Source organism: Lontra canadensis, unplaced genomic scaffold (assembly GCF_010015895.1).
Source record: "Lontra canadensis isolate GAN:19392208 unplaced genomic scaffold, GSC_riverotter_1.0 scaffold1, whole genome shotgun sequence".
NCBI lineage: Eukaryota > Metazoa > Chordata > Mammalia > Carnivora > Mustelidae > Lontra > Lontra canadensis.
This window is the reverse complement of record NW_022630995.1, coordinates 1018293-1090381: the sequence shown is the minus strand read 5'-3', so window position 1 is coordinate 1090381 and position 72089 is coordinate 1018293. Positions and strand designations below refer to the sequence as shown.

At 41.4% G+C, this 72089-nt stretch overlaps 2 protein-coding genes across 8 annotated transcripts in view; one reads left to right on the top strand and one right to left on the bottom strand.

Moving 5' to 3' along the window:
* Window positions 1-18911, top strand: part of LOC116881632 (vesicle-associated membrane protein 8-like) — a 26906-nt gene extending 7995 nt beyond the window's left edge. The window contains exons 4-6 of one of the 2 annotated variants that reach the window (XM_032881590.1): window positions 303-404; window positions 7924-8082; window positions 18406-18911. In XM_032881590.1, coding sequence (XP_032737481.1) covers window positions 303-404; window positions 7924-8082; window positions 18406-18543 — 399 coding nt within the window. In that variant the 3' untranslated portion in view covers window positions 18544-18911. The remainder of the gene's footprint in view (window positions 1-302; window positions 405-7923; window positions 8083-18405) is intronic. The other variant, XM_032881666.1, reaches the window with a different exon arrangement.
* Window positions 18912-30057: 11146 nt separating this feature from the next.
* On the bottom strand, window positions 30058-47666 carry HNRNPD (heterogeneous nuclear ribonucleoprotein D). Of its 6 annotated transcripts, XR_004385410.1 has the most exons (10): window positions 47138-47666; window positions 45421-45477; window positions 35423-35591; window positions 34721-34882; window positions 33555-33686; window positions 33006-33105; window positions 32748-32894; window positions 31558-31655; window positions 31149-31255; window positions 30058-30381 (listed from the first exon to the last, which is right to left on the bottom strand). XR_004385410.1 is itself a non-coding variant. In XM_032881172.1 (9 exons), exons 1-8 carry the CDS (start codon window positions 47368-47370, stop codon window positions 31588-31590), a joined length of 1068 nt encoding a protein of 355 aa, XP_032737063.1. In that variant the 5' UTR covers window positions 47371-47664; the 3' UTR covers window positions 30214-30381; window positions 31558-31587. The 6 variants fall into 6 exon arrangements, 4 of the variants coding, with proteins under 4 accessions (XP_032737063.1, XP_032737157.1, XP_032737227.1 ...); XR_004385450.1 differs by lacking the exon at window positions 32748-32894 and having other exon boundaries at window positions 47138-47664; XM_032881172.1 differs by lacking the exon at window positions 31149-31255 and having other exon boundaries at window positions 30214-30381; window positions 47138-47664.
* Between the last annotated feature and the right edge of the window lie 24423 nt (window positions 47667-72089).

Sequence of the window (72089 nt, the reverse complement as noted above, 5' to 3'; positions counted from 1 at the left end):
CCTGCTCTTGCTTTTGAGTCCGCAGGCATACCAAAGACTCAGAGTGGTATTTGCAGCCTCACTGCCTGAGCTTGTGATCTGTGCGAGAGCCACAGAGAAGACCGGGCAAGCACAGGTTTCGTACATAACAGCATCTTCGATTGGAAAGGACACCCTGCCACCAAAAAGCTAGAAATGGTGTGGCAATAGAATATTCTTCTATTTCACATTTCTGCCAGACTCTGCTTCAAATAAACATTTGCTCTGTGATTCGCCAGTTGAAATTATCTATATAGGTTAAATATTTCCATTAATGTCCCCAGGTTAGTGAAACTTTTCTGAGAAATCCTTTGATGTCGCAAGAACATTTTTCTCCTTCAAATGCAGTTGCTGCAGATTTTCAACAAGTATTAGGAAAGTATATGGTATGTAACCTCCAACTGTACTCCTTTTTTTTTTTAAGATTTTATTTATTTATTTGGCAGAAATCACAAGTAGGCAGAGAGTGGGGAAAGCAGGCTCCCTGCTGAGCAGAGAGCCTGATGCAGGGCTCGATCCCAGGACCCTGTTATCATGACCTGAGCCAAAGGCAGAGGCTTAACCCAATGAGGCACCCAGGCGCCCCTCCAGCTGTACTCCTCAACATTGTATGAAAGCTGACGGAACAGTTTGGAATTAGGAGATAAGAGCTGTAAAGATGAGTGAGAATTGAGAATTTATATCTTTATATAATGATAAAGAATGACATCCTTGATATATGGATAAGTGGATAAAGCAAGAGAGAGAAAGTTTGTACGGTATACTATTATTTGTTTACCATTCTTATTTGCAACCATTTGAGAAAGAGAGAATAAATACAAATATGTGTTTTTGTTTGCTTATAGTGGAAAAAAGGGATGACAGCAAGAAAAGGATAAACCACAAACATTTTAATCTTTGCCTATTTAGGGATAGGGGACAAGAATAGAAACTAGGCCTCCCTGAATGAAACTTGTTTTGGAGATTTGACTTTGGAATGGAACCATGTAAATATTTTACATAATTATTAAATACTACTAAGTATTTAAATAGTTGTCCTCAGAGTGAAATAAGACAGTCACAAAAGAACAAATACTGTGTGATTCCACTTATATGAAATACCTAAAGTAGTCAGATTTATAGAGACGAAAAGTAGTATGGTTGTTGACAGAGCCTGGGGGAAAAGTATGAGGAGGAATTAGTGTTTAATGGGTACAGAGTTGGGAATGAGTTTAATGGGTTCAGTTTGGGAAGATGGAAAATGTTCTAGAGATGGTGGGGGTGGGGTGGTAACTGTACAACAATGTGAATATACTCAACGCCACTGAGCTAGATAGTTAAAAATCATTATAATTATAAACTTTGTTATGTATATCTTACCATAATAATTTTTTTAATTTTAAAGTGATCCCGAAAACTCAAAAGCAAAAAAAAACAAGAACCTAATTGTGTATTGAGCTGATGGCTCGAAAGACAGTGAAAATTTATTTCAAGTGACTTTAAAACACTATAATTTGATTGTGTATTCCTAGTGAGATTATACCCTAATGATAGAAGAACTAAAAATAAATCTTAAAGTATTTATTTTCAAGTACCACATTGTTAGTGATAACATTGGTGTTGCTATTCTAAAATTGGTTTATATAGATATATTACTTTGAGTAATCATGTTAATGTCATTAGGAATCAAGATTTTCAGTAAGAGTTGCAAATATAAAGTCAAAGAATTAAGTGAAACCTTATAATCCTAAATTTTAATTGAAAATTAAATATTTTTTAAAAGAAAATCAAATAGTGAAAATTTTTAATTGAAAATTAAATACTGAATTTTTTTCTTTTTTTTTTTTAAGATTTTATTTTTAAGTAATCTCTACACCCAATGTGGGGCTCAGACCCATGACCCCTAAGATCAAGAGTTACATCCTCTACCAACTAAGCCAGACAGGCACCCCAAGAATTTTTTCATTGAAAATGTATCTCATGATATATTTTCTCAAAAAAAGTATTTCCTAGCCTATCCACTGCAAAACATTAGAAATAGCAAGCAACCCAGGAGCAATGTGCCCCCTTAGCATCTAGATTATAGTCTCTAAATACCATTTTACACTAGAGGAACCAGGCCTGACTGCAGATATCAGGGAGGAAACATGTAAGCCAGAAGTACTTTGTCATACCAGAAACAAGAAAGCTACCAAAATTCACTGTGCTCATGTCAAAGGCTTTAGGAACCAACTTAAAAAGGCTAACACTGGTCAGTGATGGAATAACTTGAACATCGTAAAGAATAGTAACTGCAGTGGGTTGTAACATATCAAATGTCTTAAATTCCATGAGTTCTAGATACTATCAAAGACGAAATAATTCCTCACCAGTCAACTCTGGAAGATACTAAGGATCTATCTTATCACTCTAGAAACCAATAAATAAAAGACTCAATCTGTTCTGACTTTCCTATTTGAACTGTACCTCAAAGAAAACAAGTAGTTGGTAGGGAAAAGGTTTTTTTGGTCTTAATAGATGTATTCCAGCTGATAAACAAAGAAGAGGTGATAAATTTTACTATTTTATAATCGCTGATGAAATCATGGACCTGAGCAGTCATCATCAATGACTAAAAATATTAGGTGAAAAGCTGATGAAGAACTTCATAACAGATGAAATGGCTCAAGACACCCAAACCCACTGATTATTCCGAGGGTCACAATAAGGGAGATGATCGATCTTTAGTTATGTTTCCTACTATTATACAATGAGTAGTATACAGCACACGTCTGAAGTATGCTTGCCCAAAACATCAAACCTGAATATGACCAAGCCTTTATACCCAACTACCAGTTTACAGGAAATCAGGGACCACATTAAATGATACCACATCAAAGCAATCAGCAAAATCCAGAATATGAGAAAATCTACAAGACAAAGAATCCAATTTCTTCAACAAATAAATTGCAACAGTGAAAAAGTTAAGGAGAACTCATAGATTAAAAGAGACACATATCCACTAAATGTGGACTTTGGATTCTGGATCAACAAAACAAACATTTAAAAAAAACTAAAAACTATGATTTTTTATAAATTTGTACCCAAACTGGATGTTTGATGATATTAAGAAATTTTTGTAGATGTGATAATGATGTTGTGGTTTTATTTTTAAGAAAAATGAGGTCATATCTTTTAGATATGTAAACTGAGGTGTTTACAGATTAAAATAATATACTGTCTGGGATTTGCTTTGAAATAATACATTTGGGGAAGGGGGAATCAGTAGTAGTACAGATGAAACAAGATTGACTGTGTTGATATTAGGTGATGGGTACATAGAGATTGATTATACTGTTCACTCTGCATTTGTGTTTGTTTGAAATTTTCCATAATAAAATATTCTAAGTATACCTTTTTAGTATTATATTATATTATATTATATTATATTATATTATATTATATTCTCTTACAAATCAGCAGCCTAAAACAGCACACACTTACCATCTGATAGTTCATGTGAGTCAGGAATCCAGACCTCACATAACAGGTTCTCCTCTCAGGGTCTCCCAAAGCTGTGGTGAGTGTTATCGGACAAGCTATACTCTCATCTGGGAGCTCGAGAAGATTCAGCTTCCAGGCTCATTGAGAACCTGTTGCAGGATTCATTTCCTTAAAGGATGCAGCTTTTTGCTGGCTGTTGGCCAGGGGACACCCTCAGGTCCTAGAGACTGATAATAGTTTCTTGCGGCTTTGCCAGTCTCAATATGGCTGCTTCCTTCTCAAAGGCACCAGAGGAGTCTCCCTACACCAGTTTACTAAATTTTATATGTGACATAGTCACAGGAGTGACACCCCCATCATCTTTGCTATTAGTTAGAAACAAGTCATACTTGCGGGGGGAGGTTTCAAGAATGTGATGCATTGGGTTTCCCATAGGCTGTGTCCACCACAATGCCTGAAAAATAACTAAGGATAGATGCTTTTATAGTAAATTCATAAATTTTCTTATGAAGAATTCTGCAGATTCAACACAGCCAAAATATATTGACATAGCTCCCTGAAAACTAGTTACCATATGAAAATATGCACATTTCGAGCAGTTAACACACCTGACGTCAAAGAAATTTCTGTTTAACATTTATAAACTAAGGTAAGCATTAAATCTGTAGAAAATTTTATAAAAGTTGTTGAATTTCTAAAAAAAAAAGTTGAGTTTCTTACACAGTAGTTAACAAAATAAAAATAGTTTGGAGAAATTTAAATATGTGTGTGTGTATGTGTGTGTAGAAGCTGAATGCCAATGAATGGACTATGAATACATTATCTTAACAAAATTTAAATGATTCCCTCAGGTTAAAAAAGATGAAGCATTTTTTATAAGGAGAGAAAGAAAAAAAAGGAACAAAAAAAAGACGAACCATTCATCTGAACTTGATTATATCTGCAAAGACATTTTTTCCCGGGAAGGTCACATTCCTAGCCAACTGGTGTTGGGAATTGCACATATCTTCAGGCGAGGGACACAATTCAACTAGCAACCTCTTCTTTCTATACGTACCTAGCGAGCCCCTCACAGACCATCAGCTGTAAATTGCATGCTCCAGTAACCAGCAAGATCAGAGTTCTGTTTAAGGTGGATTTGAGGGGCTCCTGTGTGGCTCAGGTCATGATCTCAGGGTCCTGGGATCGAACTCCGAGTCGGTCTCCCTGCTCAGTGGAGTCTGCTTCTCCCTCTCCCTTTGCCCCTCTCCCTGCTCATGCTCACTTTCTCTCTCTCTCTCTCACCCTCTCTCAAATAAATAAAATCTTTTTTAAAAGGTGAATTTGATAACTTGCCAAAGAGCAGAGGTTTTTAATATTTTTTAGTTTAAAAATAAGGCTTATTAATAAAGTAAAATAACACAAAATATATAAGGCAAAATATGAATGTCTCCTACAATCTCAATCAAATCCCCTGAAGTGAGCATTCTTAACAGACAGCCTAATGTGTAACCTTCCAGAATTATATATAAATATGCATATAGACAAATATATAATAAATGTATGAGAATATACATTTTATATGCATATGTTTATAATATATATAACATAAGTTTATACATAACTTTTAAATTCACAAAACTGAGGTCATTAATGCAGTGGGTTAAAGGCTTAATCTCTGGAGCTTGACTGTCCTTGTTTGGCTGCGTAACAATTTGGATACCTTATTACTTTCAGTCTCCGTTTTCTTTTTTTTTTTTAATTTTAATTTTTTTTATTTAATTTTAATTTTTTTAATTTTTTTTAAATTTTAAGTGCACTCCACAACCAATGCAGGACTTGAACTCAAGACCCTGAGATCGAGAGTCAAGCACTCTAGCAACTGCACCAGTCAGGCACCCCTCAGTTTTCTTCTTTAGAAAATAAAAGATGACAAAAATATTACTTTATCAGGTGGTTTGGGAATTAAGTGAGTTAATATGTGTGAAGTGGTTAAGACAGTACCTAGCACATATTAAGTGCCCAATAAGCTATGATTTGATATTGTTCTGCAGCTACGGCTTACTTTTTTAATAGAACACTCTCGTAGAGATCATTTTTGTTAATATGGATAAAATGGAAGATATAAAGAGGAACAAAGGACAAGAACAATGAAAGGAAAACAGTAACAAATATGGTAAATATTAGTCCAACTATATCAATAATCACGTTAAAAATTAATGGTCTAAAAAAATAATGGTCTACATACAGTTCATTATTGCTCTTAACTGGGGACACAGATTATCAGGTTAGATCAAAAAACTGTCAAGAGAATGAGAAGACAAGCCACAGACTGGAAAAAAAATATTTACAAAAGACACATCTGATAAAACTACAGACTGGGAGAAAATATTTGCAAAAGATACATCTGTTATCCAAAATACATAAAGAACTCTGAAAACTCAACAATTAGATGATAAACAAGCTGATAAAAAAATGGGCCAAGGGGAACACCTGGCTGGCTCAGTCGGTAGAGCATGCGACTTCTTGATCTTGAGGTTGTGGGTTTGAGCTGGATGTTGGATGCAGAAGTTACTTTAAAAAATGAAGTCTTGGGGCGCCTGGGTGGCTCAGTGGGTTAAAGCCTCTGCCTTTGGCTCAGGTCATGATCTCAGAGTCCTGGGATTGAGCCCCACATCGGGCTCTCTGCTCAGCAGGGAGCCTGCTTCCTCCTCTCTCTCTGCCTGCCTCTCTGCCTACTTGTAATCTCTGTCTGTCAAATAAATAAATAAAATCTTAAAAAAAAAAAAATGAAATCTTGGGGCGCCTGGGTGGCTCAGTGGGTTAAGCCTCTGCCTTCCTGGGATCGAGCCCCACATCGGGCTCTCTGCTCAACGGGGAGCCTGCTTCTTCCTCTGCCTGTCTCTCTGCCTACTTGTGATCTCTCTCTTTGTCAAATAAATAAATAAATCTTTTAAAAAGTAAAGAAATAAATAATAAAGTCTTTAAAAATAAATGGGCCACTGAGCTGAATAGATGCCTCCAAAGAAGATGTACAGGCAGCAGATAAACATGAAAAGATGGTCACATCCTGCATCATTAGGGGATCGCAAATCGAAGCGACGGTGAGATAGACTACACACATACAGAAAGGCCGAAATTCACCCTGGGCCAGAACCTGATGCTGACTAGGAGCTCATACTCGCTGCTTGTGGGATGCAAAATGAAACAGTCACTGTGGAAGACAGTTTGGCAGTTTCTTAGAAAACTACACACACACTTACCATGCGCTCCGGCAGTCGCAACCCTGCTATTCACACGAAAGCTTGCATGCACGTGTTAGAGCAGCTTTACTGATAATTGCCAAGACATGGAAGAGCCAAGACTGACCTTCCGTAGGTGAATAGGTAAACTATGGTACATCCAGACAACTGACTGTTATTCAACACTAAAAAGAAATGAGCAAGGAAGCCATGAAGAGATATGGGGGAATCTTCAGTGCATATTAATAAGTGAAAAAAGCCAATATGAAAAGGCTACTTGGTTCCAACTATGTGACATTCTGGAAAAGACAAAGCTGTGGTGACAGGAAAAAGACCAATTGTTGCTAGGGCTTAGGGAGAAGGGAGGTGTGAACCAGTGCAGCACATCATTTTTAGAGCAGAAAAAAGATAAGGTCACATCAGTTTATACAATCTACAAAGGAGAATCAATAAAGTAAATCATTGGGGTGCCTGGGTGGCTCAGAGGGTTGAGGCTCTGCCTTCGGTTCGGGTCATGATCTCAGGGTCCTTGGGATCGAGCCCCACATCGGGCTCTCTGCTTGACGGGAAGCCTGCTTCCCCCTCTCTCTCTGCCTGCCTCTCTGCCTACTTGTGATCTCTGTCTGTGACAAATAAATAAATAAAATCTTTTTTTAAAAGTAAATCATTGTCTAATAGGGCAGTGAAACTGTTCTGTGTGATACTGTAATGGAGAACACCTGTCATTACACATTTGTCCACACAAGGGAATGTACAGCGCCAGCAGTGAACGGTGATGTAAACCATGGACTTTGGGTGATGAGAAGACATCAGCGGAGGCTCATCCATAGCAGCAAATGCACCGCTGTAATGTGGGATGTTCATAGGGAGCTGGGGGCAGGGGGCTGGAGGGGACAAGAGTAGGTGAGGACTCTGCTTTCCACTCAATTTTACTGTGACCCTAAAACATCTTTCTAAAACACTATATAAATATATAAATAAATAACTTTTTTTAAAAAAGCTTCCACCACTGATTGTATACATTGAAATATTGATCTCCGGTCCAACCCCCAGACCCTTTTCTCAGCAAGATTAAGGTGGGACAGTCTGAAGCTTGGTTGATTTCTTATGCTGAAAAGCAAGTGAAATATACTTTTGACACTTTTGTTCAATTTGTACAACATATTGTAATAGATTTCAATTATAGAAAATAATATTTGTATTATCTTTCACTTCTGTATAGATGAAATACAATAAAAATCAAGATGATACCCCGATATCTACACTGAGGAGTCAAGTAACTGATGTAAAAAATATTATGTCCCAAAATATTGATGAAATTTTGGAAAGCGAAAACAGATTGAGTATCTTCACTGATAGAACCGATGATCTCCAGACAACTGTAAGTGGTGCCACCTGTCTTGGTATCTCAGTGGGCTCAAAACGGCCAAACGCACGTACATACCAGGGATACTGTGGGATCATCCTATGTTGCCGAATTATGGCTTTGTCAGAAAATTATTGGAATGCAACTAAAATTTCTTTTATAAAACAATGAAAATTAAAAGCCCATTAAAATAGTAGGTAGTTATCAGCATAACAGATACATTTCCTTTTTTTTAAGATTTTATTTATTTATTTGACAGAGATCACAAGTAGGCCGAGAGGCAGGCAGAGGGGGAGGGGAAAGCAGGCTCCCCGCTGAGCAGAGAGCCTGATGTGGGGCCAATCCCAGGACCCTGAGATCATGACCTGAGCCGAAGGCAGAGGCTTTAACCCGTTGAGCCACCCAGCCACCCCAGCAGATGCATTTCTTACATTAAGAAGTACACAGGTTAGTCAATAAATTGCAAGGGAAGTAGAAGTTACCAAAAAATGGGTTGAGGATGTGTATCAATTGCAGTGTGTGGTCCTTATTTGGAATTTGACTCAAACAATAAAAATGAAAATTTGCAACTTCATGAGATAATTAGATATTTGAACTCTGACCTGATATTAGATAACTTAAGGAGTATCATTAATTCTTAAGTGTGATAATGATACTGTTCTTTAAAGAGTCCTTACTTATTAAAGATACATATTAAAATATCTCAAATGAATTTATGTAATGTCTGAGATTAGCTTCAGAATAGTTCAGGAGTAGAATGGGGTATAAAGGAAACAAAATTGTCCATAAATGGGCGACTGTTAAAACTGGATGTTGAAGGTGCCTGGGTGGCTCAGTCAGTTGAGTGTCTGACTTGGGATCAGGTCATGATTCTGGGGTCCTGGGATTGAGCCCCAAGTGAGGCTCCCTGTTCAGGGGGAAGTCTGCTTCCCCCTCTCGCTCAGCACCCCTCCCCAGCTCATGCTCTCTTTCAAATAAATAAATAAAATCTTAAAAAAAAAAAAAAAAACCTGGATGTCAAGTATATAGGGTTCATTATGCCATTTTGCATATGTTCAAAATTCTCTATTAGCAAATACTTTTAAGGCAATCAGTAAGGGTTGAATACCTTAGAGCATTTTAAAATTTAATTTTACAGATCTTTTCGAGAAACACAGCCACCATGTAAAACAAAATATACACATACTTTATACTCACCAAGTCCTATCAATTCTACCTCCTAAATCTTTTTGTTCTTGGTCTCATTTTTTCACTTTTAGAAACAACTTATTAAGATATTATTTAGATAAAATAATATTCACCCACTTTAATCATAGACTTTGATGAACTGTGGTACTTGTGTACAATTGTGTAACCACAGTCAAGTTATAGAATAGCTTTTTCATCTTAAAATCTTCCTTACTGGGGCGCCTGGGTGGCTCAGTGGGTTAAAACCTCTGCCTTCGGCTCAGGTCATGATCTCAGGGTCCTGGGATCGAGCCCCACGTCGGGGTCTCTCCTCAGCAGGGAGCTTGCTTCCCCCTCTTTCTCTGCCTGCCTCTCTGCCTACTTGTGATCTCTGTCAAATAAATAAAACCTTAAAAAAAAAAACCTTACTGTCCTTTGCAGTTGACCCTCCCCGACCCCTGACCCCAGCCTACCACTGATCTCCTTTCTGTCGCTATAGTGTTCTTTTCTAGAATTTCATATAAATAAAATTATAAAATACACGTTGTGCTTGGTTTCTTGACTTACTAATAGCTTTCTGATATTCATGTTTGTGTGTGTTAATATATTATTCCTTTTCATTGCTGGATAATAACCCACAGAATGGCTAAATTCCACTTTCTGCCCATCCCAGTGCCACTCACTGTGTCAATCCATGCACTATTATTTCTTGTCTAACTATTGTCTTCCCTCTATTTAATTTCTCCCTATTTTTATTTTTTTTAATTTTTTAAAAAAGATTTTATTTATTTGACGGCAGAGATCACAACTAGGCAGAGAAGCAGGCAGAGAGAGAGAGGGAAGCAGGCTCCCTGCTGAGCAGAGAACGCGATGTGGGGCTCGATCCCATGACCCGAGCCGAAGGCAGAGGCTTTAACCCACTGAGCCACCCAGGTGCCCCTCGTTCTCCCTATTTTTAGTTCAATTCTATTCCAGTCATCCTCCACACTGAAACTAGATTCTTTAAAAATGCAAGTATCATGGTTTCCTTTCCTAAACAACAGTTTTTTATTTTGGCATAGTTCCAAGAGTTTGTTTGCTTTGGTTTCCTTGTCTAAGGAGACATATCCATAAATAGGTTGTTAAAGCTAATATCCAAGAAATTATTGCTTATGGTTGTTGTTGTTGTTAGGAGTTTTATGGTTTCAGGTCTCCCATTTAGGTCTTTAATCCATTTTGAGTGTGTGGTGTAAGACAGTGGTTCAGTTTCATTCTTTTGAATATAGTCCAAAATGAATAAAGGAATAAAAATATGTTAAAAAAAACTCATTTTCTCCTGGTTATAAAGATACTCATATTGTTTCCTTAAAGTTTTAAATCCTGCTTCTTAAACATGGATTTTTTTTTTAATTTTATTGATTTATTTGAGAGAGACAGAGATAGCAACAGAAATGCCGAGAGAGAGCAGGAGCAGGCAGAAGCAGGCTCTGCATTGAGCAGGGAGCAAGACTCAGGGCTCGATCCCAGGACCCTGGAATCATGACCTGAGCCGAAGGCAGATGCTTAACTGACTGAGCCACCCAGGTGCCCCTTAAACATGGATCTTTAAAATATCTGGAATTTTATTTTTGCACATAGTGTGAGATAGTAATCAAAATTTTATTATTTTCTGTTGGAAAAACCAGTTTGCCCAAACACCATTTATTGACTAGCTCAGCCATTCCTCTTTGGTTTGTAATGCCGACCCTATCATATATCATGTTTTCATTCTTCTAATTTATATATAAGTATTCTACTGGTCTATTTCTTTATCCTTGGACCAGTACTATACTGTTTTAGTTACTATGGTTTTATACTATGGTTTTTTTAAGTTTTATAAGAAGCCTTAATATCTTATAGGGCAAGTTACTTTCTACCTTAGGAAAATTGTGTGGGCAAGTCTTATTCTCTCTTTCAGCAAAATTTAGAACCTACATCTTAGGTGACACACACTCAAATTGTTGGGGTGTTAGCTGGAATTACGTTAATATGGGGAGGATTGACATCTTTAAAATATTGTTGTCCCACCTCTGAACATGCTACATGTCTTCATTTTTCTAGATCTTTCAAAAGCTTTTTTTGATTAATAGAAACATAATCAATTTTTACATTCTGCCTTTGTATCCTAAATCTTAGTGAAATTTTTCATGAAAGTATTGTTTATCTATGGATTTTTTTGCATTTTCTACATAGAAATTTTATCATATATAAATAATGACTGTATTTTTTCATCCTTTCCAATATATATATATTTTTTAAGATGTTACTTTTAAGTAATTTCTATACGCAACACAGCCCTCGAACTCACAACCCCAAGTTCAATGGTCATATGCCTTACCAACTGAGCCAGCTAGATTCCACTTATTTACTTACTTACTTACTTACTTATTATTTTGCTTGTCTTACTATGTTAGCTAGCAATGCCAGGAAAATGATGAATAGAAATGGTGATACCTGAAATACTTGTTTTGTTCTCAATTTAAAATGATTATTTCGGGGTGCCTGGGTGGCTCAGTGGGTTAAAGCCTCTGCCTTCAGCTCAGGTCGTGATCCCAGGGTCCTGGGATGGAGCCCCACATCGGGCTCTCTGCTCAGCAGGGAGCCTGCTTTCTCTTCTCTCTCTGCCTGCTTCTCTGTGATTTCCATCTGTCAAATAAGTAAATAAAATCTTTAGAAAAAAAAATTATTTCTAACACTTCCCAATGAAGTATTACATTTACATTCAGAGTTTGATATTTTGTAACAAGTTATACAACTTCCTCCCTATTCCTCATATGCCAAGAAATTTTATCATGAAAGCAGGTTGAATTGTATCAAATGCTATTTTTACATTGAGATGATTTTTCTTCTTAAACTTGTTAATATGATACATTGCACATTAAACGTGTGTGTTGGATTCAGTTTTATAATTTTACCTTTGTGGCCTCAAAAGACTGACTCTCTCAGTGTATAAAAGCTGTATACTATATGCCATGTGAGGCTGCATTCTTATATAATTTTTATATCTTGTGCCTATGGTTGGTTTAATTTCCTCCTTCCTAAACTCTTAATTTTTTAATCAAGTTTTTTTTTTTTGGTCTTTTCAAAGGAACAGATTTTGGTTTATTTTTAATTCTGTTCGAAACTTAATGATTTCTAATCTTTTTGCTTCTAGTTCTTTCCAATGCCTGTAGCCACATGTAAGGTTCTTTTCTGGACAATATTCTGAAACCTGGTTATTTCTTTGCTTCTGCGCCCTCATGCCTCCCTCTCAATTTAAAGACAAGTACCTTGAGGCCATAAGGCTTGGGTAGGTACCTTATTATACCCTTAATCTTATCTCTAGTGCAGGGCAGAATCTTTTTTTTTTTTTTTTTTTTCAAAATTTTTTATTCTGAGAGTGAGTGAGCGAGATGGAGAAGGAGCTAGGGGAGGAGCAGAGGGAGAATCAGACTCCCTGATGACACGGGGCTCAACCCCAGGACTCCAGAATCATGACCTGAGCTGAAGGCAGATGCTTAACCGACTGAGCCACACAGGCGCCCCAGAATCTTTTTTTTTCTAATTGAGGTAAAATTAGTACTTTAAAGTATATAATTCAGTGGCGTTTAATACATTCATAAAGTGTATACCCAACATCTTACTAGTTCCAAAACATTTTCATCCCCCAAAACGAAGCCTCATACCCATTCATCAGTTATTCCCCTGCACCTAGGAACCACTAATTTGCTTTCTGTCTCTACGGATTTACCTATTCTGGCTATCTCATGTAAACCAAATCATATGATCTATTGGGTGTCTGGCTTCTTTCATGTAGCGTGTTCTCAAGCTTCATCCACGTTACAGCATGCGCCAGTAATCCATTCCTTTCTGTGGCTGAGTAATATTCCATTGTATGGATACGTCTCTACGTGCTTATCCAGTTGTCGTCAGTTGGTGAGCATTTGGGTTGTTTCTGCCTTTTGGCTATTGTAATACTGCCCCAAACATTCGTATATAAACTTCTGTTTGAAAACTTTTCAATTCCTCTGTGTGTATACATAGGAGTGGAATTGCTAGGTCATATGGTAATTGTGTTAACTTTTTGAGGTGACTTCCAAACTATTTTCCACAGTGGTTGAACCTAGTAGTGTAAGAGGGTACCCCAAAATACCCACCAGTAGTGTAAGAGGGTTCCAATTTCTCCACATCCTCTCCTACAATTTTTTTTTTAATTATAGCTGTCCTACTGGGTATGAACTAGCATCTCATTTTTTTTATTAGCATCTCATTTTGATTTCCATTTCCTCAATGACTAATGATGTTGACCATCTTTTCACATGCTTATTGGCCATTTATAGATCGTCTTTGAAGAAAGTCTATTCAAGTCTTTGCCCAATTTTGAATGGGTTTGTGGGTTTTTGTTATTGAGGAGGGGCAGAATCTTAAGGGGCATTTGTCATTAACCACCTTTTCAATCTTATTTCCTACTGTTTGGACCAAAAAAACATCAGCTTATCCAGTGTTTCAGTGTTCCACATTTCGGCACCCTCTCTATTCCTTTTTCATTTCTTCTTGCAAATCGGTCATTTGGTACCTTGATAAATGCAGTCAGAAACGAGAAGTCACACCACTACCATTGTTTTCCAACAGTTTCTTCCAAAGTGAGACTCAATGGGCAATTTGTTCACCTTCCAAGTTGTCATAGGAGATACAAAACCATCAGATATTTTATTCTGAAGAGCATAGGTCTTTATCTTTCCAGCCCCAAATAGCCGTTTCTTCACAGTTTACCAACCCTGGTTAAACCAGTGCCACATGTTTCAGATTCTTGTAATAACAACATCTCATCCGACCAACTGAGATATTAGAGAAACACTAGCTGTACCAACATACATCAGTTTTCAGTGTTTTAACTAAACAGGTTTACTTCTCGGTTGTATAAACAGTCTAAGACAGTTTTTGGTGGGCATACTTTCACATGGTAATCCAGGAACCCAAGCTTTCCCATTTTGTGACTCTGCCATTGCCTTGGAGCTCGGCGTCTTTCAGTTTCCAGTAGCAGATGGTTAACCAGGGGGCGGAGGGAGCACATTCACTTACGTCCACTTCAGCCCCAAAGTGAGACCCATCACTTCTACCCACAACCTATTGGTAAGAATTAGTCTGATAGTTTGCCTCAGTGCAAGAGGCAGAGAGGGACGCAGCGTAGGGTGGGGTGAGGAGCCTGAGAAATGTGGCCTGTGATCAGAGTGACGGTTGCCAGCAACAATTCCACGTGACGGAAGGGGGAGTCAAGTCTTCTGTGGATAGTTGGCTGTCTTTGTCCCATCTGCCGTAAAGGAAAGTCTAAAGGAAGTTTTTTGGTAGTTGGAAAATTACTTCAGAGAAAAAGTCCGAGTTTCAGCAAAAAATTAAAGAAAGGAGAAAGCGGTAACGGTTTAGGTAATAGTAAATGACCATTGATTGCAGTACAAGTGGTGAGAAGTGCTTGGATTCTGCATATACTTTGAAGATGCCACAAATTGGAACTGCGGACAGACTGAATGTGGGTGAGAAAGAGCTGAGAAGGAGTCCCAAGTTTTGAGCTTAGTTAACAGGAAGGAGGAGAATTCGGTATAGTTCCATTGCCTCACGTAAGCCCAGAGTTTAGCCTGCTGTACCGATGAACAGTGAACCCCCAAGCCCCGGATGACAGAAGCCACATCCTCACCCTCCCAAATACAGAGGAGCTGCACCATAAGTGCAATTTTTCACTGCTCTTCTAGGTTCCTGCAACAGGCCTTACTTTCTTCCAAATTCAGCTATGAATTTCAGTTTGCTTGTTATATTTTATCTAGCACTTCTGAGTAGTAATAGTGGCAGGAGGGTTGAGGGGTTAGCTAATCCACCATATCGCTAGATCTTTTAATTTCTCATTAAATTATGTCCTTTTTTAAAAAGATTTTACTTATTCATTTGAGAGAGAGCACAAGCAGGGGGAGAGACAGTGTGAGAGGGAGAAGCAGACACCCCCCAAGCAGAGAGCCCAACTGGAGGCTCAATCCCAGGACCCTGAGATTATGATCTGAGCCGAGGCAGACGCACAACCATGTGAGCCACCCAGGAGCCCCAGATTACATGTCTTTCTTATGGGGAAAGTGGCAACATCTAAACACTATGAAAATATGGCCCCCCCCCCAAAAAAATTTTAAGAGATTTTATTTCACCCTACGGCCTTACCTTCCAAACAAATTTCACTTTTATGCATGCCTGATTACATGAAAAAAAATTACTTTCTCTTTGAAGCCAACTGAATAGAAGTAGCTCAATAAAATATTTGACTAAAGTATTTTAGTTTTTCTCACAATATTTTCACACAGCACATAATCATTCTCACTAAAACCTCTATTTTAACAAAATTGGTTCTCTCTTTTCTCTTGATCTTTATGTAAAAGACTCTACTGCATGTTCTTAGTAAACAGATTTGGCTTTTTAATAAAAACTAGGCCCATAAGCTTTCTCTCAGTCAGTCTATAGGTAAATATGGGTCATGAATTATAATTTGGCAGATTAAACAGGTACATTTATTTTGGTATACTCTCAAAACTCTAATAAATTGATAGGTAAAGCAATAATTAGGGATTTTAATGTATAAAACAACGTATAAAATGTATAATGTGTAATAATAACACATGTATAATGTATAAAAAAACAAGAGAAAGGTGCCTGGGGGGCTCAGTCAATTAAGCTTCTCTTTGATTTCGGCTCAGGTTATGGTCCCAGGGTGGTGGGATTGAGCCCTGTGACAGACTCCACACTCTGCCAGAGTCTGCTTGGGATTCTTTCCCTATCTCTCTCCCTCTGCCCCTTCCCCTGCTCACACTCCCTACGGTAAAATAAGTGAGTTCAAAAAAAAAAAAAAAAAGAAAAGAAAAGAAAATAGAGAAAAGGGGCACCTGGGTGACTCAGTGGATTAAGCCTCTGCCTTCAGCTCAGGTCATGGTCTCAGGGTCCTAGGTTCAAGCCCCACATCGGGCTCTCTGCTCAGCAGGGAGCCTGCTTCCCTCTCTCTCTCTGCCTGCCTCTCTGCCTAGTTGTGATCTCTGTCTGTCAAATAAATAAAATCTTAAAAAAAAAAAAAAAAAGAAAGAAACAAGAGAAAAGACAACAGGTAAGAAATGTCAACAATTTTGGAAGCTAGAAAATGGATTATGAGTATTCGTTAGCAAGTTGGTAGAGAAGACAGTAAGATGCAAGCCGATCCGGGTCATAGAACCTTGGAAGGGATCAGAAAGTGGAGAACATGGTATATGTAAGCATAGACATGCAGTGTTTAAGTCTGAGAAGAAGAGACCAAGTATAAAGGCTCTAAAAGGAGTATGTTACCTGCAGGGCCTTTCCCACGTTTTACAGCCATATTGCTTCCTCTCCCTACCCCTGACAAAGGATAATAAATATTATTTAAAGACAATATCAGAGAGGCTCTAAACTCAGACACCATGTGCAGTTCAGGCCAGAGTGACCAGCATATTAAAGTCAGATGGATTAAGTGAAAAACCTGATCTTGAATATCTGTATTTTGAATATGGTGACCATTCCCCAATCTCTGTCTACAGAAAAGTTAACAGAAGGTAATACATCCTCGAAATAAGGATAAAAAAACACATGAAAGCTTACTCATAGGACAAAAGAGATCTTTTGGAAATAAAAACAATAGTAAAAATTTAAAATTGAATGGAATTATTATAATATAAAGTCGAGATACTCTCTCAGAAAGGAGAGCAAAGAGAGAAAGAGGAAAGATAAGGAAGACAGTAAATTAGTCTGAGAGATCCAACATATGAATAACAGCAATTTCAGGGGCACCTGGGTGGCTCAGTGGGTTAAGCCTCTGCCTTTGGCTCAGGTCATCATCTCAGGGTCCTGGGATCGAGCCCCACATCGGGCTCCCTGCTCAGCAGGGAGCCTGCCTCTCCCTCTTACTCTGCCTGCCTCTCTGCCTACTTGTGCTTTCTCTCCATCAAATAAATAAATAAATCTAAAAAAAAAAATAATGGGAGTTTCAGAAAAAGAACATGAAGGAATCAAAGGGGAGGAAATCAGAGTAATACAAGAAACATTCCTAGAACTAAGTAACATGAGTTTCCAGATTGAATGAACAAAACAAGGACCATAGCCGGCTATGTAATCCTGAAATTAAAGAACATCAAGCAGGGGAAGAGAGATTTTAGTTTTCAGAGAGAAAACACAAAGGCTTGGCCATTAGAATAGCACCACATTTCTCAATAGCAATGTACAGGTGCTGAAGAAAAGCAGAAGAATGTTCTGTGTTAGGCACTGTTGGTGATGTAGCGGTGAGTGAAGCGTACCAAAACCTCTGCCGCCATGAAGCTCACTTTCTTGACAATAAGTAAAATTTGCACAATGTGGGGCACCAGGGTGACTCAGTCAGTGAGCATCCGACTCTTGATTTCGGTAGTTCCGGTTATGATCTTAGGGTCGTGGGCTCGAGCTCCATGTCAGGCTCCATGATGAGAGCAGAGCCTGCTTAAGATTCTCTCTCCCTCTCTAAAAAAAAAAAGATAAAAAATAAAAATTTATATAATGCTAGATAAGAGGTAAGTACTCTAGAGAAAAATAATGTATTGAAGGGGAATATTATTTTTCTGGATGGAGAGGGGAGTAGCAATGTCTTTAATGAATTAATTTTTTTAGAGAGAGTAAGTGAGCAGGGACAGGGACAGAGGGAGGGTGCAGGAGAATCTCAAGCTGACTCCATGCAGAGCGCAGAGCCCCACGCGGGGCTTCATCTCATGAGCCTGAGATCATGACCTGAGCTGAAATCACGAGTCGGCTGCTTAACCAACGAGCTACCCAGGCTCACCATGGGGGTGGGGAGTAGCGATTTTAAATAGGGTTGTAAGGGATTTATAAGTGAAGATGAGGAAACTGAAGCTCAAAGAGTGAGTAACCTGGTCGCGGTCATGGAGTTAACAAAGCTCACACAAGCCCAGCTGAACACAGTAGGGAGGGCGTCTGGAATCTTGGTGCATTGATCATACCGTAAAAGCTGTTCACGCTTACTGAGACTCTGAGACTGGTCAAAACCAAGGTCAGGCTATGCTTTCAGACAGCTCTGAGGAGGACTGGGGTGTGCCCACGAATCCACATACAGAAAAGAAAACATGATGTTTGTGTTCATTTTTATTTCAGGCCAAAGAATCCCAAAAAACAAGAAAGGCTCTTAGGAGGATGTGGTGGAAACACTTCAGAAAGGTCATAATCATCACTGTGGTCATTCTCCTCTCCATCATCATCATTCTTCTAAGTATGAATGTGATACCAACCTGACCCCTTTCCTCCCTGTGCCCAGCAATTACCAATAAATGGTTACGTGTAAACAGAGGAGTCCACAACCAGCAATTACGAAAGTATCCTCTGGTGCAGGAAGACTGCAGGAAGCGGGGCTTGGATGTCCTTCCTCGTGCCTCGGTGGGCCTCGTCCCTGCTGCAGTCCCATTTGTTGTTCCCACTTCCAGCTATTTCCCAGCCTCTCGTCCCTTCGTCAAGACGAGGAGCACAAACCGTGGAATCACATCACTGAAGCTTAACCCTCCACTCAGCCACATACCAGCTGGGTGACTCTGGACCAGTTATTTAACCTGTGCCCTTGTCTCCTCATCTGTAAAATGGAGCTGATAGCAATACCGCATAGCATTATATCTACCACATAGCGCTATCTGTTAACTATTACTTCCTAGGGAAAAAAATGATTGCGTTTGTGGCATTAAATCTCTATTATCTTACTCCTTAGGAAAAAAATGACTGTGAACTTCTAATTTCCTTAGAAATAGGAGTCTTAACACGAGTACACAGTCCAAAAACAGACATTCACCTCTTCTACATATTCTTTCATTTGAAATGACAGCTCAACCCACTGTTTTATACTAGACATTTCCTTGGATAAAAATTTTTAAATTACAAGGCTGTATTATTTCCCTAATAAGTCACAAGTCCTATTTTACCACCCTAACAACCTTTTTTATCCCCCCACGTGATACACTTCATCCAATAACCTCAAATCACTAAGATTTCTAACAACCAAAGCATCCAACTTCACTTTGCGGTTGTTAACACTTCATGAGTTGTATCTCCTAAGTAGGAACTTGAAGTCTAAAGTTGGTTTTAAAAATCACTCGTTGGGGGGGCACCTGGGTATCTCATTCACTAAGTGTCTGCTCGAGTCATGATCCCAGGGTCCTGGGATCGAGCCCCACATCCTGCCCCCTGCTTGGCAGGGAGCCTGCTTCTCCCTCTGTCTGATGCTCCCCCTACTTGTGCTCACTCTTTGTCAAATAAATAAAATCTTTAAAAAAAAAATTTAGTGGGGCACCTGGGTGGCTCAGTTGGTTAAACATCTGCATTCAGCTCAGGTCATGATCTTGGGGTCCTGGGGTTGGTCAAGCCCCACATCAACCGCTGCTTCTCCCTTTCCCTCCGCCCCTCCACTGCCATGCTTGCTTCTCACAAATAAAATCTTTTAAAAAAAATAAAAATAGGGACGCCTGGGTGGCTCAGTTGGTTAAGCGGCTGCCTTCAGCTCAGGTCATGATCCCAGCGTCCTGGGATCGAGTCCCACATCAGGCTCCTTGCTTGGCAGGGAGCCTGCTTCTCCCTCTGCCTCTGCCTACCACTCTGTCTCCCTGTGCTCGCTCGCTCACTCTCTCTCTCTCTCTCTCTAACAAATAAATAAATAAAATCTTTAAAAAAAAAAAATAAATAAAAAAAAATAAAAATAAAAATCATTTACTGATCCATAGGGAAGAATAAAAGAACAGGGGTTCCTATCTGCTAAATAACTCATTTTAATTCTGATAATGATCAAGTATCAGCATTTTTTAAAAGGATTTTTATTTATTTATCTGACAGAGCACAAGCAGGGGAAGTGGCAGGCAGAGGGAGAGGGAGCAGCAGACCCCCCACCGCCACGCTGAGCAAGGAGCCGGACACAGGACTCCATCCCAGGGTCCCAGATCATGACCTGAGCCAAAGGCAGACCTTTAAAGGAGCCACCCAGGCGCCCAAGTGTCAGCACTTTAATTAGGCACCAAGCTTGTTCCTCCAGCACAATATTAACCTTTCCATTCACAAAATACTTTTTATAGGATTTTTAATGTTAGAAACTTTGGAGTTTCTGTAATTTATATCCAGGGGAAAAAATAGGTGATATATTGAACATGTACTCTGATATAATGTACTAAGTGCTTTGGGCAAAAAGTCTCTCATTAGGGGCGCCTGGGTGGCTCAGTGGGTTAAGGCCTCTGCCTTCGGCGCGGGTCATGATCTCGGGGTCCTGGAATCAAGCCCCGCATCCAGCTCTCTGCTCAGCAGGGAACCTGCTTCCCCCCTCTCTCTGCCTCTCTGCCTACTTGTGATCTCTGTCAAATAAATAAAAATAAAAATCTTAAAAAAAAAGTCTCTCATTAATTTTACAATGACATAAAGAGGTAGAAACTATTAAATATAATGTAAGGCACATAGAACAGTGGCTGGCAAAGAAGTGCTAGGTAAATGTTTGTTCGCAATCTATTTGGCAGATGAGAAAGCCGCCAAGCTAAATGCCATGCTCAGGATCACAGAGCTAGAAAGCTGAAGATGTCACTTACTCAAGTACCAGCTGTGCATATATGAAACCCTTCCCTTGAACTCAAAGTGTATTGTCCCATGCCATAAGTTAACTGTGGGCCAGATAAGACGCAAGACATGAGTATTTTCACTTTTTGCAGATTGGGAGGTTGTTTTGTGAGGAGGCTGGGGAGAGACAGGAATCGGAAGAGGGGGTGGTGAGGCGAGGAATCGTCATGTATTTGGCTGCTATTATTTTTGAGGCCTATACAGTGTCTCCCAACATTTCTGTAATTTGTAATCCTGTAGAAAATACACTTGTGGGAGCACGTGGGTGGCTCAGCCGGTTAAGTTGCCTACCTTCAGCTCGGGTCATGATCTCAGGGTCCTGGGATCGAGCGTCTAGTCAGGGAGTCTGCTTCTCCCTCTCTCCTCCCCAAGCTCATGGGTGCTCTGTCAAATAAATAAAATCTTTAAAAATATATCTGTTTGCTAATCAGGAGTACCAGACATCAACCTAAGGATCACCTCATCTCCCCCCTCCCCAGTGTCCCCAGTAGGATGCCAATACCCAGGAGCCTAGAACTGAAGTGTGTGACCAGCTCCTCGCTCCCCGCATGGAGCACCCTTAACCCAGGCACAGGCTGTTACCCCAGTTGCAGGCGGTGAGTTCCACATGATGCCTGTTTTCCTAGAGCTTTAGAGTTAGGAAGAAGAAAAGCACTTGTTTAATAAGGAGCATTTACCTGCTCTCTGTGCTACCCTTGTCAGAAAATGCCTGAGTAGAAAGAGACAAATATTAAGGCAATCTTAGACTCTTCATTTACTTCTGCATTCAAATATTGTTCAGCTCCTATTCTGCACCCAAACAGTTCTAAAACATCAGGATTTATTTTAAGTCACATTGATAGAGACAACGGATGTTTGAGAAATTAGGGGCTATATAAATGGAAGTATAAGAAATAGACCTAATCCCAAAGGAAGCTTACATTCCAACTGAGGAGGCAAGACCAATAAAACTCACAAACACATTAAAATAACAATGTCTACTTAAGTGGTACATTGCACGGCAGAGAATAAATTCCAGAAAGATAATCAACACCAGCTTCAGTCACTGAGGAAAATTGCATGGGTTCTAAGTAGGATAGTAATGGAATCTTATTAGAAATTGAATTTATCTTGACAAAGTCAACAGCAACAGTGACGTGACCGAGCATTTACTATGTGCCAGTAGCTGTTTAAGTACTTCAGAGATTCTCAATCCCCACAACCCTCAGGTCAGGACTGTTCTTTCCAATTTACAGTCAAGAAAACTGAAGGATAAGCAGTGTCACTTGCCTGATTCCACGGGGCTCGTAAAAGAAAACCGGATCAACAACGAAGACATGGAGGGCCATGGGGGTGCAGGTGGCTTCCTCCAGCCGTGCACTCATGCATCAACGGGGCTGCCGCAGAGCCCAGCCTGTGTCTTCATTTCCCATGCTCTCTGTGGTGCTTTCATTTACTCCCTTAACATTGCCTTCTCCAGCAAATAGCCTCTTTTGAATTCCAAACTGTTTTCTAACTCTCTACTGGATATCATGCAAACACCTTACATTTTAAATCCCCAAACTCAACCACCTATCATTCTTCCTTTCCCCACAAAAATGCTTACATGACTTTACCTCTATAAAGGGTATCTCACTATTCTATAATCCATATTGTTTTAGCCTATTTTCTGCTCACTTCAGGAAACCCAGAAGTGTTACAGAAGCAAAGTGGGGTCCCGGCAGATGGCTAGGGCACTCATGCCATTACAGTGCACAGCCATATGTCTCAAGCTTGGCCTTATTATACTCTTCATATTCAGGTCGCCCAGCACAAACAGGTGTTAATGCTTGATACGTTTTCATATGCATGATTTCCACAGCTCTTGAACAGTCATAGCAATAAATATGAAGCTTTGGTTTTCAACCCTAAATCATCTGACTTACCTAAGCAATAGAGATGCCTGGGCTCTACCCCCTCAAGTATCTAGTTAAGGCTGAGATATGGCCTCAAAGTGTGTGCCTCATCTCACAATGAAGAGCCACCAACCCCAAAGAACTCTTACATGCCTATCATCCAACACCCATACCTGAGAAGACAGTTTTCACTTGAAAAAACTGATGCTTGCAGAAGTCAAATTTTCTTTGCCCAACATCACAGGGCAAATAACAGAGCTGGACCTCAGAAACATTCATTTGAAATAATTAGTTCCACGGACTACATTAGATTACTAATTATTTCAATTTCTAAGAAATTGAAATAGAATGTCTCACACATCTTAATACATCTTAAAAAGGATTCTTTTAACTTGTTTTAAAATTTCATATTATCTCATTATAGAATCACGGCAGAGACTAAAATAACAAAACCCATTATTTAATTTGGCCTGATCTTTAGAACAAAAAGGCCAATCACAAGCTGGTTATAGACCCGTTATTTGTGGCAGAGACCTGCTCGGCACCACACCATGACCTGCCACAATGACACCTCTTCCCACAGGCCAGCAGTAAGACTTGACCCATACTCCTCAGAAAGTTCTCAATGGACACATAAGAAATGGAATAGTGAAGCAATGTTGTTAGGCTTCCTCTGTATTTACACAGAGTGTGAACACTTTGGCTAACATTAGTGCTACTTTACACATCTAATACAATAGGTCATCCTCTGAAAAATCTACACGTCTGCATGACCAGCAGATGCCCACCAGCCCTCTCAGTGCCTCACATTTGACAGCGAAACCGCTAGAGACAAAAGACAGTCTTCCTACTCCTACTCTTCCTCCTCGTGAACAGTATGGAGAAAACTCGAAATTTCCCTTTTTCTTCCATTAAATCCAGTGACTCTTCAACTTAAAGCACTATTTGACCATTATGCCTAATCTAACTTTCCAAAGAATCCCGTCATTTAACATTATTATGACATTTTAAACATGATAGTAGTCTTACCTTTTCAACTAAGAAAATAAGACCTGTTATTTCAAGGTATCCAGCCAAGAGGGGAAAGCTTAACTTAAAAAGAAGAAAAGAAAAAGACAGTGCAAAAAATGCATGAGTGCTATAAGAGTTTAATTGTAAGACAAAAGCACTACATTATAATTTGAACATAATCTTCCAGAAAAGAAAATCTAGTGCAAATTAAAACCCCATAAAGCCCACTATAAACTTAATATGAAGACTAAAAATAGGCTTCTAGAAATGGAAACACTTGGTTCTAACAGAATTTGCTGGAGAAGGTCGTGAAAATGTTAAGTGGTACAGAGAACATGTTAGTTTAAAATCAAGTCAGCCAGGTACTAAAAAAAGACATGCTGATAGGTCTTAACACAAAACTAATTGACTAGTAGTAGCATGCTTTATATATCAGTGATTGTAGCAGTGTACAACAAATTTCTGAGCATTTCAAAGTTTTATTGCCTTAGCCAATTTAACTACACTGTAATGAGCCATCTTCCAATTTTTTTTTAAAGGATTCCACTTTATCAGTGAGATTGTCAAGTGTCTTCTAAAAATGTGATTAACCCTGTGTAACCCAAGGACATCCATACAACCAAAAAAGGGGCAATTATAGAATTTTTTCTTGACTACTTATTCAAAGCAGACCTTCCATGACATGTTAAATGTTGCTGTTAGGTTCTGACATTAACAGACCTCTTAAGTTTCTTCCAGTATTTTATTTTTGGGAGAAATAAAAGATCCAGAAAAGTACCCTTGCATTCAAATTCTTAAGTGCAAACAGAATATAGCTTATCCAGTTACAAAATAAAATATATACCAAATAACCTTGAAGGAAACAGTCTTCTGATCAAGTGACTTAAGTTTCTCAAAATAGAATTTTAAAAAATCCAATAACCTCTATCATTGTTTAACGAGTTAATGCAAAGCTATCTGTACTTTCTCTGGACTGAAAAACTCCTCTCATGACCATTAAAGTAACTGATCTGAACTGTTCTTAGCAAAGAACACCTTGCTCTTACTTACGATCTAATAATTCCTATGAAGCCTCACCTTTTACAAGTAGCACAATAATTTTGTAAGGTCCTTTTTTTCACAGCCTAGAGCCCTCCTTCCCCCCAAATTTAGAGCTTACAGGGGAAAATTAACACTCAGCAGTTACCCACTACTTGGGTCTTCCTAAATTGCACAGTCCCTTGGATACGAGTCATTATCTAAGGCTACCATACTCCGGCCATTCAAAATGGGAGGCTGCTGGATTACGGGAGAACCTGAAAGATACTAAGGACAGTGGGGCAGTATGTAACCACCTAAGACAATTCCAGAGCTGCTGACAGCCAGTTCATCAAGGAACAGTGAGTAGCGCTGACACACCAAAGATGGGCGACATGCAATGAGAGCATGTCTGGAGAAAACAAAACTCAGAGCCGACTAGCCGCGTTTCCAGGCTACTGCTACTCCTGCAGCCCTGCAGCCCTTCCCCTCTGGCACACCGCTGCTCCCTGTAGCCTTGTACACTCATTTGGATACAAAGTCTTCCCAATTTTTTTTCAAGCTAGAGGAGTTCATGATTCAAAGGCTGGAGTGGTGTTAAGATTTATGGAACATGCATCTTTGTCTTTACACAAGATAAAAGTAAAAAAAAAAATCCTTATGAAACAGCATATTTAACCATTTTAAAGGGACAATATGTAAAACTTTACTGTAGCGAAGATCACTTGGGGGGGGGGGTGATATACAAGTTCCCAGGCAACAAGCCCCACACAATTCTGATTCTGCAAGCCTCTTGAAATGAAGATTATAATCAATCCTTCCCCAAATTTGTCAGATTATAGGCAACTAACAGCAATTAACAACCCAAGCTGACTCAGTCTGCACAAGTGGATATTCCTTCTTGCCAGAATCCGTTCAGCTGTGGAAATGTCAGACTGGCTCCAACATGGTCAACCATGAAGGGATCAAGAATGCACTCTTAGCCTGTCAAAAGCCGACAGTACATATCCGGTTTTATGCATAGTTTGGAATCATGCTTAAATGTCAGAATGCTGATAAATTACACTAAGTAAAATGCTACCAAAAAAATTTACTGAGATATGCTAGTATATTATGTATGGACCTAATTTTGACATTTCAGGTTAATCTGACCCCAAACCAAATAAAATTATGTATTTCAGAACCAAACAAATTCAGTTCTGGTTTTCAAAATTCCCAATACCTCAAAACACTAAACAAAGTATTTTTTAAAGTACAAGGTAACAATTTCAAAGAACTTTTCCAAGCAGTGAAAAAACAAAAGCACATATAGAATGCAAAGGTCTAATAACTTGGATCCTAATATTAATGGAACCACCTTTCAAAATTATCTCTGCATGAATGACACCCGGACAGGTGCTCCGCATAACTAACTTGTGCACAACAATGCAGCAACTGCCAACCCAGCATGGAAATAGTCATGTAGTAAACAAAACTTGCAACCTTATGAAATTCACTGAAGGTTAAGGAAGGAATGAAAGACAAACCCAAAACCCCAAGAAGAGAGATTACAACTCACCTGGTAGCACACATCTAGTAAAGCAAAAGGTATTAAAACTTGAACTAGGACAGCAGACCAAGGAAGCTCACACATTACTTGAAAAGAAGTGGGACTGATACATCCGGTAAGTCTGTGAAACTGGTTAATTTAAATCAAAGCTACCTAACACTGTCCATTAATAAACAAATTTGTTCTGTAATAAAAAACTTTACTGTAAAACATACTTTGGTGGCCAAATTCTGGAAGGTACTGTTCTGGAATACTCTCTCTACTTTACCTACCCCTTCACGTTCCCCCAAATCCTGCATCACCATCCACCCCCACGCAAATTAAAAAACGTGGCTAAAAAGCAGACCGTTATCACTTTTAGTCCCTCCTGAAACCATACTAAAACCCAGTACTTTAAAAAGCTGGTGGGTGGGGTGGGGTGGGGCAGACAACATTTAAAAACCATGACACAGAATGGGAGAGGAGACAACAGCGACAGAATCTCGGAAACTGCAAAGCTATGAACTGGTAAAGGACTCGACAGACGAGAAAGCCGAATACGCCATCAGCAACGCAGGTATTCAACTGTACCACAGAACACCCCAAAGGCGCAGTAACTGACAGCTCAGGTACCTTTAAAAATAGAGGTAAAACTAAGAGGCTTGGTTCAAAGTCTGTTTGACAAGCCGTTAAACCCCGAGTTCTTCTGTACTGACAGAGAGCCCGACATTCCTGGCAGAAAGCAGAGTACCGGAAGCGGGCAAGGGAAGGTGCTCTCTGTACGTCACAGAAAGAGAGCAAGCGAAGAGTTCAGAACCTTGGGCGGCCTTCCCTCACTGGATCCCCCCACTGCAGCCAGGTGTTCTACCCTTCAGGCAGGGGAGTGGACGAAGACTTCCGACTTCCGGTGAACCTGACCAGCTTAGCAAAAGGGAGGGGAAGGAGATTATCAAGTAAAAGGTAAAAGGCCCTAGCCCATGGGGCACCTGGGTGGCTCAGTGGGTTGAGCCTCTGCCTTCGGCTCAGGTCATGATCTCAGGGTCCTGGAATCGAGCCCCGCATCGGGCTCTCTGCTCAGCGGGGAGCCTACTTCCTCCTCTCTCTGCCTGTCTTTCCACCTACTTGTGATCTCTCAAATAAATAAAATCTAAAAAAAAAGGAAAAAAAGGCCCTAGCCCAATTCACAACATCCAATTAGCTTTTAAATTGCCCACTCCTAAATATGAGCCAAAGATCACCAAACATTTGAGGGAAATTTAGAATATGAAAGGCAGAAGCCAGGAAAGTAAAGCATCTGGAAACAAACCTTTGAAGTTATTACTAATAACCTCAGACATGAGGAAAAAATAGTGTATCCAAATAAGAATACGTTGCTGTTTATAACACAGGTTGAAAGGGGGAGGAGTCTTGGAAATCAGATAATTAAAACCTTTTAAAAAAAAAAGCTGTAAAAGTTGTGAAAATCACTCCAAACACTGCAAGTGGCAAATAAAGGTCTAGAGCTTACACTCAAAAATTCCAGAACAGAAAACACAGGTGGTGAATGGGATGAGCAAAGAACCATCTCAGTAGTAGTCCCCAGAACTGAAGAGAAGTTTACACACTGACTAGACCCACAGAGCATCCAACAGCATACACGAAATAATCCCATCATGGACTTTGAAAACACCAGTGGATACAGATAAAACCTTGAGCAATTTCAGAGTAAAAATACTTCATATGAACAACCAAAGTACCATCCAATTTCTTCACTCAACCTACAACTCTGTCTAAAAAAACGAGTGATCCACGGAGGGTAGAACAGACCCTTTTGGACAGGGAGGTCTCTGGAGCAGGAGGGACGGGCTGCACAAAAAGCAGCTCTGAAATTCACAAAGTGGAGGATCTACATGGACAGGCAAACGGAAGCCCAGAATGATGGCCACACCCCAAAAGTTATTCAACTATTTCTAAAGGGCGATGCGTTCAGATTGAAATACAGAAGAAAAGCATGAAGGTGATGGACTGATCTGCATCAAGGGAGAAATTTTCAATTCTGTAAATCTGAACTACATCAGTGCCTAGCACAAAAGCATACTCATCTAGGTCAAGACATAATGCCTAAAATGGACCAGAAAGAACTTCAGTATGACTGAGAATATATGGAAACAAGTAGTATAAAAAAATCAAGCTGCTTTTCCTTAATCGTGCAACTCAGAAGTGGGAATGAATCATCCCAAACTCAAAATATTAAATTACTAGGGGCAAAGAATTAAAGCGGAGTACACGATAGTCTTGTTTTCTAATTACATCTACCAAATCATGGGCCAGAGTGGCATTTCAACATTACAACAGAGAATCAAAATCAGAGAGCTTTGTGTTAGACAATGTAGGCAAACCTCATTTCTTTAACCAGTTTTAACTCCTTTTTAAAAAAAGTTTTGATGTGGACTACTTACAGAAAATAAGAACAATGCTGCTTAACCATCCCAACACAAATTCTCTGACTTACATCAGCGGCCTCGGGACCTTTTCTGTAAAGGGTCAGAGACTGCATGTCTTGGCCTTTCACGGTTGTACTCAAACACTACTGCAGGGTGCAGAGCAGCCAGACACAACACAGAAGCAAGCAAAGCTGTGTGCAGTACGGTCACAGGAACACGCTGCTGGCCCCCAATTTACTGTGAAAGTTTAACTTACTTTAGTAGCACTCATTTTTGTTAAGATGTCTGCCTACTGGGGAGGTCTATTCTTAACAAACAATTCAACTCCACAAAGGAAACCAGTACTTATTATAAAAATCACTTCCCTCTACTATTTACAGAATTTAGATCATTTCTCATTTATAGTGTTTTTTTCTAGCTAATTTTTCTTAGCAGTCTGGCTTGACTTAGCTGGCTAGACAGAGTCTTAAATTACCACTAGGGTAGAACATTTATTCTCTTGAGTCATAATTTGAAGAGATTTTTCCAAACTGATGAATCAATTTCCTAAATGCCAGTAACAGATACCAAATCCAACTCAAAGCTTACCAATTTTTACATTTACCAAATAAAATAAATGATAAGAAACAGAAGAACTCTTCTGCCGTAATCCTAAATCCATCAGACTCCCAGTTACACTTTCTTAAAATGACTCAGAACGGCTAACAATGTCTTCAAATACCAGTCTGAGATATTTTAAGGCCCTAACCAAAAACTAAGACTTCAAAATATGGAAATAAAATCATTCAAACAAATGAGCACACAAACAGACAAAGAATGCATTTCTTTAATCCTCCCTCAACACTTGAGGATCCATGGATCCACCACATCCCTAAAAACATCTCTCAACTACCTGCATTTCTATTATGATTAACAGATTTCCTCAGTCCTTATTTCATGGAAGCGTAAAGCATCAACTGTGCAGAAGAGTTCTTGCACATTTATCTAGATTTGTTCTAAAAGCTTAATACATATGAAGCAAAAACTGGGCATTTGGGAAAGTATTCATAGAAATCTTAACAGCTACATAAGGAAGTAGTATTAGAACATTCAACAAACAAATTAACTACATTAAGTCAATTTCCAATTTGGACAGGGAGGTCACATTGTGGCAAAAATCAGACTACTAGAAACATTTAAAATTCCACTGCAATCTTAACCATGCCCTCTATTTCTACAAGGTTCACGATTTCCCAAATTTGTTTCTACTAAGGTGACTCCATGACAATTTTTTGTATTTGTCAAATTTTCCTATTCTGATGATAAAAGAGCCAATACATTTTTATACAAAAGGATTTATTAAAAAACCAGTAAGACACTACTACATCATGACACTGTCACACTGGGCTTTTAACACAAGACTTGCTCTACAATACTGGGGGGGGGCATAAAACACAAATTGATTCTGAAGCATAGCAATTAAGAAATAAAACAATGAAAGCAAATTTCTTTTAATGAGAACTCAGAATTAAACTTCAGAGGGACCCAACGTCATACTTCCATTCGGGGACTTGATACAAAAAATTTAGTCTGAACTGCTATTAGCAGGTGGCAGGAGCCACCTTCAAATGAATCTTCAAATTGGAAAATACTGCTTCACCACCTGGAGACAAAGAAAAAGAAGAAGAAAAAGAAGTCATTCTGGGTAGGCTACCACACATACCAAAAATATACATAAAACTCAAATACCCCTATGTCCCACTATATGTAAATACTGTATAACATTAAAATGTGTGGTATGTTTTATAAATTAAAGCTGAACAGTAGAGTCCATGAGCTGTAAATCCACATGTGCACCACTGGTTTAAGATGTGATATGCTTTCAGTAAGTATTCTTTAAAATTACAAAAAGCTTTTCAAAAAGTATTTACCCAAAGAACTCAAAAAAGGTCAGTCAATTTGGTAAAAGGATATTTTGACCCAAGAGCATCTAATATTTAAACTTATTTATTGGATCAGCATATCTCTTGTCCATCACAAGTTATGGAAAAGTTATATACAACTAAAAGAAAAAGTTATCTATTATAAATAATTATAGATATATAGGAAGTTGTCACAACAGGAATTCAGCTCAAGAACTTCTTGCAATTACTGCTACAACGTCTATAAATGGGAAAAGCAAGCATTAAAATAGATTAATAAAATATAAAATTAAGACTGGAAAATCCAGAGACAAGCTGTATCCTTAGAAGAATAAATAGTTAAAATTATTCAGTAAGCTGACGTATTTAACCATTACTGGGCCTGTAAAAAACGCATTAAAATTACATTACAAATAGTTTTTAAAAAGCAAAGAAATAAGTGAAGGCAAAGCTTGAAGTATCCACTTTATTTTATAATGCTGATACAGGAGGTTGGAAGAGACCATACCAAACGGCGGCATTCGAGAGCGTGAGCATCTCGTACCCTGTCCGCATTGAGCGGGCCTGTGAGAATCGTGAAGTCAGCGCGACACAGGGCCTGCAATGAAGTTCCCGCTGGCGGGTACAAACAAGGTATAATGTCAGAGTTAGTAGGCAATATTGTTTTGCTGCAATTCCTTAATTTGTACCCATTAGCAGTACTTTACCTGTTAACTTTACTGACTTGTTAATAATAGGACAAAAAGGCAAAAAGCTTAAAAGCACCTGTGTTACATATCTTGAAAAGTCACTATGTTATAATATGATAAGCACTTCTGGGTGCTGTGAAAACTCTAAAATAATAAACATTATTTTATGTACAATATAAATTACATAAACTATTTTGAAATGATAATAAAACTATTTTTAGAACATACCTGTTGGGGATAAGTTGCAAATGGAATAATTTAGTATGGTTTGTAGCTATTTTGATGACCACCTCGCCTGGATACTTTCCCATAACCACTCTGCTGGTCTAAAATAAAAAAAGTGTTAGAACCAGATCTGTAGTGGTTACACACTCATGACAGAACACTGCCTAACTTTAAATAACCTCAAAAAGTTAACATTATCCTCCCCATGTGAAAAATTCATTCAGCAAACATGAACTGAATGCCTACAAGGACAGGCATTCAAGAGGAGCTGGTCACTTAATTGCTTATATAAGATGGGAGATAATTCCTTGACCCTTCCAGTTTAAAGGTTTCCAGTCTCAAAGCAGACAGCTGACCCTCTCACAAACACCAGGTAAAACCATCTTAAAATTGAGAACAAGAGATTTTGTCGACCACAATCAATGCTTCTTTGCCCTTCTAAGCAAAGGGCTCCAATCTCACCCAAGCCATCTTTGCTGACCTTCTTCTGACTTTAGTTAGCCTATTATTGTGCAGCAGGCCTAGTCGCCTAAGAAAAAGAATCTAATTCCAAGAACTGGTCTAACCAAGGAAGGAAAAAAATCACCACTTAAAACAATCCAATCAATGCAACTACTCTTTCTACTCCAAAAGAATCTGAGATTGCTTCTAGCAGAGCCCTTTCCCTGAAAAGCGAAATCACCACAGATTAAGGGAGCAACATATCTAGTTGCACAATGAAGTCAGAACTTTTCCATGCCTGAATTTCAAGGTTTTCTTTGCTTTATCAAGCTCAACAACTGTTTATTAAGAAATTCTATCTTGTAATCTTAAGATGAGGATACGATTTCTTTTAACTGGCAACATGTGATATCACTTCATTTGATAGAATTAGATGCACCAAGCCAAGACTATTGGTTGGTCTAAGAACTGACATTTAGAATACCTTGAGCTCACAAGACCTGGCCTAAGTTTTTAAATGCAAGAAAAATAAAAGCCCAGAAGCAGCACACATACACCCTGCCCTTATTAGCGTGCATGTGGTAGACAGGCTGGGAGGAACCTAGCAGTAAAACGGCTGCAGTTTCAAGTTTCCAGGAATTTGAAACCGGAGGCAGTTTGCACTTGGCAAAGCTACACTAACCTTTCTACCTATCCAAATTTGTACAAAATAAATGTCAAATAGCAGTTAATATAAAAAGTATAGTACTTACTGCTATAATCACCATATCCATAGTAGTTGTTGTAACCAGTGTAGTCATATCCTCCATAACCACCGTAACCTTGGCTGTTATATCCATAGTTGCCATAGCCTTGATTCCAATAGTTACTATATCCCTGGTTCCAGTTTTGACTGGGGCCTGCAGCACATTAATAGGTTCACTAAAGTCAGAAGATCAGCAAAGATCTTTACTTCAGGATAATTAAAAAGCAGAAAAGCTTAAGATAGAGTAAACTTAGCTCTAGCTTACCACCACCTCTTCCACGAGCTCTTCCTGCAAATCCCCCTCTCGAGCCCCACTGCTGCTGCTGCTGGTACTGCTCCTTTGACATGGCTACTTTGATTTCACACTGCAAGAGAAAAATTACGTTATTACATGCACCCAAAGCACATCAAAATTTGTAATAAGCACAATAGCGAATACTGTCTAAAATACAGTTGACTAATATGATACTTTCCTTAGAGTCAGTTCATCAACTAAATCGATCCTCAGTACTTAAAGAAATAATCTCTAATGCTGTCCAGGAAGTTCTTTAACATAGGCTGCTACCTTCTACTCATCAGGCACTCCAACCCTATCTTTTGATAAAGCCTAGACAAAAGTTCACTTCAATACACAGTTCTCCTCCTGCTCCCCAGTAAAAACCCAAACTGGTAATCAATGCCTTTGATAAATAAGAAGCCAATGAGAGGTCTTAAAGCACAAGCATGAAAACTACAGCCTTTACAGCAAGCTAGATGATGAAACTCTCTACAGAAACTAGTTTTTTCTCTATAAATAAACTGATGCTTAACTTACTTTACTAAGACCAACATTGTGGTATTTCTTTTCCATTATCTTCTTCACTGGTTCCTCTTCCTTAAAGGTAATAAAGCAGAATCCACGCCTCTTATTGGTCTTGTTGTCCATAGGGAGCTCTATGGATTCCACCTGGTATCAAAAAAATAAGTTTTAATATCTTAGTTTGCATGTAACTGACAATAAAAGCACTAGTAGGAAAAACACCCAAAGAAAACATGTGGCCCCTAAATTCTATTCTGCTCTCTCTCCCCCACTTATTCTCATCTTTTGAGAAAATTCTTCAAATTAGAATATCCAATGCACCTAAAAAGTCTTCAAACCTATTTATAAAAACAAGCTTCACAGGGTACTGACATTTGTTAATTCAAGGGTCACAAACTCAAATGCCGACCAAGAACAGAAGGCAAGAATTTTAAGAAAAACAGGATAAAGATGACTGCATTTGGGGGAAAAAATGGGAGTGGTGAGGACCACTGAGAAGTGGCGCGCACGTGCGAAGCAGAGGTGGAGGCTGCTACTGTCAGCTCAGACGGCTACAGCCGCGCAAGCAGGCGGCTCCAAGGCTGCCCGCTCCTGCAGGGATCTAAGGAAAAGCTACATGTCCAGATCCGTGTGGGAAACATCCCAACCTAAATACAAACAACACAACATGCTCTGCTTAGATCAAGCGAAAGATGTTTACAGACGGTACCTGGCATGCAAAGCCACAATTTCTCAGCTTTAAATCACTCATTCACAGAAGGAACAAACTTTGGTTTCACTAAGTCTATAATTAGACTCATAAAATTTGCACATACACTTTTTTGTAAATGGAGAAGGCCCTACGTCCTATTCTTAATTCATTCCTCTCCATTCATTCTCAACTGAATGATTTCCTTCTATATCTCAGGTAACCCAATGTGGGTTTCCTCATGTTTTATTTTTATTTCTTCTACTAATCTGGTAAATTCCTCAAGGTAAGAATGTCCATCTTTGTGTACCCTGTACCTTCAATAAATGAGAAAAATGCAACCATCAAATCTCAGAAGATCTGCCAATGATTTACAATATCCTTCTTCCAAAACAAATCACAAATTAGTCCAAACCTCATAACAATTTTGAAAATGTGACAATTATATTCACACTAATTTTGACAAAAACTGGGTCAAAACATTATCACATACCTCACCAAAACCACCAAAGTACTCCCTTATTTTCTCTTCAGGTGTATCTGGAGAAAGGCCACCAACAAAAATTTTTTTAACAGGCTCTTTTGTTTTCATGGCTTTGGCCCTTTTAGGATCAATCACCTTCCCATTCAATTTATGTTCTTTCTGATCCATGACCTAAGGAAATTGAAGTTTTTCATTTTAAGTATGTATCTTAATTGAAGTTCAGATTGTTAACTTACTTAATAATTATAAATCTAGCTAATGCCAGGTATACGCTGACTTGCTCATAACTGAACTGTCAAATTGTGGTGATGTGATATCAGCTAATACAGAACAGTGTTCAAACCTAAGTGTCAATAAGGATGGGGAGGAGGGGAGAGACAAATCTAATCAATTACTAGAAAACCATCTCACCTTCAACTGCCAAGAAATTCCAAAATCTGTACTTCTGTGAACTTGTCACAGACTGTCCTTTTAAACAGGTGTTTTTAAGTCTCAGTATTTTTAAAGTTAATTTTTTTTTTCAAGTACAGCCTGGCATATAGAAGGTATTCAGTAAACAAAGAGTACTCTTCATAAAATGTACTGGTTAAGAACTATATATAGCTCTTCCTTCATATACTGCAAAAGGGGAAATTATGAACAGGCAAATTAAGTGTTATCACACTATCCACATCTTGTATTATTAACTAATCAGAACACGTAACACACTACCTTATCTACACTCTCCGACTCTTTAAATAGCACAAAGCCAAAACCCCTTGATCGCCCTGTGATAGGATCTAACTTCAGAGTGCAGTCTACAACTTCACCAAATTTGGAGAAGTAGTCCTTCAGATCTTTCTTTGTAGTGTCCCAGCTAAGGCCTCCTATAAACATTTTCCTGTAAAGACAAAAAGTAATATTAAAATGCTAAAAACAAATCAACAGACTTTGCCTTAAGTATCCATAACAACAATACCTTTTCCAGACTGCACCAGTTTACTGGGCAGATGAATGTCACTCTCCCTATGTCACCGCGTACCAAGAACACCCCATTCCAGTTTTGTCAAGTTTTGCTTATTACTGCTGCATCTGCGTTTAATTTGGAAGTGAGGGAGCAGCAAATTCTTTTTGACTTGCCAAAAAGATATTTGTAACCCTAAAGTAAAAATACTACACGTTTAAGTCTTAACTTACAAGTTAAATATTGGTTAACAGCGAAACACAGAATTTTAGCTTCAAATTTCGGTTCCCCATCTTCATTAAACTTGTGAAAGGACTATACAGTCCACTGATCACAGCAACCGGTAGGTCTAAGCTGAAGCTTCCTATTTAATGGTTCTCTTCGTTAACAAAACTCTTAGCACATAAAATGGAAAATTCTAAGTCTCACAATTAAGTTGTAAGCGAAGTTTTTTGATGTGCTAAGACAATATAAACAATTTAGTGAACAAAAATCACCCACTGAAGCACAACCCGTGAACTGACTTATATGATTTATTCACAGTAGAACCTCAGTTAACCAGCAATAAAATATTTAAGCCTTGAAGATACTAAAAGTGACAGGTGGTTAAGTGGAAACCACCAGAACACTTTAAGACTAAATATATATACTCCAAAAAAACACAAAAAAAACAACAACAAAAAAACCCCAACACCCCTCAGGTGAAGTATTATTTTTCTCACAGCAAAATGTTATCGTGCTCAGACCTGGCAGCTCTCTGATTGCTTCTACATCTGCCCCCAGAGCCATCCCCATCCTGCCCCAAGAGCTTACACACACCTCCTACCCTTTAAAGAGACAGGACTGGAGATTTTCATTTTAAGGGTAAACTGTCAGAATTTGTTATGTAAAGGCTAACGATTTTACAGGAATAAAATCACACTTGCTTAATGATTTCTCATCTTTGTAAGTGGGGTAGGAACAGGGATATGGCACTAACTTTCAGCTCCAGATAGAAACTAAAGCAGGAAACACCTCCATCTTGTGGGCTTCTAGGGTATCACCACTCACCCAATTCTTCCAACAAGAGGCCAACTGTGTCCCTAGAATGAGATCTTGTTCTGCTTCTCCCCTAAAGATGCCAGATTAACTGAGGTGTTACTGATCTTACTATTTTGCCACAGACTTGCTTTTAGTTCTAACAACAAAATTAATTTACAAACCAAAGGTCGTCTTACTTTCAGTATATAGTGTGCTTCCCATTTCAGGTTAAGTTTTCAATTAGTACATGTATTGTAATGTTAAAGCTGGGTTATTTATATGCTTAACTTTACTCTAATAAAACCTCCAAGCTTGAAGTAACCCTTATTAACCCCTTTTTTTACTTTATCAAATGAACTTAAAAACACTCATAAAGTTGTATAGGTAGTTTTTAATGTTTATTGCCAATTTCATGGAAAAAACTTATTCTCAATTATATATTCTTTCATTCAAATAGTGCACCTTCTGAAATCCAATCCTTGTCACTTAAATATACACCTTAAAAACACTTTACTTTTATAACCTAAAGATCCACAGCACTTCCTTCATAGATGAAAGTTGATTAGCAACATTTACCCTTCCACGGTAAGGACACTGCTGTATTTTTAAAGATGAGAAGGAACAAACTATAAAGCAATAATCCCTTACTCAGGTATCCACAGCAATTTTAAACAGAAACAATTTCAATTAAGTTTAAACTGAAATTACCACCTTCTGGGATTACAAAACTTTTCTACCACTAGTTTAAGAGTTTGAAATTACTTCAGTCTGAAGACAATATAGTAACAAAAGCCTTGTTTCCAAAAAAAAAAAAAAAAAAAAAAAAAAAAGCTAGGGGCACCTGGGTGGCTCAGTGGATTAAAACCTCTACCTTCGGCTCAGGTCAGGATCCCAGGGTCCTGGGAACGAGCCCCACGTTCGGCTCTCTGCTCAGCGGAGACCCTGCTTCCTCCTCTCTTCTGCCTGCTTCCCTGCCTACTTGTGATCTCTATCAAATAAATAAATAAAATCTTAAAAAAATAAAATAAAATAAATAAGTAAAAAAGCTAGTTGAGAGGCAAGAATATTCTGCCTGATCAGTCCTCAGATATTAAAACAGAATTCGTTTCAATTTTATTTAACCAAGGCAAAGTTTATACTGGGTTAAGTGTCCTTGATTTAAAATTATTGAAAAAACAAAATAATTACAAAGAAATAAATTATAACCCATGACTGAGGCATGTCCTATTATTATTCACAAGCCCCAAACGTTTTTCACAGCTTAGGAAGTCAGTTTTCTTACACACTGGATAAGCATCAACTGGCCCAATAAAGAACTCTAAGAAACTTCCCACCTTTAATACAATCATTAGTACAAAAGTGGTTACACGTGCCTACCACCTTAAAGCTAAAAGGTCACTGAAGATGCGGCTTTTCCTAAAAATCAATCCCCTTTAGAGAAAATACTAAAAACTTTGGGTCAACTATAATTTATACATGTTCCACAGAATGATTACTATTTCTCAAAAAACTAGACCAAAACACATAGTAAAACTTCAGCTATCCAGCTCCTTTAGAGTGAGCCAAACATTCCACCATGTTTAAAAAACACTACCTGTCTTCCAATCTCTCCCAGTTGTCTTTTAACCTTCAATTATTTGGGAAGTTTTTTTCTACAGCACATCACACTTCTGCCTTCATAAATACAGGAATCATGACTTAAACACTGTATGGGTCAGTCACCACTAATTAATATTAAGCTACTGAAGCATGCCCAAAGGCTCTTCTGAAATGAGAGAACTATTAATACACTAAGTGCATCTCATTTCTTAGTTATTTTAACAAGTTTTATTTTTCATTTTTGCCAGGTTAATCACCAGTTGCTGTTAAATCCACCCCACCCCTTCCGTTCTGTAGGGCGGGTAGCCAGCACTTGAACTTGGGCAAATTCTGTGTAAAGAAGAGTAAAACAGCCTCTGAGCAAGAGCCTAACTGGCTCTTTGAGATAGACATACGCATTGCCATTTTGGCAGCCCAAGACAGCTACAGCTTTAGCCACTCTTACAGGAAAGGCTGCCATACCACTGATAGCAGAGAGGTAAATACTACAATGAACACGGACTGTTCCAAATCATTCCATCCTTATTAAATGGAACATGCTAAATCCATCAAATCTTTATTCAGTAGACACACCAACATATAACGGTAGAGTACAGTAAGAAAAGGCCTATTGTCTTAATTCTGGATAAATAGGGTTATCTTAGCCTCTCAGAACACGAGCATTCAGACATGCTCTCTCTCAAGTTATGAGATGGCATAAAATATGCTTCATTTTCTTTTAGATTACTGTATTTTGCTTAAAGCTGGGTACCTACTATTGTCCATCCAGATCATCCCTGCTGCCCTGAATACCAAAAGTGAATTTCAAGTTGCTGTCACTCCTGCAGAGATGTGCAAATACTTAAATGAGGTAGACAGAACTTCAGAAATCCTAGGCAGCCAAGTGAAAACTATGTCACAAGACTTGTTCAAGTGGCAACAAAAATGGGCTCCTAGTCCTGCAATACAAGTTTCAACTTTCATCCTTAGTTGTAACTGTATCAACAACCCTAATGAAAACACAGGACTGCATCTACAGTATTTTACTAAGAGTTTAACTTCTTAATCCTACTAAGCTTTTTAGCACCCCAGAGGCAATAGAGTATTCAATTTAGAACACCTACTCAACCATGGAAAGCTCCTTGCTTTTACAGGTAGTGTTACTACACCATATTAAGCGATACGCATAAAATTATACAACTCGGTGCAAATGACCTTCCAAATGCTATACAATGTTTTTTAGGAATTTAGACTGTTTAGTGGGACATTCTCAAGTAAATTTAGAGGCAGTAAAGCCAAACCACCTGAGTGTAAATCCTACTTCCACCTAGTACTAACTGTATGACCCTGAGGAAAACAAAAACCCAAGATTGCTTCCACTTTGTAAGTGAGAGGACAAAGAGCCTATTTCATGAATCTTCAGTAAGGATTAAATGAGCAAACACAGGGGTGCCTGGGCTCAGTCCAGAGCATGAGACTCCTGAAGTCAGGGTTGAGTTCAAGCCCCACACTGGGCATAGACCTTACTTTAAAAAAATATTAATAAAAAAATAAAGGAGCAAATACACCTAAAGGTACAGAACATAGTCTGAAATATCCCAAGTGCTCAATAAAAAATTCTTTAGAAGGGACAGAGCACAATTTAAATCTAACTTAACAGAGCAATGTTTACATTTACCTAGCACCTAAACTTTTTAAAATTTGCATGGGCTATATGACGTCATCAACATTAAAAGGAAAAAGCCAGAATGAAGTCCTATAAAACAGATCCTAAGATTATTTACAATACTATAGTCTTAACCCAAAATGTCTAAGTATCCCACATAAAAATACAAACTAGAAATTAGGTCACCTAAAAAAGTCTTCAATAAAATGTAGTTTAAAAACCATCTCAGTGACTTGTCTGTACTCCACATAAATGCCAGTATTTAGTAAGGAATTTCAAAATATAAAAGGTAATACAGAGGGGCACCCGGATGGCTCAGTTGTTAACCGTCTACCTTTGGCCCAGGTCATGATCCCAAGGTCCAGGGATCAGGCCCCACATCGGGCTCCCCACTAGGCCAGGAGCCTGCTTCTCCCTCTACTTGTGTTCACTTTCACTCTGTCAAATAAATAAAATCTTTGGGAAAAAAAAGAAGGTAATACATATGGAGCAGTGCTGACTGATGAAAATGTTTAACACTCCTGTTTTTTCACATGCCAAAGAACTTACTCTGTGTTATTGAGATCACTAGATTTAACACTACAAAAGTCAATAGTATTTTATTTAAAGATACTTCTAAGGCTCTACTGTGAAATACATTATTCAAGGTTTCATGATAAACACCATTTACCCTCCCTCCCAATTTTGAAATATGGCCAAAATAATGTTCTGTAACTTTCAAACACTTCCTGACAACTCATGACCTTCCATATGTGGTTTCATAACAAGTTCTGACAGTTTAAAAAAAAAAAGAATGCCAATATGATATATATTTCAAGTACATATAACATGGCTAGCCAATCACTGTCACGTTTCAGAAACACTCAAGCATACCACTAATTCGTTTTAAATTTTCGCTATTTTATCATTAAAATTATTCCTTTAAAATCCTAAAATGACAAAATACAAGGAAAATCCCACCAACACAAATAAAATCAGTATTTTTCCCTAAAAGTATTGATTTACTTATTTATTGGGATTTTTTGGGGTACAAAAATGTGGTTTTATTAAAACAAGGGACAGGACCTATGGGCAGAAAGAGCTGCCAGAAAGTATAAAGTTAAGTAACTACCTATAACGGGGGACAGGGCTTACTTTTTACAACTAGATAGTACCACGTAGTAGGGTAATCATTTTAGAATCTGTATAAAAAATACCTCTGGAAACTGACAAACTTTCAACAAGTCAATAAAAGACTAACTCCTTTAGCCTAGCTTATTAAAATCTCATTATTACTTCACACTTTAGAATGAACCTGAATGACTAAAAACGATAATTAGATTGAAAACATAACAGCTAATAAGATGACAGGTTTTAAGTCAACTTCAAATGTTTAACCCAAAATTCCCCCCCTTTTCCTTTCATTCCAAGAAGGAATGATTTCCTATATTTTTACTTCCAAAAGAAACTGGCAATCAGCTTTAGAAGATAAACTCCCATCTACCTGGAGGTTAAGGAATGCGGTTTCCTTAACCTAGAGGTTAAGGTTCTGGTTAACTGAGATTACTACACACTCACAATTCTGTAGTTTTCTAATGGAAATCAATTTAGATATGAACACTAAACCCAGAAAATGATTTTTACTTTCCTTGATGAAATTTTAGATTCTTGCAATCCTTTCAAATGTTTTTAACAGTAAAAAGGAAAGATTATGGAAAGATTGATTCCATGACATTGCTTTTACTGGTTGCTTTCGGAGTATATTTGCTGATGGTTTTTAATCTTTCTTACAAGTGAAGAGAGAATGGGAAAATTTCCTAGTAGTCCTGAACTGTGTGCAAGTTTCAAGTCTAGATAAGCAAGAGTTCACAGGACATGACCCAATACTTAACAACTATCACCCTGATTACTGGCCAAACACTACCAGCAATGACCCTCCCCACCCCCAAATAATCATAAATGTCTAGCTCCAATGTACAATTTAATACTCCAGAAACTAAAACATGCTTACCTTTACTCCACAGGAGTAAATCACTGGCAGTATCAACTATTAAGGCACCGGATAAACACACATAAGCTATGAAAGCAGGCTATGCAGTCAATCTTCCCGTGGTGAGCATTGTTTCCAACACACAGATCAGCAAACCAAGTAACAAACGTGTTGTATTACCTGAGACCACACTGTTGGAAGTGAAGTAACAGAAACAGATCCCAGGCTTCCAGCATCCAGCATTCAGTGCCCTAGCTACTAAAACGTTGAAGCAGAACTAAAGTCAAATCAATCTTGGACTAACAGAAGTTATGTTTCACTCCATTTGTCAATCTGTACACACACTTGAGGTGCACAGCTTTAAGTGGAATAGGAAAGAGGTTATTATTCTATTCCTTTTTAAATGCTTTCAAGCATAGCATGTATTGCTTCACGACTAAAACTAACCATCCTCCATGTTGGCCACACATCACATATCCCAACAGTAGAATTCAAAATGTTCTTAAATTAGAGCAGCCTTACAGAGGACAGAATACCCAGACAATATTAAAAATACACATTAAGGGGCGCCTGGGTGGCTCAGTGGGTTAAAGCCTCTGCCTTTGGCTCAGGTCATGATCTCAGGGTCCTGGAATCAAGCCCCGCATCGGGCTCTCTGCTCAGCAGGAAGCCTGTTTCCCTTCCTCTCTCTCTGCCTGCCTCTCTGCCTACTTGTGATCTCTGTCAAATGAATAAATAAAATCTTAAAAAAAATACATATTAAATATACTTAGTTTATAGAAGTCACATGATTCAGAGAAAAAAATCCAGGCTTAAGGCCAAATAGATTTATCTCAAAAGACAGCACTGAAAAAAACCGCCATGATTTTCTGCAATTCAAACCCTAGAGGTCAGGTGATTCAGCACCTCCCCTAAGTGCGGCGAGAAGAACCAGCTACTCCTCCCCTCCCGTGGCGGTTCATCATCTTGAGACTTGGGAGCATCCATTTCTGCAATTTTAACGCTAGAAACTTGTTAAAGGTTCCAAAGAACACTAAAATTCAGACCATCTACTCAGGGTCTCAACTTTACAGAAACCCAACTTTACTGAATTAAAGGCCGGTAAATTAGGTATGATGAGACTGCTCTAAAAGTAACTGTTTTATAAAGCAACATTCAGAATGCCCCAAAAGCACTAGGATATACATTATAATCTCAAACATTTAAAACAAAAACATGTATATCCCCATTCTTAAAAATTAAAGGGCAGTCAACCGACAGCAATATTAATTCGCAAAATTCCAAACAGGAAGAAATCACACAAGCTTATACACTAATGGTTATAGGTCTAGATCTACTGCCTTGTTATTAGACAAGTACTGTACTTTGGCTAGTAACTTAACGGAAGTATTTTGCTTCCTACCCAATCAAATGCAGGCAAATCAATGTACGTACCTCATAAAACTATCTGAAAGCTAACACAGTACTAAGAGTTTTCCACTCATCTTGATATGTAAAAAAATCTCCTTCAGGTAGCTGTGCTACACGGCACGTATTTTGCCCCACACGAACTTTAGATTACCTACCCTAAAAGAACTGCAGCCCTCTATAGAACATGAACCCACACAAAGATGGGTAATTCCAGGCAACTGCTTTCAAGTAAAAATCAGGGATATTAAAGTTGGGAAAATTAAAATGAGATGAACTCAGGAAAGCATTTTATTATGGAAATGAACAAATTATTCCAAAGGTCTGAAATGTGGAAACATCCACAGAGATGTTAACAGACGTACCCTCCTAAGAATAGCTGTCTGTTCTTACACTCAACAGAAAAAAAACAATAACTTCTGGGTACACAACAAACTCATTTTTAATAATTTTAAGGATCACACTGTAGTAACTTTATTCTCAAGTTAAAACTGTAAAAAAGAATGCACACAGAAACATTTAAGAAATTAAATTTGGATGATTTCGTATCCAGTAAAGCCAGTCTTATTCTCATCCCTGAGGCTATTATGAAACTGCTGCACAGTATCTCTCGAACTGGAAGTCAGAGAAAGGAAGAGATAGAGTGACAAGTGCACACACCAAAAAGAAAAACAAGAGTATCTGTAACAGGACGAGGCTGGGTGATTAAGCAGTAATTTTATAAAGTCAAATATTCCACCTTAAAAACATTTCTTAAATGTAAACTTGCTTAACTTAAAACAGACCTCAGTTAAATCCTATTTTCAGAAAATAAAAATAGGGCAGAATCTAAAATGTTCACTAACTATAAATACTTAATTATCCACTTTTCCTAAGAGGTCATTCAAAAAACTTGTAAACTTACATGATTGGGGAGCAGGGCAAAAATAATTCTTACAAGCATCGTAACAGTGATCTCAAACCTAAGTTTATGCCCTTTCTAATCACTGAAAATGACTCCTTACATAAGATTTGAAACAGGTAATAGAGTAAAAAAGTCAGGTATAGGGACTATTCAACCTAAGTTTGTCACAATTAGCTGGCAGTGGAAATGAACTACCACAGTGCTAAATGGGTAAATTTTCATCAAAAAGGTTTTATTCCATATGTCAAACTCTGACCCCAGTGTTCTTTTAACTTTTCCCTTTTGCCTATTTCCAGTCTGCTTTATCTGAAATATAAAACCGGACAGATTTCAATGGATAAGAATACAGTAGTAAGTAAAGCTCTTGTAAAATTTAAATGTTATCCCCACTGGGCTCTTAAAACAGAATGCAGTTTGTATAGCCAAGTCAGCTTTCTACAAATTATTGGCCCTCTTGATTCCAGTGGTGGTGGACAAACTCCTGGAAAGCTCAAAATACAATTAATCCTAAAAGCAGTAAGACTGACATTTAGGGGAAGGGGAAGGATAAAAAGAACAGTCATCTACCATCCTTCCATGGAGAAGTCATGCAATTTCAGAGACATGTGAACCAACCAACTGTAATCAACATTCTAAACAAATGGCACTGAAAATAAAAAATCTGCTAAGAGCTGTAGTGAAAAGCCCCATCAGCCCACCTCTGAATGGTACGTATCCAATTGTTACTAAAGTTCTACTTACAAACAGGCTGGAGATGAACATTTTTGCATACACATACATATACACAGCACTACTTTAAAAATTGTTTTACTTTTCACATATGCAGAGTATTTCGGTATGGCATGCAAGACATTTTAAACACACAAGATTTTATATCAAATAACCTTCATATTTAGCATTAAACTCAGAATTCCAACAAAAATATTTGTCTTGACAAAAAGAAATCAAATTTGAAATTATGGCATCACTAATTATATTGTTTCAATTAACCAAACCACAATTACATGCATTACCACAGACCAAAAACCAAGAGATGGCATTAATTTTGCCCAAAGATCACACACGATGCCTAAAAAGGTTTTATATCCCAGGCACAAGATATCCTACTGTACTATGTCTAGAACTTCCTGGGGGATCAATGGGCAACTAATCAATACACAGCCTCTGCACGTTATGACTACTGAAACCTTTACAATACAGAAATAAAATTTAAAAGTTTTACCATTCTTCCCGCTGTGCCGTCGCTGCTTCAGAGTGTCGTGGGGAGGAGTTTGAATGGCTAGGGAATTAACAACCGGTACAGCAACCAATCAAAATTCTAGTTTTAGTTTTTGACATTGTTAGGGCTAAAAAACTTTAATTCATTTACACTTCAGTTCAACAGTAGGTAACCATAAGCGTAGCAGCTTTGTGATTTGAAAAATCAGGGCTAAAGCCTGCCCCAACCAGCAAGTTACGCAATTAATCATTTTGGTACCTCTGTCCAAAGAACAGAATTCAGAAAATAAAAACCAAAATGTTAAAAGGTTTAAGTTTCCAGGTATTTAACTTACTCCTTTCTTAAACTGTACATAATTAAAAATCAAGTCAATCCAGGTTCCCATCCCACCTCCCTCTCCCCAAACCAGCACCATCATCAGCCTGACAGTTCTGCCTGGGCTGAGATTAAACCTGACCTTCCGACCTCTCTTTCCCACCCCCCAAACACCTCGTGCTTTCCCAAAAAAGTCATGTTTTCTAATACTGGATCAAGGTGACATTTTATTGTTATTTTCCACACTTTCTTCTTGTTATAGTGAAATAAAAACACGCACACGCGCCCCCGACAAAGGGAACCGAGGCGCTAACCAGGACGCGCAGCCACGGCAGTGGAAAACCCAACCCCGAGCCCGATTTAGTCCCTCCTGTAACTCCTGGACTGCGCTCCCGCGCCCAGGCCGCATTCGAACAGACCGAATGCGGCGCACACACAACTTGTTCCAACTGCAGGAACAAGCCAGCGCTTTAAAACCTGCAAAAAAACACAAAACCATGCCTTAGCGCAACGAAGGACTTGCTCGTTTACGCAGCAGCGGGCGGGCCGCCTCCAGCGTGCTGAGAGCGCGGGAAGGAGAAATCAAGAGAGACCAAAAACGGGGCCCTGGGCACGGGGCGGGGGAAGCACTGGCAAGTGCACGTGAGACGCGAGGTCCTGGTGTGTGCACAGCCGGGGCGCCCGAGCCGGGACGCGGCCGGGGGGACCCGCGGGCCGGGGAGCAGCGCCGTCAGCGCCGCGGGCGGGAACTCAGTGAAGGCCGCGGAGCAGCGGCAGCCGCGGGAGGCCCGGGAGCGGCCCGACCCGGCGAGCTCCAGCGGCGGAGGCAGGCCCAAGTGCGCAGCCATTGTTCGACGCCGCGACACGCCGAGCGGGCCGGGAACACGGGCGCGGGCGGCCTGAAGCCGAGGCAGCCGAGGGGGCAGCGGCGGGGGCAGCGGCGCGGCGGCCGGCGGGGCCCCGAAGCTGCCGCTCACGGACAGACGCACCGTCTCGGGACGCCCGAGCGCGCGCCCGGAACGAGCCCCGCCGTCCCCGCATAGACCCTCCGCGTCTCCCCCTACGCCGGGACGGCGGCGGGAAGCGGGCGGCAGAGGCCGCGGAGCGAGAAAAAAGGCCCGGACGGGCGGGAAAACCCGGGGGGAGGAGACCCGCGCCGAGGGCGGGCGCAGGGCGGGCCGGGCGGCAGCATGGTGACGGTAAAGGTGGAAGCGCGTGTGCGGGGGGAGGGGGCGCCAGCAGGGGGGAACGGACGCCCGGGAGCCCGGCGTGGAGCGGGGACCACCGAGCACGGAGACGGCGTGCGCGCCCGGACGGCGGGCAAGAGCGGGAACGAGGCCTAATGGCGGGGGAGGGGGAGGGGGCACTAGTCGGGCCTGACTCTCCCGGGCCGCCCCTTACTCACCCTTCGTCCTCCTCGTTCTTGCTGGCGTCGATCTTCGCCCCCTCCGACTCGGCGGTGCCCCCTTCGGTGCCTCCGGCCGCGGTGCCGCCCCCGGTCCCGGCGCCGCTTCCCGCCGCCGCCGCTGCCCCCTGCGCCGCCGCCACCATGGCTCCCTCCTGCTCGCCCGCCGAGCCGCCTACCGCCGCCGTTGCCGCCGCCGCCGCCCCGTCCCCGCCGAACTGCTCCTCCGACATCGTCTACTGCCTCCGCCGCCGCCGAGACGACACCCGCCGCCGCCGCGAACCGAAACTAGCAGCAAAGTAATCCCCGCCGCCGCCGCGCGCCCGCTCCACCGCGCGAAGCACACAACAGGACCGAGAAGGCGCGCGCGGCTGCGAGGGCTCCCGTGCCTCTCCCTGGCCTGCCCCCCTCGCCTCCCGCACTCGCGCGGCGCGCTCGCCCGCTCTCCGCAGCTGCACTGGGAAAGAATAAGCAGCAACGGCGGCCGCTCTCGCCTCCTCCTCGCTTTAATGGCGCCGCCGCGGACCACCTAAAATGGCCGACGGAAGAACGGCGCGTCCCGGTCACGTGACGCGAGAGCGCGCCCTTTGCGCCTCCCCGCCCCCTCTGCCGCCAGCTTTTTTCCTCTTCCTCCCGGGTCCCGCCCTCTTCTTCCCTTTTATACCTTCCCGCACGCGCCGCGGCGCGCAGCCTGGGGCCTTTAAAAGGAACCGGAAATTGCGTTCGAGGGGACGGCCGCGCGGGGACCATCGAGAACAAGGAACGCCGTTTGGGATGCGCAGCTAGAGGGGCCCTTGCTTCGCCCCCCGCCCTTCCGCAGCGTCCTAGAGGCCGCCCGCCCGCCGGCGGGGGCGCGGCGTCGGCCTGGGCGGGGGATTCCGCTCCCAGAAGGCGGCTGTGCCCGGGGCGGCGGGGGCGGGGGTGGGGAGGCGAGGCGCCCACCGGCCGATCCTTCCTTCGCGCGGGGCCCAGGCTGGGTGGGGGGTGGCCGGGTGACCCTGGCTCTCCCCGGCGCGGCGCCCGCAGACGCCGGGCCCGCCGAGCGGGGCGCGCGCACGGACCGCCGCCACCGCTTCGGCCGCGGGGGTCGCCGCGAGTGGGTGACATTGAGGTGTCCCCGGTGCCGTCGCCCACTCCGCGACCCCGGCCGGCGGGCCGAGGCGGCTGCCGCTGAGGGCTCTCCCGGGGCGAGTTCCGCTTGCCCGCTTTTCTCCTGAGATCTTCGTCAGAAGAGGCAGGTAACGGGCTTAGTGTGGAGGTCGGGGGTCGTTTGGCCCGACTCGTGGGAGATCCCGCTGCCTCCCGCGGTGCTTTGAGGACACGGGTGTGGGGTCGCGCGGAGGCTCGTTTCTTTTCGCGGCCTGGTCCCTGCGGCCTGTGGGGTGTGTGGGCGCTGCGAGTCCCTATCCCGGGCTCCCGAGCCTGCGTGTGGGGCTCGGGTTGAAAGGACCGCCAGGAGCTCCGCGCGGGGAGCAGTGCGCTCCGTCATGGGGCCGGGGAAGCACCCGAGGTCGGGGCTGGAAACCGGCTTCCGCAGGCGCGGAGAGGGGCGGCCTCCTGCGGTGCCTCTGGAAGAAAGCGAAGATCCCGGTGCGGTGGTCGGCGGCCCTGACCTGCCCGGACGGAGTGCCGCGCCCCGGGGACAAAGACGAGTGCAAAACGGCAAAGAATCCCGAGGAATGAACAGTTTTTCACTATGTAATTAAATAGAGGTCTTAGTTGGACGTTATCCAGAAATCTCAAGACGATTAAAAATACCCAACTTTTTATTAAGCAGAAGTTGCGCTGGACAATAACAAAACTCACGAATTCCAGGTTCTGCGGATTCTTAAAGTCTGGAGAGCTCTCACACGGGCGAAGACCGTCTGTGGATGGAGTGCTGTGACGTCGGGTGTGTCTGTCGCAGCGGTCGCCCAGGAGGAAGTGGGTGCTGGGCTCAAGCCAGTGTTCAAGTGAGAGGCCACCGGGAGGCCTCCTGCGTAGCTCTTGTCTTCGGGAGAGTGTCCTTGGGGCGCCCGGGCGGCTCAGTCGGTTGCGTGTGGGACTCTTGGTTTCCAGTCAGGGTCACCATCTCCCTGTCTTGAGACCCAGCGTCAGGCTCTGGGCTCAGCCGGGAGGCTGCCTGGGATCCTCCTGCTCTGCTTCTGCCCCTCCCATGACCGCTGCGCACTCTCTCGCTCTCACTCTCAAGAGAGTTGAGCATTATTTTGCTTTTAAGACCGCTTTAGGGGCGGCTGGGTGGCTCGGTCGGTTAAGCATCTGCCTCTAGCTCAGGTCATGATCTTAGGGGTCTTGGCATCCAGCCGGCATCAAACCTCCTGCTCAGTGGGGAGCCTGCTTCTCCCTCTCTGTCTACTCCTCTGCCTGCTTGTGCTCTCCCGTGCGCTCTCTCTCTTTGTCAAATAAATAAAGTTTAAAAACTGGACAGCTTTAGACACGTCCGGCTTTTAATAATAGGCTTTCCCCAAAGGTTCATTTTAATTCACATGTAGCCCAGTAGCTTCTGGGCTTCTTGGAGTTTATATTGGAAATTCAAAAAAACCTAGGAATGATTTTAAAGCGAGCACCTTTACTACATGCTACGTGAGCGTGTGTGATGCTGTATCACTTTTATCCTCCTTACTGGTGGTCCTAATCTGCATTCACCCAGCATTGCTCTTAGAACTCACTCAATTTCAGCTGTAATTCCTTCACATTCCTCATCTACCTAGTAAACTTCTGTTCATCCTTTTAAAACCCAGTCACATGTTACTACTACTGTGAAGCCTTCCCAGACTCTAGAGGCAGATTTAATCAGTCAGTCTCATATCCTTTTATGCTTACTTCTGTTATTCTTGTCTTTTTTAAGATTCTTATTTATTTATTTGAGAGAGAGGGAGCATAACCAGGAGGAGGCAAAGAGGGAGAAGCAAACGCCCTGCTGAGCAGGGAGCCCAACATGTGACTGTATCCCAAGACCCCAAGATCATGACCTGAGCCAAAGTCAGACACTTAACTGACTGAGCCACCCAGGTGCCCCCCTACTTCTGTTGTTCTAAATGTGCAGTTGTACTAGACCATGAATTTCCTTGAGAGCAAAGATAATGTCTTCTGTGTGTGCTCTGTACCTCACACATACACACACATAACAGACACACAGTAATTTCTAGTCGAATTGTTGAATGGCAAAATACTACATTATTTTCATCTAGCTAGGTTCAGGGCCTCTGAGGCAAACTAGGTGTGTTTCCAGGGACTTGAAAGGCTTCTCCCCACCATCCCACCTAATCTCAGGTGTGAAAACCACTTGCTGATGCATGAAATTCCTTCAAAAGAAAAAAAATTACGCACATTCATGAGAATATAGTGTTTAGGGCGCTTGGGTGGCTCAGTGGGTAGGGCGTCTGCCTTTGGCTCAGGTCATGATCCCGGGAGTCCTGGGATCGAGTCCCACGTCATGCTCCCTGCTCAGTGGGGAGGCGGCTTTTCCCTCTTCCCCTCACCCTATTATTGTGCTCTCTTTCTCTCTCTCTCTCACTTTCTCTCTCTTGCTCTCAAATAAATCTTTAAAAAAAAAAAAAAAGTAGTGTTTAAGTCGCTGAAGACTGGCTCAAACCATTGTAAGAAAGCGTTATTTCCTCTCAGTGTCCATGACATCAGAGACCCATTGCTTCAGGTTCCCTTCACATTTGAGACAGCACTGAAATACTGGATCCTCCTTGAATTCTGCCTTTGTGAAGCAAGAACTGCAGGGAAAAGAATCCTTGTAAAAGGGCAAACGAGTTTAAACTGGAATCACTTTCACCCAGAACAAGATGTACACAATAAAAGTACACAAATAAAAGTCACAGTTTTGATCTCCTAAGTACACTCTACAGACAGGGCAAGCATATCCTGTGCTCGCATGTTTAGAAGAGGAACATGCATTCCATTCACTGACCGAGACTATACTATCCAGAGGAAACAGGAGGAACCCATTTCCTAACCAGGTTACGCATATTAGTGCCTCTTCTACAACTATGTAGAATAGCCACTTACCCACTTGCGGAACACCCTCAGTGAAATTCAAGCATTTTGTTGAATTAGTTTGTGATCTTAGGGGAAGTAAGCAGTTGCACACACTGAACATTCTCTACAACCAGTCCTGTTGTCGGAAAGCTCTCCCTTCGCTTAGAGTCCCCACCACTGGGAACTTTTAGATTTCACTTTGGCAAATCTGTCATGGGAGCTTGGGTCATGCTTAACCATGGTGGTGTCAGTAGGGTGCGTTTAGACTCCAAGGAAACCTTTCTCAAGGATTTCGGCGATAAGGAAATTCAGTCATCTCACTCTAGGCCTATATATCCGACTGCCTACGTAATGTCTCCACTTGGATATCCCACGAGTATCTCAACCTCTAGATGTCCAAAACTGAACTCTACCTTCCCTGCATATCAACTTCTCTAGTCTTCCTCTTCTCAGTAAATGACATCTCCACTCACCCACATGCTCCTGGCAAGAATCAGGGAGTCCTTTGTATCACCCCCTCCCAAACCCCTCATACCCAATCAATTACCAACTACTTCCAAAATGTCTTGATTCATCTAAATGCTTCTTAGAACATAAATAGTGCTGTTATTCCTAGTTAAATATATTTACATTCAACCATGCAACACGGGACACGGGTACATTTCTTTTTCTCTTTTTTAAGATCTTAGGTATTTATTTGACAGAGAGAGATCAGAAGTAGGCAGAGAGAGAGGGGGAAGCAGGCTCCCTGCTGAGCTGAGAGCCTGATATGGGGCTGAGATCATGACCCAAGCCAAAGGCAGAGGCTTAACCCACTGAGCCACCCAGGTGCCCCAACACAGGTACATTTCTCGTGCTCGGAATATAACCAACCAAAATAGCAAAGTCTTTGATCTCAAGGAGCTGACGTTCTAGTAAGAGGAAAAAAAAAAAATAGACAAATATGTAATAAATCGTGATTGGAAGAAAAATAATGAGTAAGGTGCTAGGGTATGTGAGATAGAGATAGAGTAGTTTGAGAAAACTCTTCAAGGAGGTAAGTTTTTGAGTAGAACCCTTAAGGAGATAGAGAAAACCACATAGCTCAGGGAAGAATTTACAAGGCAGATAGGAGTGTCCTTGACACTTTCAATGAAAGATGGAGGCCAGCGTAGCTGAATAGAGGGAGGGGGAGAAAGTGTAATAGGTGATACCTGTGAGGTATCCAGCAACAAGGTCACCCAGGGCCTTGTAAGTTGCAGTTAGCATTGTGCTTTTATTTTTTAAGATTTTATATGTTTGTCAGAGACAGAGAGCACAGGCAGGGGAAGCGGCAGGCAGAGGAAGAAGCAGGCTCTCCAATGAGCAGGGAGCACAATGCAGGACTCGATCCCAGGACCCTGGGATCATGACCTGAGCCAAAGGCAGATGCTTAACCCGCTGAGCCACCCAGGTGCCCCAAGACCAGCATTTTCATTAAATTCAGCAATTTTTTCTTCCTTTTCTCCCCTTTTCTGCAGCCCTGGGATGAAATTTTGGTTAGTTGCTGCAGTTATGTATTGTCCAGAGCCCTTGCATAATCCTGCCTCAGGCATTGCAATAAGTACAATATTTTTTTAAGTTTATTGTTTTCGTAATCTCTACACCCAACATGGGGCCCAGACTCACAACCCGGAGATGAAGAGTCACATGCTCTTCTGATTGAGACCACCAAGTGCCCCGATAAATACAGTTTTAAATAATATAAATAAATATTTTGACTTGAACCAAGTTCTGGCATCTTGGATACTCCAGACCTCTCTTTTTTCCCAAATACCAAGGCTGAAGCCAAATATTATCAGGTTTTGCCTCACAACACACTTTTAAGGTTGATTTAGCTGCTAATTTTATAATTGTCCTACTTAGTTTATACAAGTTACTGTTCAAGAAAATACTTACTGAAAAAGAACATAATCAGAAAAATTCAAGTATTCAGGTTAAGGTTGAACTATTGAAACTAAGAACTATTGAAAACCTCAAAAAAAAAAAAGTTTAAGAACATATCTCTAGTTCGGGGACTATCTGGAGCCTTTTCCTTTGTTGCAGAGGCTCTGGGTTCTTTTATACTCCTCATCCCATACAAGCTGCATGAGAATAATTGCTTCTTTATGCCAGGCTGGGAGTTCCAGGTGATCAGACTCAGTACGTTCCTCAAAAGTCACACTTTGAAAGTAGTGACACAGAATCAAAAGTCCCTCTGGCCATAGGAGGAGGGGTTTATTCCATTTAACTGGCTCAGGTCCTACCGTAGTAGGCATTTGGGATTAGAGCTCCCTAAACCGGTTTCCCTTCTCCAGTCCACTAATCAGAATGAACCCACCATCCCCATCACCCTTGGTCACATCACTGGTTTGGAAAGGGCATAGGGTCTAAGTCACCCAATAATTTTGAAGGACTTGACATTTGAGTGAAAAAATACTCTCCTGCCCACTGCTCATTCAAATATGTAGACGAGGGAACCCCTGGCCTCCATTTTGCAACAAAAAGATGCTTGCAAAGATGGGTGTCAAAGAGCAACGAAGGGGGGAGCCTGGGTGGCTCAGTGGGTTAAAGCCTCTGTCTTCGGCTCAGGTCATGATCCCAGAGTCCTGGGATCGAGCCCCGCATCAGGCTCTCTGCTCAGCAGGGAACCTGCTTCCTCCTCTCTCTCTGCCTGCCTCTCTGCCGACTTGTGATCTCTGTCCGTCAAACTGTCAAATAAATAAACAAAATCTTAAAAAAAAAAAAAAAGAGCAACGAAGGGACTGGGGAGACTGGGTACCAGCTTCCGGTCACGCACTCCCCGCTACCAGCTCGGTTTCCACGGAGAGCTGTCCCTACCGCTACACGTGACTCGGTAAATTCCCTTGATCACTTAAGTCGGTTTAACTTGCCGGTTTATTTCTCAAGATCCACGTATTCTACCTATGCTGAATTGCATCGCTACCACTCACTTGTACTGTCTGCGTTGCAAAAGGGACGCTAGGAACGTTTCCCAGAATCCCCTGCCACCTGGGCTCCACGGTAGAGCGGGCCAAAGAGAGGTACTCAGGGTAGACAGGAAAGGCAGAGAAAAGAAGCTTTCGCTCTCAGGAGGTTGTGGCAGCTTTCACAGACTCCTCTTCTCTGAGGACACTGGCAGTTTCCAGCTGCTCAGATCTCATGACAAGCCCTGGCTTTGCCCTTAAGGCAGCAAAACACAATGACCTCTCAGACTTCTGTGCGATCGACGGGGCCATAAATGGCAGCTTCTCCAAGTCCTCTCCAAGTTCTGGCATCTTGTATTTCTCCGTGAATCTGGCTGCTTCATCTGCTCCAGTGCTTCAGGCCGTCAGTGAACGTTCTCTAACCCTTTGCCTGCAGCTCCCAGCCCTTCACGCCTCCAGCTTCTACTACAGTCAACTAACCCTTCGTTCCTACATTAAATCTCTTCGTGCCCAGAATACTTGCAGGAGCTTCGCTTTCCTCACTACATTCAGTGATTGGTAATAGAAATGGTTTCCAAGGGCGCCTGGGGGGCTCAGTGGGTTAAAGCCTCTGCCTTCGGCTCAGGTCATGATCCCAGGGTCCGGGGATGGAGCCCCGCATCGGGCTCTCTGCTCGGAGGGGAGCCTGCTTCCTCCTCTCTCTCTGCCTGCTTCTCTGCCTACTTGTGATCTCTCTCTCTGTCAAATAAAGAATAAAATCTTTTAAAAAGAAAAAAAGAAATGGTTTCCAAGAAGTGCAGAACTTTCGGTATCAGAATTGACACTCTGATCCCATTAGATTTAAAGGGCCCCGTTGCCAATGATAATAACATTTGCATTTTACAGGACAGTGGCAAATGGCTAACCTCAAATGACCAAGAAATTGCCGCAGTAGGCTAACATAGTGAGAATGAAGGGCACCAGGACTGTGGAGTAGTTTGGCTGTATCAAATTCCACTGGAGAACTTAAAGAAAGAAAATGATAAGCTCAAGGTTTGGAATTCCCACTTCAAAGTCTGGATAAGGAACCAAAGATGTTCTTATCTGCCTGGGGGGAAAAAGTGATCCTTACTTGATACAGCTACAGGATCAACATTTCTGAAACAAACAAACAAAATCTGATCATGAAAGTGAATGAATTAATTTGCATGTCCTCTTACGTTCCAGTTAAGGTATTCGTCAGGGAAGAGTGGAACTGAAAATTAGGTGGGGATATTTGGACACACTTCATTGAAGCTGAAGACCTTGAACCCAAAATTTTCCTGGAGCCTTCCTGCCAGTAAAAAAAGATGTTCCTCTAATGTGATAGGCAGGATAACCGCCCCCAAAGATGTCCACATTTGAATCCTAGGAACCTGTGAATGCGTTACCTCACACAGCAAAGGGATTGTGCAGATGTGTTTAAGATTCTTGAGATGGAAAGAGTATCCGGGAGGGTGCGATGTATTCACAAGGGTCTTTAGAAGACCAAGACAGGAGGATCCAAGTCAGAAAGATTTGAAGATGATACCTTGACAGCTTTGAGGGTGAAGGAAGGGGCGGGATGGGGGTGGAGGGGTGGAAGAGGCACACGCCTAGGAACACATGTGACCTCTAGAGACTGGAAAAGGCACAGAAAGAAATTTTCCCTTATTTCCAAAAGGAAAAGAGCCCTGCTGACACCTTAATTTAGCCAACTGAGACCTCCAGAACTGCAAGATAACAAATTTCTGTTGTTTTTAGTCTCTAAATTTGTGGCTGTTTGTTAAGAAGCAATAGGAATCTGGTCCGTCTACTATCTGGTGATTAGTCTCTTCTCTTGCCTAAAGAACTTGTAATGACCTTTCCTGAAACCATTGCTTTGCAGAGGAATACTGATTCTCTTCAATACTCAGATCTTGGAAGAGCCCAATGGACAAGTACATGGCATAACATTCTTTTGTGCTGACCATAGTTGAACAGATTTGGAAAGCTATTTGTAAAGTTACTACAACATTTCTCAAAGTAGATACAGTATTTGCTCAAGAGGACTAAGAGAAGAGTTTTTGGTCTGCTGATAGTTTATAGCCAACAGGTAGACTAAGTGACATATACCTCTATGTGTGGGGGCTGATTTCTTTCTTTAGTACTATATATATATAATATATCATGGTTATATATGGTAATGATCCAGTAGAAAGATAAAACTGGTGATGTAGGGTGGAAGTGGGGAAATAATTGCAGAAGACAAGTTATTTTTTTTTAATTCCAGTACAGTTAACATACAGTGTGCTGTTAGTGTTAGGTATGCAGTATAGCGATTCAACATTTCCATACTTTACCTAGTGCTCATTGGGACAAATGCTCCCCTTCATCCCCATCACCAATCTCACCCATCTTCCCACCACTCTCCCCCCTCTGGTAACCATCACTTTGTTCTCTATAGTTAAGAGTTTGTTTCTTGGTTTCTCTTTCTCTTTTTTTTCTTCGCTTGTTTGTTTCTTAAATTGCATATATGAGCGAAATCATATGGTGTCTGTCTTCTCTGAATGATTTATTTTACTTAGCATTATACTCTCTAGCTCCATCCATGTTGTTGTGAGTGGCAATATTTCGTTCTTTTTTATGGCTAAATAATATTATAGATATATATATGCCACATCTTCTTTATCCACTCATCTGTTGATGAACACTCGGGCCACTTCTATGACTGGGCTATTGAGAATAACGCTGCTATAAACATAGGGGTGCATTTATCCCTTTGAATTAGTGCTCTATTTTGGGGGTAAATACCCAGGAGTGCAATTATTGGATCATATTGGATCATTTTTGAGGAACCTCCATACTGTTTCCCACAGGGGCTGCACCAGTTTACATCCCCACCAACAGTGCACAGGGATTCCTTTTTCTCCACCTCCTCACCAGCACTTGTTTCTTGTGTTTTTGGTTTTACCCCTTCTGACAGGCATGAGGTGGAAAGTAACTGTGGTTTTGGTTTGCATTTCTCTGATGGTGAGTGATGTTGAGCATCTTTTTATGTGTCTGTTGGCCATGTGGGCGTGTTCTTTGGAGAAATGTCTGTTTATTTCTTTGGCCCATTTTTTAATTGGATTATTTGGGTTTTTTAGTATTGAGTTGTGTCAGTTCTTTATATATTTGGGATACTAAGCCTTCATTGGATATGTCATTTGGAAATATCTTCTCCCATTCAGTAGATTATCTTACAGTTTTGTTGATTGTTTTCTTCATTATGAAAAAGCTTTTAATTTGCTGGAGTCCCAATAGGTTATTTTTGCTTTTATTTCCCTCACCTCAGGAGACATATCTAGAAAAATGTTGCTATGGCCAATGTCAGGGACATTGCTGCCTATGCTCTGTTCTAGGATTTTTACGGTCTCAGGTCTCACATTTAGGTCTTTAATTCATTTTGAATTTATTTTTGTGTATGGTATAAAAAAGTGGTCCAGTTTCATTTGTTTGAACGTAGCTGACTAGTTTTTCCAACACTATTTCTTGAAGAGGCTTTTTCCCATTGGTGGTTCTTTCCTGCTTTGTCAAAGATTAATTGACCATATAATTGTGGGTTTCTTTCTAAAGTTTTCTGTTCTGTTCCATTGGTCTATATATGTCTATTTTTGTGCCAGCACCACATGGTTTTGATTACTATAGCTTTGTAATATAACTTGAAGTCAGAAATTGTAGTATCTCCAGCTTTGCTTTTCTTTTTCAAGATTGCTTTGTCTATTTGAGGTCTTTTGTGGTTCCATACAGATTTTAGGATTGTTTGTTCCAGCTCTATGAAAAGTCCTTTGGTACTTTCATAGAGATTGCATTAAATCTGTAAAATGGTTTGGGTAATATAGACTTTTTGACAATATTTGTTCTCCCAATCCATGAGCATGGAATGTCTTTCCCTTTCCTTGTATCATCAGAAGGCAAGTTCTTGAGGAAATGGGATCCAATGCACAATACTAGTAGAGAGAGTTCATCTGTTGTATAAGAGGGAAAGAAGGGGGGTGCCTAGGTGGCTCAGTCGGTTGAGCTTCTGCCTTTAGCTTGGATTATGATTCTGGGGTTTGAGATCGAGCCCCGCATCAGGCTCCCTGCTCAGTGGGGAGTCTGCTTCTTCCTCTCCAACTCCCCCCACCATGTTCTCTCTCTCTAATAAATAAATAGAATCTTTAAAAAAAAAAAAAGGGAAAGAAGATTATATGAGTCAGTTATAGGTCAGTAGATAGGTTTGGTGATAAACAGATAATTAATTCTAAATCTTTCTTTTTTCCCTCAGTCAGTTAAGATGTCTGTCCTTAGCTGACAGTGTGGACAGAAGTGGAGACAGAGAAGACTTAGGTTATTAGGGAAAGTGGAAGCACAAATACACTAGGCCCAGAGAATCCAAGACTTTAATAAAAAGTGTTGATTAGGACAGAGCCCCCACAAAGACTCACTGGATGCTGCTGGAGATCTACTTATAAGATCTGAAAGCCACTCCCTCCAGAAACTTCTGGCAGGATGTCACTGATTTATCATTTGTGGGTGTCGTCATTTAACCAGTTGCAATCTATCTTCCAACCATCTCCTGTTGGCTGGAAATCTATCTATTCAACCAACTTCTATTTTCCTACCTTGACCCTGAGGACTTATGAGAAACCCAAATAATAAATACCTTTCAAGTTGTCTGCCAAGCCACAACCCCCTTCTCTGAACTCCCCCCACTACCAAGAATGACCCCTTTGCAGCCAAATTTACATCACATGACCCCACCTCCATTGCCATAGCCAAGTCCAGGGTGGACACATGACCCAAACTGATTAATTAGACTTTCTCTCCTGGGAATGGAAATTGGAATACTGGGTCTCTAAGAGGTTGGCCCGAGGGTCGGAGCTAGGGGGAAATTTGGTTAAAGGAAAGAGCAGCCTTTTTGCACCATGTAGATCAGAGAAGATGAGAACATGGGCTTGGGTGTGAAGGGGGAGACAGAGAATAAAGCAGATGTGTAGAAAGAACCAGAGACCAGGGACCACATGGTCCTAGGAAGATGCAGATGGTAACTCATTCAATTTGAAAAGCAATGAAAATAAGGACCAATTATTCATTAAGACTACATTCTTGGGACACCTGTGTGGTTCAGTTGGTTAAGCATCTGCCTTTGGCTCAGGTCATGATGACAGAGTCCTGGGATCTATTCCTGAGTCAGGCTTCTTGCCCAGTGGGGAGCCTGCTTCTCCCTCTGCCTCTGCCTGCCACTCCCCAGCTTGTGCTCTCCCTCTGACAAATAAATAAATAAAATCTTAAAAAAAAAAAAAGACTACCTTCCTAATACAACCACTGTGAGTATTTTAATATGTTTAATTTATGTCAGTTTTCCTCCTTATGTTGTTTGTTTTTAAACAATGAAATTGGAGTATAATATATAATTGCATTTCCTACTTTCATCAGATATTATGCCATAACATTTCCTACTTTGCCTAATCTTCATAGCTAAATTTGTAATGGCTGACCAGATACACCATGAAAATAATATGGCAGTGATTATCTAGTGTCCTCCAGTCTGAAATTCCAAAAAGAAATTCCTAACTTCATGAATATCGTTATTTTTATCACATGAGAAGTTCTTTTTTGTAGGGTTGCAAATAGTTAATCAGACTTTATCACTTCCTGCATCTGTCAAGATTAATGTTTACCTTTTTCTTGGACCCATTCTGGATCAATCACCCTTTGATTAATAACTCAGCCTCCTACTTAACCAAGGATAGTTATATGAGGAAGGTGTTCTCTTTCATGGCAGTTATAACTGTTGAGGCCACTAGAAAGGAAACTTTCCCACGTCCCCCAGATTTTACATTAATAAATTGGTGTTTGGGGTTTTATGGGGGCATCTTGTGTGTTTGATAGCACCAGTGGCATGATCTATACCTAGAACCTGAGAACAGTTCTCTTTGGTGGTCTTACTTAATCACTGCCACCCTGTGGACCCTTTTTTGGGAAGCTTGCCAGCCCCCTTCATTCCCATCTCTGTCTTCTGAGCTTTACCTCCTTGACTATAAAAGACCTCGAACCTGAAACCACCAAATCAGCTAAGCCATTGCAGAGTGATTTGCAAGAAGTAGCCAAGAAGAGGAGAGAGTGATGTCATCTACATTCATATACCATCTCGTTTCGGTAACTGGAAGACTTTGGATTTCTGTTTTGTTATTCAATATTAATCTGGTGCCGTTCATCATGGACAGAATTAGCATTATCTGGGCTTTCACCCCTGTCCTTCAATATTTCACTTTCAGCCCTCTTGAGCAGTTTGGCATATTTCTGGGAAAATTTGTGTCCCTCTAGTCCTTTAGAGATATGCTCTACCTCGGCCTAGATACCAATTTGCATTATCCAAAGATACAATTAATTCTATGCACCTAAGCATCTGCATACCATATCATTCTTCTTCCTTCCCACTGACAACCTTATATTGAAAACACTAGTGAAAATGCTATTTGTATTCCTAAGTACTTCATCTTTTGGCCCAGCACTTCAAAACATACATCCTAGGTCTCTTTGGCAAGTAATGGATGATCTTCTCCACAAAGCAGTAAAAGCAGACAGTGCCCGTCAAGTTTGGTGAGACTCTGGACCATACATCATTTTTCAGCAAGATACTCCAGGAAGACATTGTCCGTGTGGGCCATAGAAGGGACCAAGGTTGCCCCCGCCCTTTTAGGAAGTTGCCAAACACCATTCGGCTTACAGTTCATTGTGGGCTCTCATGTGGCAAGCGCCCTGGCAGGCCTAGCACAGAGTCCTCTCACAGCTTAACAGTCTCTCAGGGTCTAGGAACCATATCCTTACACTCTGTACTCCTTGTGAAGTTTCAATTTCATTTTGTCCTATATTCTTATTTTTACCTTAAAGTAATATTAAAGTACACAAATGATATATAGAGGCAGTTTTACTAACCATCTGGACAAACAGAAATTTATGGAGTAAAAAAATAGTCCTTGGGGCACCTGGCTGGCTCAGCTGGTAGAGAAAACAGCTGTTGATCTCTCGAGGTCTTGAGCTGGAATCCCATTTGGGAGTGGAGACTACTTAAACAAAAAAGAGAGGAAGTACTCTTCTCTCCTAATCTACTCCCACCCTCCAAAAATAGAAACATACGCTAATTTTTAAAATTTATTTGACAAAAAGTACACATGAGTTGCAGTGGGGCATGGACAGAGGGAGCAGCAGGCTCCCCACTGAGCAGGGAGCCTAACGGGGGGCTCCATCCCAAGATCCTGAGATCATGACCTGAGCCAAAGGCAGCCGCTTAAACAACTGAGTCACCCAGGTACCCCGGAAACATAAACTTTAGAGTGATACCACCATTCTTGAATTCTACCATTAAGATCTTCTGATCTGGGGGGCCTGGCTGGCTCAGTTGGTTAAGCATCTGATTCTTGATTTCGGTTCAGGTTATGATCTCAGGGCTATGAGATCCAGCCTCTTGTCAGGCTCTGAGATGAGTGTAGAGCCGGCTTGAGATGCTCTCTCCTCTCCCTGGGCCCTTCCCCCACTCTTTAAAAAAAAAAAAGATTTTCTCACCTACCATCATCTACCATCTGTTTAAATTGTATTATTCTCCAAGATTTTGTCCTTGGTTCTTTTCTTACCACAAACTCTTTCTGAGTGACCTCATACATAGATGATGTCTATTCATAACTTCAAACACTATATCATTTTGATGACTTCAAAAAAAATCAATGTGGTTTATAATCGTCTTAGTACAGTATATAATCAGAATATCACAGTGGTCTACTAACTGCCAGGCTGTTAGCCTCTAGAAGCAAACATCTTAATTGATCAGTAAGGAAATACTGGTTTTAATTTTTAAAAAGTACATCCTTACACATTTTTCAGTCTTGATTTTTCTTTACTTATACTGGGAAATTTTCTTCAGTGATTTCTCAATCTCTGTGACAGATGATGTTCTAGGATGTTCTGTCGATTCCCCTAATCACAGCTCTGAGCTCAGACGATCGAATGTCTAATATCACATAAAGAATTAAAAGTCGCGGGGCGCCTGGGTGGCTCAATGGGTTAAAGCCTCTGCCTTCGGCTCGGGTCATGATCCCGGGGTCCTAGGATGGAGCCCCTCATTGGGGCTCAGCAGGGAGCCTGCTTCCCCTCCCCCCCGCCCACCGTCTGCCTCCTTGTGATCTCACTGTGTCAAATAAATAAATAAAATCGTTTTTAAAAAAAGAAAAGTTGAGAGGCTGATGTATAACATAAATATATTTATTTCCCACATATGAGTAGTAGATTTTTAGGAGCACCTGGGTGGCTCAGCGGGTTAAGCGTTTGCCTTCGGCTCAGGTCATGATCTCAGGGTCCCGGGATCGATCCCCGCATCGGGCTCCCTGCTCCGCGGGGAGCCTGCTTCCCCCTCTCCCGCTCTCCCTGCTTATGTTCCCTCTCTGTCAAATAAATAAATAAAATATGTTTTTAAAAAATCGAAATGGTTGCACTGATGCTTCAGCAAAGCTGGAGTTTAACTTAACCTCTTTCCTGTCTTCACAAACCTCCGCTCCTCCCTTCTTGGCCTCTTGATTCGGGAGCCCCGCGCCGTCCGGCACCGCACCGAGCAGGCACAGGCTCCCAGTCGCTGCGCACGCGGCCCCCCATGCCTGCGGCCCCCCATGCCTGCGGCCCTGGAGCACAGCACCTCAGCCCTCGCCCGGGGCAGACGGCAGGGCTCGAAGGCCTGAGCCGGCCGCGGCCCGACAGCGCAGTGGAGCTGTGGTTCCTTCTTGCCCCGAACTCTGTCTTCGCGTCGAACTCCGACCCCGAAGCCGTGGGGGCTGGTTTCTGGCAACACAACCCGAAGCGGGGTGCGCAGGGGCCGCCCGTCCGTCTCGGCAGCGAGAGCAGCGGAAGAAGCCCCGGCGCGGCAGGCGCCGCTGGGCTCGGCGCCAAATGCACGTGCCCACGTGGCGCGTTTCGGGGGGGCTGCGCTGGGCCCCGTCCTGCTCCTCTCCTTTATCTCCTCAGCCTGCTCTTCGGAGGGTAACACGGTTAAGGAGAGCGTCGAACCCCGGAACGCACGGCTTGTGCGGAGGAGGTTCGAGCTCCGGTTACCGGATCACGTCTCTTGCGAGCTCGGGGCCACGGCCGCCGCCCGCCGGGAGTCGCTCCTGTCGAGGGCGAGGCCCGCACCGCGCGTCGGCGCTGGGGCTTGTGGGCGCGCCCGGCCCCTCTTCCCCACAGCAAACCGCTCTGGGAGAGCAAACGTCCTCCTTTAGAAGAAACGGCCGTACGTTAGGAAGCCTCCGAGACTCCAGTCACGCGAAGCGCGTCACCTTTCCAAAGCGCGAAATACAGCAGAAATTTGAGGGGCTCCTGGTTGGCTCAGTCAGTGGAGCGTGTGTCTCTCGATCTCGGGGCTGGATTCAAGCCCCGCCCAGAGTCGACTTTAAAAAAAAGTGGGCATTTGACGTCTGAAAGGCAAAATGATCTGCTGCCATTTCCAGCCCAGATTCTCCCTCTTCACCTCAGAAGGGGGACGGAGCCGGCCGAGGTGAGCGCAGGCGGAGGAGTTGTCCAACGCCCCAAGCCCAGGCAGCCCTCTTTTCCTCCCTCGCAGCCCAGGAGGACCGTGTTGTTCTCTTGCTCTGTGCTGTGTCAGGGCACTTTTTTCTGATTCATTTGCCTGTGAAAATTTAAGTTTCCCATTTTTTATTTTTCTTGACATCCTCTACTTTCCGCAGCCTAGAGTCCCCTTTATGAAAACAGATTCCCACAGCCCCACCTTGCTCCAGCCCGTCCTCCACAGTCCAGAACTTGTCCCCACCACCTCTCATTTTCTTGTTGGGTGACTCCCAACTACTGGCTTAACAAGACAGACTCAGAGAAAGCAATTTAAATTAGATGAGTTTGACTCCTACTCTCTTCAGCTTTCTAATTGAAAAGGTAATACTTCTTTTAAAATTACTTCTTTTTAAACTAAGAATAATTGCATACATAATAGAAAACAGAGTATGTGGAATATATATATGTAAACAATGGAATATTACATTAAAAAGAGCAAAATCCTCTCTCAAATAAATAAATAAAACAACAACCAAAAAAAAGACACTTTAAACCAGACAGACTTAATAGACATATACAGAACATTCCATCCAAAAGCAGTAGAATACACATTCTTCTCAGATGTACATGAAACATTCTTCAGGATAGATGCGTTAACTCGCAGAACAAGTCTCAATGAATAGAAGTTTTAAATCATATCAAACATCTATTCCAACCACAGTGATACAAAATTTGAAATCAATTACAAGAAAATTACTGAAAATATCACAAATGGGTGAAGATTAAACAAAATGCTACTTGGGTGGGGGGATGGGTGAACCTAGTGGTGGGTACTAAGGAGGGCACATACTGCATGGAGCACTGAGTGTGGTGCATAAACAATGAATCTTGGAACACTGAAAAAGTAAAATCTTAAAAAAACAAAAACAAAAAAAAACCATGCTACTGAACAACCAATGGGTCAATGTAGAAATCAAAGGAGAAACCAAAAACTATTTGAAAGCAATTAAAATGGAAACACAACAAATACAAAGGTTCATAAAAAAAACTACTATGAACAATTATACGAGGCTACTGTCTTACATCCTACACAAAAATTAACTCAAATTGGATTAAAGGCATGAACATAAGACCTAAAACCATAAAACTTCGAGAAAAAAAGAAAACATAGTAAACTCTGGCATTGGTCTTGGCAATAATCTTTGCGTCTCACACCAAAATCAAAGGCAACTAAGAAAAAACGAAAAGGTGGAACTACATCAAACTGAAAGGCTTCCATGCAGCAAAGTAAACCATTAACAAAATGAAGAGGTGGCATACTGAATGGGAGAAAATATTTGCAAATCAGGTATCTGATGAGGGGTTAATACACAAAATACAGAAGTCATACAATTCAATAGCAACAAAAACTAACAGGGACGCCTGGGTGGCTCAGTGGGTTAAAGCCTCTGCTTTCGGCTCAGGTAATGATCCCGGAGTCCTGGGATCGAGCCCCACATTGGGCTCTCTGCTCGTCAGGGAGCCTGCTTCCCTTCCTCTCTCTCTGCCTGCCTCTCTGCCTACCTGTGATCTCTTTCAGATAAATAAATAAAATCTTAAAAAAACAACAACAACAAACTAACAGTCTGATTTTGAGATGTGCAGAGGATCTGGGGGGGCCTGGGTGGCTCAGTCAGTTAAATGTCTGCCTTCAGCTCAGGTCACGATCCCAGGGCCCTGGGACTGAGCCCCATATCGGGCTCCCTGCTCAGCAGGAGGCCTGCTTCTCCCTCTCCCTTTGCCGCTCACTCTGCTTGTGCTCTCTCTCTCTCTCAAATAAATACATAAAATATTTTTAAAAACCAATTATCTAATTAAAATGTGCAGAGGGGGGCGCCTGGGTGGCTCAGTGGGTTAAGCCGCTGCCTTCAGCTCGGGTCATGATCTCAGGGTCCTGGGATCGAGTCCCGCATCGGGCTCTCTGCTCAGCGGGGAGCCTGCTTCCTTCTCTCTCTCTCTCTCTCTGCCTGCCTGTCTACTTGTGATCTCTGTCTGCCAAATAAATAAATAAAATCTTTAAAAATAAAAAAAATAAAATGTGCAGAGGATCTGAATAGCCATTTTGCCAAGGAAGACACGTAGATGGCCAATAGGCATATGAAAAGATGTTCAGCATCACTTAAAAAAAAATAAGAAAAAACAGGGTGCTTGCCTTGCTCGTAAGTAGAGCACAGGACTCTAGATCTCAAGGGTCATGAGTTTAAGCCCCACACTGGACATGAAGTCGACTTAAAAAAGGAAAAGAAAAGAGAAGGAAAGAAAGGAAAAGAAGAGAAGAGAAAAGAAAAGCGAAAAGAAAAGATGTTCAGGGTCACTAATCATCAGAGAATGCAAATCAAAGCCACAATAAGATATCATCTCACACCTGTTAGAATGAGTATAATCTAAAAGACAAGAGGGGCACCTGGCTGGCTTAGTCAGTAGAGCATGTGACTCTTGATCTCCAGGTCATGAGTTCAAGCCCCATGTTAGGTGTGGAGATTGCTTTAAAAACAAACAAACAAACAAACAAATAAAATTTAAGAAACATGGGGCACCTGGGTGGCTCATATGATTAAGCGGCCGCCTTCGGCTCAGGTCATGATCACAGGGTCCTGCGATCGAGTCCTGTTTCGGGCTCCCTGCTCAGTGAGGAGCCTGCTTCTCCCTCTCTCCCTGTCCTCCTCATGTGTGTGCACATACGCGCACTCTCTCTCAAATAAATAAATAAATAAAATCTTTTTAAAAATTAAAAAATTTTAAAAGTCTCTCAAAAAAATAATAAAATTTAAGAAACTTTGTTAGTGAAGCACTAATTAAAAAAAAAAAAAATTGGGGCACCTGGCTGGCTGAGTCAGCGGAACATGTGACTTGATCTCCAGGTCATGAGTTCAAGCCCCACATTGGGCATAGAGCTTACTTAAAGATAAAAAAAGTTCTTTAAAAGAGAAAAAACAAAAAATAACAAGTGTTGGTGAGAATGTAGGGAAAAGGGAACACTTGTGCACTATTGACGGGAATGTAAATTGCCACAACTACTATGGAAAAAAATATGGAGAATTACCATATGCTCTAGCAATTCTACTTCTGGATATTTGTCCAAAGAAATGAAATCACGGTTTGAAATGCTATATGCACCCCATGTTCATTGTGGCATCATTTATGCTGGTCAAGATTTAGAGACAACTAAGTATTCAGTAATGGATACGCGGATAAAGAAATTGTGGTACCAGGGCGCCTGGGTGGCTCAGTGGGTTAAAGCCTCTGCCTTCGCCCCGGGCATGATCCCAGAGATCTGGGATCAAGCCCCTCATCGGGCTCTCTGCTCCTCAGGGAGCCTGCTTCCTCCTCTCTCTCTGCCTGCCTCTCTGCCTACTTGTGATCTCTGTCTAATAAATAAATAAAATCTTAAAAAAGAAATTGTGGTACCCACACATATGCAAACACAGTGGAGTCCTACTCAGCCACAAAAGGAATGAAATCTTGTGACTGGGGACAACATGGCTAGCCCTTGAGAGTAGTATGCTTAGTGAAATAAGTCCGACAGAGAAAGAGAAATAACACATGACCTCATTCATATGTGGAATCTAAAAACCGATCAAATGAACAAAACTCATGGATACAGAGAACAGGACAGTGGTTGCCGAAGTGGAGGGCAGTTAAGAGGTGTGTGAAATAGGTGAAAGGTGTTAAGAGGTAGAAATTTCTTGTTATAAAATCAATAAGTCAGGGGGATGTAACGTACAGCATGTGACTACGGTCAATAATGTTATAGTGCTTATTTGAAAGTTGCCAAGGAGTAAATCTTAAAAGTTTTTATCACAGTAAAAAAAATTATAACTATGGTGATGGATAGTAACCAGACTTATTGCGATAAACGTTTCATAGTGTATACAAATGTCAAATCGTTGTGTTGTACACCTGAAGCTAATATAGTGTTATCTATCAATTTTACCTCAATTTATCCATTAATTATCCATTATTTATCCATTACCCATCTTTTCCATTTTTGGGGGATAGTTTTTCAGGATAAAGTTCTAAACCAACCTTCTTTCTACTAATTACCCCGAAGTGTTGGTTACCTTTTTAAGTTCTCTTCAAGTGACTTTTTCCTAAAAAGGATTTTAAAAGATTTTGCAAGCTTTTTTAAATAATTAAATGTACCGACATTGATTACACGTTTAATTTGCTTTTTACCAACTAAAGATGATTCTTATATTAATCTTAAGAATTTCTGTATATATATGTACTCAGGCATATGTACGTACATGAGTATATAAATATATTATAAAATTGAAGCTTATAAATATAGTTTAAGATAAAATTACTCTGATCAGCACAGTAAATCAATGTGCTTATTACTTAAAATTACAGGATGGGGTGGCAACGGGGTGGCTTCATCCGTTAAGTGTCCAACTCTTGGTTTCCACTCAGGTCAGGATCTCATGGGTCATGAGGTGGAGCCCTGCACCCGGCTCCACCCTCAGCAGAGAGTCTGCTTGACGATGCCCTCCCTCTGCACCTCGCCCCACTTTCTCCCTCTCTCAAAATAAATAAATAAACCCTAAACACACACACACACACCCCAACCCCCAAGGGTGTCTGGCTGGTTCAGCTGGTAGAGCATGTGACTCAATCTGTGAGTTTGAGCCCTACGTTTGGTGTAAAGATTACTCTAAAAAAATTGTTTTCAATCTCTAAAAAAATTAGCACCATTTTATATTTTAAATCTTAAACAATTTTTGGAAAGGATAACTTATTTGACTCATAACACCAAGAGAAAAAATTTAGGCAGTTTAAAGCATGAGAATTTTAATTTTAGTCTTATAAAAATTAAAATATAATGTTAGCATTAATTTTGTACAATAAAACAATTTACTTTATCTTTCTTTTAGAAATGTTTGATTGTTTCTGTTGGACTAGGTCTTCCCTGAGTGCACCAAAGGCAACAAAATGATTTTTCCTCGTCAATTCACCTTTAATTTCTCCAGTGAGGGCAAGAGGGAGAGGACAGAGGGAATAAAAGGTGAGTGGGACCCAGCTTTAGACAAACATAAACAATTATCATCGGAGAAAAACTAATAACCTTTCTGCTGCAAGGCGAGGAAAACGTTCAGAGTTAGGAAAACGCATCAGCGCACACAGACGCACTCACCGTGCATAACCTGCTTTAAGCAGTAACTTGGGCTCTTGGCAGTTTCATTGCGTCAAAGGCACGAGACAGCTGATGTCTATTCGTCTTGTAAGAATGGAAAAGAAGAGGGGCGAGTCTTCCCTTAAACTAAATGAAGTCTCTTGTGGACTGGTGGGAGAGAGAATGCCCTCAAGAGAAGCCCACCCCCCGCCCCCGATTTTCATTCTAAGGCATCTCCAAAACGGACGATCTTACTGAAGTCAAAACTCTTCAGAGTAGCTGCTCCAAGACATCGTGTGTGAAGTTAACGTCAGCCGGCCGGGCAAATTCATTAGCAAGCACCCATCAGAAGCTGGCTGGTAGCGGGTCAAAAATAAAAATAGCACGGTTTGGGGCCCCAACCTCAAGGAAAAGTTGCTCTGCCTGCTTACTCCCGAAGTCAGCATGACTCTGAAGAGCCCAAGAGATAACGGATGTCCTCCAGGTAGAGCACAAAATCAAAGCAATCAAGGAGAGAGAGGCCTCAAGCAGGGGAACTGAGATGGTCTCAGATGTGTACGTTCTGACTGAATGGAAGTCCAAGTTCGTAGCAGGGAGGGCCTCGGCTGTCCTTGGTGTAATTGTTCTGGCGCAATCAGCCAAAGACCACCTGGGACAAACCCCTAGTCAGACCAGGTGGGGTGTACTCACAGAGAGACTCCCATGGAGGAAGTATGGGGTGTCTCACTAAGCAAAGGAAAAGTTGAGTTGTAGGATTGGGGGGAGGGTGACATTTAGGTAAAATGTAAACGAAGCAGGGTTTCGATAGCACCAAAGCAAAGCAGGATCACGGATGAAGGGGGCGAGGTGAGCACTGGACCCAAAACTGAACAGGCCCCTGTTTCCTTGGAAACTGCAAAGTGGAAGCGCCCGTGTGGAACGCTGTCTCCAGAAACCTCTTCTCGAAGGTTTTGCGCCTGGACTGGAAATCCAGGTGGCTTCCTTGTGCCTTACGTTCTCTAAGAAAGAGTGGGGCATTCATTCTTGATGTATTTTCAAAGAGCAAAGTTTCTAGTCTGTGATTTAAAGAATCGGGGATGCCTGGGTGGCTCAGTCAGTTGAACGTCTGCCTTCAGCTCAGGTCATGGCCCCAGGGTCCTGGGATCGAGCCCCGCATCAGGCTCCTTGCTCACCAGGGAACCTACTTCTCCCTCTGCTGCTTCGCCTGCTTGTGCTCTCTGTCGTGAGCGCACGCTCTCTCTCTGAAAAATAAATAAATGAAATCATAAAAAAACAACAACAAAGACTCCATAGCCACTCAATGATGGGGGCTGGTGGGTGCTTTACCACAGCACCGCATCCTTCACAGTATTCCTTGTGAAATTTGCCGCTGACTTGGTCTGTCCTCCTAGACTGACAGAGAGCAGGGCTTGTTTTTACTTTGTCAGTTCCAGCCAGTTTATTATTTTCTCAAGTTCAAAGCCTGCAGAAACAGTGATGCTCTTTCTAGCACTGTTCAGGAGAGAAAAAAAAAATAAGATTGAGATATTATAAATCATTTCTTTCTGGCTTGATGCATTGAAGGGGTATAGACTGGTGTATAGATGATCTCGATAAACTTTTCTATGAAGATCCAAGCTAGAGCAAGCACCTCTGCAGTGTCGCCCGTGTGAAAGGGTACAGGTTTCTACACATTCATGTTCGAGATCCTGCCTATGATAGAATGAGGCACTGGGCAAATTAGTTGTCCTCACTGAAATGTAGGTCAGCTCGCACTGAGCACGTTACTTTGCACACTCTGAGCCGCATTTCTCTCATTTGGGTTAGTGCGAGACTTAAAGGCATTAACGGGTACCTATATTTACCATTGTTCCTGTCCCCCAAAATATGTTACCCAAGAGCTTTGAAAAGCAAAAGAAAGTCTGTAGGAGGGGACCATGGAGTCATTGATGTGCTCCTCCTAGCAGATGGAGGACGAAGAAATAACTGCCGTTTGCAAAGGGGAGCAGCTGCCTGAAAAGACAGTCTCTAAGAACCAGAGACACACGAGATGTTGTCTTTTCTAGCACATAATAATATTTCTAAAGTTAGGCTACAGCGTATATCTGTATGTACATTTAATATTTATTTCCTTCCTTCCCTCCTTCTTTCCTTCCTTCCGTTTAAACGGGTTCCGCACCCAGCATGAAGTCCAAAGCAGGGCTTGAACTCATGACCCTGAAACCAAGACCTGAGCTGAGATCAAGAGTCGGACACTTAACTGATTGAACAATTCAAGCCCCCAATACAGTATTTCCTTTTTTTTTAAGATTTTATTTATTTATTTATTTGATGGACAGAGCGCACAAGGAGGCAGAGAGGCAGACAGAGAGAAAGGAGGAAGCAGGGTCCCCGCTGAGCAGAGATTGGAACGCGGGGCTTGATCCCAGGACGCTGAGACCATGACCCGAGCCGAAGGCAGAGGCCTAACCCGCTGAGTCACCCAGGTGCCCCCAAAACAGTATTTCTTATTTCAACATGTTTGGATCTCTCTCTCTCTCTCTCTCTCTTTTTATAAAGATTCCATTTATTTATTTGACCGAGAGAGACACAGCGAGAGAGGGAACACAAACAGGGGAAGGAGGAGAGGAAGAAGCAGGCTCCCCATTGAGCAGGAGCCCGATGTGGGGCTCGATTCCAGGACCCTGAGATCATGACCTGAGCAGAGGGCAGACGCTTAACCACTGAGCCACCTGGGCGCCCCTTGGATCTCTTTATGGCTGTTATTTTCTTTTAATTTTATTGCGTTGCCATCAGTGACTACGCTTTGATTTCTGTCTTGAATTTGCACTGTGTTTTGTTTGGTTCCTAAATGTTCAAAACTAGTATATCTTCCTGGTGTTTTATACTTCCTTTAATACGGAATGTTTCACATTACCTTTTATTGCTTTTTGCGGTAAGCTCCATTTCCCCCATTACAGAATTGTTAGTATTGTAATACTGTATATTTTCCGATGTCAATATATTTAACTTTCTTGTATCATTTTCTTCGGGGTTTATCTCCTTATAAACCGCATACCCCACGTCTGTTTCATTTACCAGCCTCTCTGGCGAGAGTTGAATTTTACTCGTTCATGTTGTGGCTTCTGTTACGTTTGGGCTTACTCCAGCCGCCTGAATTTGTACCTTAAATTTACCATTTTTTCTTCTAAGTATATTATCTTTCTTTCTTTCCAACTATGTCAGACAAATTCTAAGGTGCGGCCACGTCACCCCCTCTTCCTCGAATTCACACCTTTGTGTCACTGTCTACGCTGGACTGTGGACGGCTCTTCTGGCTGCTTCTAAACGGCGGAACTTGGCGAAGGTGTTGAGGTGGGAC

Bases quoted from the DNA above. Each gene is read 5' to 3' on its own strand.
- HNRNPD (XM_032881172.1), bottom strand. From the start codon at position 47,370: ATGTCGGAGGAGCAGTTCGGCGGGGACGGGGCGGCGGCGGCGGCAACG. The intron at 33,106-33,554 runs GTAAGTTAAGCA...TTTCTCTTGCAG, and splicing joins ACAATGTTGGTCTTAGTAAA to TGTGAAATCAAAGTAGCCAT. The intron at 31,656-32,747 runs GTAAGTACTATA...TTTTTATTTTAG, and splicing joins TGGATATGGTGATTATAGCA to ACCAGCAGAGTGGTTATGGG.